Raw genomic sequence first — 63,181 nt, forward strand, 5'->3', positions numbered from 1 at the left:
TTTTACAGAAATGTTTTCCCTTTTGGGATAGATAAAGATAGAGTTGTCAGAAAACATTGATCCTTACCTGCTAACATGGTACTAGAGAACCCTGTTCTGGCAGGTGAAGCAGAGACAAATGTCAAGACATGGGGCATCTTCCCAGGTGGCAAATTTGTTAATGAGCAACAAGTTTCAATCTATTATTTCTTTTATTAAAATGCTAACCCCGATACACTGGATCCATCAGCAAAGACCTCTCAGTCTTGGAACTGAGGCACCTGAGAGGTCCACTATAATATGGTGGAGTGATAGCCGGGCTCTGGGAACCCAGAAAGAAGGGGTGAGCAACTGCAACTTGGATGGAAGCATGGAGCATGGGCCTGGTGGCACTGTGGGCAGGACTCTAGAGGCAGATACTCTTGGCTAGGCGGCAGGCTGACCCTGGGGCCACAGGTTTCCTGAGCACAGAGAGCCTTCATGAGGTCAACATTGGTGTACTGCCCCTGTAGGAAAGAGGAGAGACAGAACAATGAGATAGGAATACAACCAGGCCCTGAAGCTGGTTGCTTGGGTGGCTGGGAGCACCACAGATCCACAGGGTAGGCTGGGGTGACCCCCTCTTCTCTCCTGGGTCCCAGCCTCCCACTTTCACTCTCCTTCCAGATCTAGGGCAGGGAGCAGAGGTCTGAATGGTGTGGAGACCAGGAGAGATCTCAGGTTCAGGCTTTGACAAGCTTGGTTTTAGTGCCCTACCAAGCAAAAGGATTTCTGTGAAAGCCATCAAGGATTTTGGGGTGGGGAGGATTGCTAGAGGTGTAAGAGGAGCAGGAGACATGCCAGGGCTGATATGGGCAGGGAGCTACTGCAAGGCTCTGCCTTGCTGGCATTGGAGGTAGAGAAAGGGTCTGACACCATGGAATATAAAGAATACAAAGGATATAAAGGACAAGGAAATGGATTCTCCCACAACCTCAGCAAGGATGGCTTCCTGAAACAACTTGATTTTAGCTCACTGAAGTCATTCCACACTTTAATGTGCAATGTCTGGGACAAGTACAGGGGGCCACACATGCTCTGGGTCAGGAAATAGGGGTGCATTCGAGACTAAGGGATATTGAACCATCCAAAGGGAAGGACCCTGTTTTCTCACATAGCAGATGCAAGGAAGCCAGATGGAGGATAAACAGGTGGTTCTCAATACACCTGCCTCTCAACACAGAAGTCTCTGTCTCACTCTGTGCTCATCTGCAGTGTGCACAGTCCTAGGATTGACCTCTGCCCTTCTCCACATATCCAACCTGGAAGCCCTGAGCCACACAGAGTTCATTCACACCAAGTTTGCCTATTTGTCCCTCTGCCAGCTCCTTGTGCCCAGATGACCTTCTAAAGAGCCTTTACGGGCCTTTTACAAAAGACTTCCATATCACTCACTCCCAGTCAGGCAGGTGGTCTACTTCTAAATCTATCTATGATCTGCTGACTGTGTAATTCAGCTCTTAAGGGTTTTGGCAAAATCAAATGCTGTTAAGTAACCCAAAATAATTTTCCCTCTTAAAAATAGCAGGTGGATTTTGCTAAGGGATGCAAGGTGCTCGGCTATGAGGGAACGTGTCCCAGTGTGGCCATGGGAGTGATCTCCAGCAAGTGGAATGCACACAGGGATGGTTGGGCTGTGTTTTTCAGAAAGCCCCTTTCCACTCTTTCTCTGTCCTCCCCCGGATGCTGTTGTGTTTACTGCAGGGTGAGCAGACACTTTAAGGGTGAAATAATTCTTGAATCTTATCTACTGAAGAATTGCTTGGCCTGCATGAGGGCTGCCTGGCTAGAGAAGTAACGTGAAGTCACTTAGAGAAAACTTCTTGGTGGCCTAAGCTTCCTCAGGCCAGTATCTTCCAACTCACAAATTCCTTTTTGTTGTAGTTTTTGTTTTGCTTGGGTTGTTTGTTTGTTTGTGAAGACAGGGTACGCTGTGTAGCCCTAGATGTCCTGGAACTTGCTCTGCAGTCCAGGTTGGCCTAGTACTGAGGGAGGGATCCTCCTGCCTCTGCCTCCTGAGTGCTGGGATTAAATGTGTGAGCCACCACCTGGCTCTCTTTGGTACTGTAAACGTACTTTATATCCCATCCTAGAGATCTTACACACACATCCACAGGATCCTCCATTTACCTCCTTGTACTCTAGAGACCTTGTGTACTCTAACACATTCCCAGCTCCAGAGCTGGCATGGATCTTGGACTGAAGAAGGCAAATGTCACTCTTTTTGTCTCAGGACAGGACTCACACCCAACTCAAACATCACTGTCATGCAGATGATAAACTGGAGAGCTCCAGCCCAGGACACAATATTAGGACAAACCAAGACCAGCACCCACCCAACAGCTGGGCATAACTGCATATGTTCTTAGACCAATGCTGAGTAAGGACCAGACAGATTCCATGAGATCACTGACACAACAGTCTAGTAGAAACAGCAAGTTACAGGTTTAATAAGAGACTCTATCTCAAAAATTAACAGGAGAACAATTGAAGAAGACATGCATTATTGACTTCTGGCCTCCATTCACTTATAAACACAGGCAAGAATAGCTACATATACATGTAGATGCACATGGTACACACACACACACACACACACACACACACACACACACACACACACAGAGGAAATACCTTTTCTGCCCAATAAATGTGGCCACCATTTTTTTGACACTACTGTTAACTATTGTCAAAGTGACCAGCCATTGACTTCTTGGCAACTCTAGGACACTCATGAGTACTGTGTCTCATGTCTTGGGAATTCTTCCTCAGCTCCTTCTGGGACATGGTTCTGAGCCACAAAAAGCAAGTATCACAGGAAAAATTATTTGGCACTCTGCTCTTTTGGAATGGTCTTGGGGGCCACTCACCTGGTCAGCAGACTGAGGCCACATCAATGGCAACTGGTGGCAGCTTAGGTGGTTGCAGTTGCAAACAATCACATTGCCCTGAAAAACAGATTCATACAATCATGAGAAAGAAGCAGGGCATGGACAATGCCCCAGAAGGCATAGGCTCCTTGTCCTAGTACTCTGTGCTGAAGGAATTCTGAAGGGACCCACTTGTGCTCCTAGAGAGTGGAATCTACAACCCTGAGTGCCTGGGATTGTCACTGTGAGATGATTTAAGAATCTAGGATGAGACAAAGCAGTGTTTCATGGGGAGGGAAGCCAGCTCCTGACATTGGAGAAGTTTAGTGGCTGAGGGGTATGTGGTAGCAATCAGAGGCCTTTAGGGGAGCCATGATGTGGGCACTGATCTGGAGAGGGGACAACAGGAGAGGCAGGTAAGCAGCATTTGTCTTGCTCAGTGGCCGGTGACATAGATCAAGGCAAAAGCATAGAGAGCAGAAGAGTATTAGCTCTAGGTATTGAGAACCCCAGAGCCTCAGCTCTAAATTTCACACTTAACAGGCCTGGTGTGGGGGAGTGAGGCCAGGCCATGTATGCCAGGCTAGGCCTATTACCAATAGCCCCCTTGTCCTCCACAGGCAGGAGGAAGGCAGGACTGGATCTCTTCTAATCTGGGAGGCTGCAGAGGAAGTACAAGTTTCTAGAAGAAGCAGGGACCATCACAGAGGCAAGACCAAAGGCGAGGAAGACTAATCCGAGAAGGAAACAGGTGAGAGCCCTGGCTACTCCCAGGCCAACTTTCCCCTCCTTCAGACCTGGACTTCCTAGATGAAAGAAGGCTTGGACTGACTGCCCACCAGAGGTCAACTCTATGTTGGTGTTTTGTGACACTCATTATGATCTCCTTGTCAACCTATAACCCTTTGTCCCTCTTGGTCTTAGAACCATGGACTCAACTCTGTTCCACACACCCAAAGAAAATGGAGATAGCCAGTCAGTGTTCATGGTAGGCAAATGTGTTTAGGGACTGCTCTTTCTTTTTATTGTCCCTAAGTTTACACACCCGTCATTCAGATAAGCTTAACTTATCTACCTGTTTCAGAGACAGTCAGAGCTAAGAAAATGACATGAGGACAAGAGACTGGCCAGATAAGGCAGTAGCCACTGTCCTGTTGCTTGAATTTTCTTTGGGTCTCCCACCAGCTCCCAAATAACATAAAACTTCTCATTAACGATGAAGCCTCAGCCTTTAGCTTATGCTTGTCTCACTATCTCTTACAACTTAATTTATCCTGTTTGTTTTCATCTACATTTTACCTTTCTTACATTCTGTACGTCCTGATTTCCTGCTTTCTCTGTGGCTGGCCATCTGGTGGTCTCCTCCTGGCATCTCCCTGGTTTTTCCTTCTCTCACTGCATCGGGCAAACCTAGATTCCTCCTCCTACTGAATCTCTATACCTACTGCCTAGCTATTGGCCGTTTGCCTTCATTAGACCAATCATGTGCCTTCACAAGTAAGGTAAACAAATGCAACTTATTTTTATATAGTTAAACAAACATTCCATAAACAAATGTAACATATCTTTACATAGTTAAATTAATATTCCCCAACACAGTCCCAAAACTGGGATGCTGGCAAAGAGGAGGGCAGGAGCTGGAAGAGGACAAGTGGTCTGGTTCCCCCCTGCATGCTCTTCTCCCTAGGACAAGGGAGGGACTACATGTGGTTGTTCTCAGACACATATCGTTCAGATCCTATTCACTAGAGATGCACCCTCCCACACCCAGGCAGGCTGCAATCACAGCCCCTGTGGGGCCCTCTCACCTCTGTGTCCCTGCTCACACACAGGCCCCCACAGGTGCAGCAGCAGACGATCACAATAGGAGACGGATTTACGGCTGGTGCTGGTGCTGGTGCTGGGGGAGACACTAGAGCAGAGAGCTCTTTCTTCTCTTTGGGCTGATAGGAGAGGAAATACCATCTGGTCCCTGTCTGTGCTTTGCACATCCGCGGGCCCTGTGGGGCCACTCAGTTATTGTTTTGGGGTGGGTGGAAGAATGTATTCCACAACTGAGGGAGGTCTTCCTTGGGAAGTAAAGTAGAGTGCTCCTTCCCCAGTTTTTAGATATGGCCTTTCTGCCTGGCTGGCAGAAGCCTGACCTGTTTGTTCTAAAGAGAGCCAGCAGTAGCAGGTAACTGTTCCTTCCATCTGTGTCTGGCCTTTGCTTAGGCTTTTCCCACCCAGGCCACTCTGCAACCAGGACAGTCCCATCACACAGGGAAGCTCTTACTCTTCCTATCTCAACCCAAACTCAAGCTCCATCTACCCCAGTATCTCACTATCACTTCTCGTCCTCACACAGTGTGAGCCACAGAGGCTCATACACCTGGATCCTGTGCTTCCATGGGGACATCGCTCATAGCTCAGGGCCAGCTGGGACTCTTTTGCCCTCCTTATTCCTCAGGCCCCTATGCTGTTCCCAGCCAACCCCTCTCTGTCCTGCCAGGAGATGGGGATGAAGACAGATCTAAAGAGCCAGAAAACACCCAGCTTCCAGATGGGAATCAGGGCATGGTGCTGAAGGCTCAGCTCTCAGAATTCCAGCTGCAACCTCCACATCAAGCATTGGGGTCTCCTGAAATCTACCAAGGCAGTAGGAACATCTGTTCACACTTATTGTTTGAGCAACGTCTAGACCAGAAGTTTCTGGGTCTGTTCAGTCCATAGCCTTTGCAGACCCTTCACCTCTTGTCTTTGCTGAGGTAATGGGAGGCCCTGGGTACAGGCTGCACAATGCCCCATTTGCTGCTCACTCACGTCTCAGCAAGTGACTACACCAAGACGTAAAGAATGACTCACCTTTGGCTGAGGTGCAGGAGCCTTCAGTGCCTTGGGAGGCTGGAGGGGAAAGCAGACAGGAATGTGACAGAGGCTTGGTGGTGCTATTGTTGGATCTCTGTTCCCCAGATGCCCCATGTGCTAAACCTTGGTCCCAGACTATGATGATGTGTGGAGGTTTCGAAGCCTAGGGTGGTTGGTCATCAGGGGATACTGATGGTAGTGTGTCCTAGAATAGTTCTGTCTCCTTCAGAACTGGAGATGAGGTTTTGACTTCCTCACCCCATGATCTCATCACAATGTGTCAATTTGCCCCAGGCTCAAATGAATGGGACACAATGAATTAAAACCTCCAAATCTGTGAGCCAATATAAACTTTCCTCTTCTAAACTCTATGATATTATGCATTTTGTTGCAGTACGGGAGGCCGAATAACAGTCTTGCTATAATCCTCCCTGCTATAATCCTTACCTCATCTGGGGTAAAGGATAGAGAAGGGTCCCATGGGTGCCTGTGTAAGCACGGCACACTGGCACTGTGTTGGAGTGCTCCACCTGACCCGTGGGTGTTCCTGGAGAAAGCTCATCACCTGCCTCAGCAGGCTCTAAGTGTCCTGGTGTTGTCCCATATGCACATTCCTGGGTGTGCGTGCAGAGGGTACTCACCTCTCTGCGGCACAGCCACCAGACCCACCACAGCAGTACAGGAATCATCAACAGCAACAGCACCAATATGTTCAGCAAAACTTGCATGATTGGCTCAGCCGGTGGCAGGACAGGACCCAGTGGTGGAGGCACAGGAGTAGTCGGAAAGGAAGGCAGAGATGGAGCTGGGAGAGGAGAGGGAAGAGGCAGAAAATGTGGTTGAGGAGGAGGAGGAGCTGGGGTATCAAGGACAGCTGTCTTTGAACCCTTTCTCCACCACCTCCATATGGACCCAGGAATTGAGAACAATCACTTGTACCCCACCACTAATGGGAGCACTCCATCTGTATCACTCAGAGCCTAGGGACTCAGAGACAGCTTCCCTGGGGAAAGAATTTTCCCCAAATACCTACACAGCCCACCCTCTACCTTGGGAAAAACACCCTGGAGTTGTGATGGTCAGGGAGGTTGACATGGTGACTTTGTGACCTGCCCCACTGCTCATGTCTTTATGCTGACAATGCCCAGGGGCTGTCATAGGCCCTGTGCAAGAATCTCAGATGAGGCCTCCATGTCTCTAATCCCAAACCCTATCAGGACCTCCTTAGAAGATACCTCTAGGAACAAAAGTGTTTTGATAGAGGAAAAGGTGGTTGAGCTCACCAGTTACTGTGGGTCAAGAGATCAAGATAGCAAGGGACAAGTGTGTGGAAAGTGGGAGGCCACTTGTGGGTCCTGAAGTCAGCATACAATGTCTGGATACAAAAAGAGATGGAGCTTGTGTGCTGCCGTCAGGGTCCCCTGAGAGTGAGGAGAGGTCACCCATCCAATTGCCTGACTGATGACTTAAAAGAACCCGTTTAATGTGATCACAGGTTAAGTGGGTCAGACCCTCAGGAAAGGTGGAGAGGGAAGCCCCAAGGAAAAGGAACATGGGAAGTCCCACACACTAGGAGAGACTGGAATTGTCTGGAAGCTTCCTCATTGTCCCCTGAGACAATAGGGCTGAGGAACTCCAGAGTGGGACTCAATTGGGGTTGTCATGAAAACCTAGTCTGTTGTCTGTCCCTGTGACTTGGACCTCTTCACAGCATCAATGGGCATGAATGTGCCACATGAAGGCTCAGAACTTGGGACAGCATCTGCAGGGAGGTCTGAGGCCTTTATGACATCACCAGGCATGGCCTCAGAGCCTGTCAAGATTCAGAGAGGAGAGTGGGTGAGCTGCTCTAGGTATATCCCCTTCTTCATAAAAGTACCTGGAATGGCAGAGTGGGCATGGTGTGGAGAGATGGTTTCAGTGCCAGACAACTGAATTCAAAAGGAATGCAGAACCATCCAGAGTATGAGGGAAATCATGTTTTGAAATTTTCCTTTCATAACTCGATGCTCAGAAAAGGAATCAATAGCTGAAACCTTCCCTCCAATTCATTCTAAAATAGATCTCAGCACATACAGCATAAAGTTTACAAGGCATAGCACAGGGCTGTGGGACTCTTATGTTTTCTTTTGCTACTGTCTTTAAACATGATCCCATAAGTAACATGTTGGACTTGATCAAGCAGGATAATTTATCACATTAGAGTTCTCGTCACATCTTCCATGACTGTTCTTATGTTATAGTTTGATAGTTTTTTCCACTGAGTAGATATCTCTTAGACCTCAATCGCTTATTCATTCCTGAGTGTCCAGGCCATCTGTTCACATGACCTGGGCTTTGTTCCTCTGAAGAGGATTAGTGTATGTGTTCTTTCTCCATCTAGGGTATTTATCGTCTATATTGGCTCATTTACATTCTGTACTGAACATCAGGCCTTTATGAGGTGTGGCAACATCTTCTTCCAGTGCTTGTTTTCAGTCAAACTTTCACTTTTGAACAAAAACAATGCCCGGGTTCTTAGTTTTGATCCAGCTTGTTGTGGGTTAGATGAAAAGCCCTGGTCTCCAAGGTAACAACACTATATCCTAGTGGAAATCTTTAATCATTGGGGACAATCCTTCAAGGGATGGTGAGCCCTCCATCTCTTCCATTTCTTTCCTGGCTCATGAGATATACCACCCCTACCAGATGTTGACTGTCGACTGGAGGTATTGCCTTCCTAAAGCCCCAAACACAAGACCTCCTGATCCCTGAGCTCTCAGAGCTGTGAGCCAAAGATCAACAAGGGAGATGCTGATGAAGCCCTTTCCTAGCTGAGAGCTATTGGTACCTGTGGTTGCTGGTGGAAATGATGCTCTCCTGACCTGTGCTGCCTACATTGGAGTGCTGGCCCTATGTCCACACACAGCTGTGGTCTAATTACACTCTGATTTATAGAGAAAAAAATCTTAGTTTGAAACATTTATAATTAGTCTTTGAAATCGAATATTTTAAAATGTGATTCAAATGGCTACTATTATGTACATATGTAATATTGTTATATTATTTTTATAGCAGAACAAATAGTTCTAAAAAATAAGTCCATTTTTTTTAAAAACAGTTAATTGCTTCAGGAGTTTTCTTATGGCACCTCAAAGCTAACACTCAGATTAACTGTCATTTTAATGTTTTCAAGGCACCTTCAGATTCTTCACAAAATTTGTCCAAACCTGGAACAGGGCTGTCATTCTACAAGTGTGGAGTGAGGGCTCTCAGAAAGGCAAAGAAGCAGTGGGGCCATTCAGCAAACACCCAGGAGAGTTTCTAGGCTCTGAGTATACACAGCTCTGCTAGACCAACTCCATAGGGGAGGATGTCAAGTTGTCAGGCTGGAGGGATTTTGGGGAGGTTTGCATGGAAAAGTCAGGAACCAGGAAAGCAAAGGTCAGAGTGTCACTAGGGGAGGGAGATGGTATGAGTGGGCTAGGGCTGGGATGTTGGGAGGGAGTTGGGGTGGTGAGGTGTGGGGTGGGGTGGGGTGGAGTGGAAGGGTGGAGACAGGGTGGTGAATAGCTGGGGTGGGAAGTAACATCCAGCAGCATTGACTGAACAAGACAAGTACCCTACCCTACAAGAGCACCTGAGCCTGGCTTCAGTTAGAGGCAGCTGGCCCAGGTCCCAGGAGGCGAGTCCTCAGGAATTGCAAACTGCAGACCACAACCCTGGGATCTGGATTGACTCTATTTTGGTGGTCTCTCCTGTGTGGCTAGCATTCTGGCTCCATTTATGGGATAGTTGGTGTGCAGGGCTACAGAATCTAGACTCTTGAACTGTGAGTTGCAGAGTCTCCAGTCCAAGTGCCTAATCAGCCCTCCTTGTAAGTGGGAAATGGCTGCTGAGTTGGGCTAAGTTCACAGGTTTGTCTATTGTGATGTGCGCTGATACCAATATATGCCCTGTGCAGAAACCAGAAGTCATGCGGAAGAAGATCCATCTTAATTCTTTCTTCTCAGTTGTCTGCTTCTCTGTTCTTCCATCTTCTTTCACTTTCCGTACATGTGAATTCTGATATTACTTTCTTATTCTAAGTTGACTTTCTGAGTCTTGTTTTCATCCATAAATGACATCATGTCTGTTGAGTGCTCTGTAGTCAGCCAGGGTGTGGGCTGGGCACTAAATTAAGAATCATACACCAGCCACAGATCTTTCTCTAACAGGTATTTCCAAACATCTGGAAATGTAACATGTTCAGTGCCCATCATGGGATAAAGGAATAGTCAAATCATGAATCTCAGAGTTTCCAGGATGAGCAGAAAGAAAATGCATGGTTTCAGAGAGATGTTTCTGATTGGGTGTGAGTGGGAGTAAAGATGACAGAAAACTAAATGCTTGCGAATGTCTCTGACAGTTCACACAATAAATGACACACGTTTCCTACTTAAGTGAGACACAGAATGTTTCAAATATTTAACTGTGGTAGTTGAGATTAATGTTCATGTGTTTGTTAGGTAGGGGGGCCAATGTGAAAGTATGGGTGTTAATATCAGATTTTCCCAGCCACATTTCCAGTGAAGATGTCTAGAAAAGCAAGTCTGGTTAATTTGGGGGAAAAAGCTGAAAGAAGATATTGAGATTTTCCATTTCTTATAGAATTCAGTCTTGTTAGAGAGACTTGGCTTCATTTTTTTAATGTTTCGGGTATGTATTTTATTACTTATGCACTTAGACTAAAATACAAGATAACCGAGTTGTTAATCACCACTTAAATCCTGTTTGATAGTCTATTGTGTTCTTTAGTGCACACTGGTTGGTTGAGGAAACTCGGCATTAGGTTACACAGATACAAGGAGACACTAAGTGTTATGGAGGGAGTTACATTGCATTTAGTGAAGCAATTTGCACATTGTAACAAAGAACACCGGGCAGTTCCCATGTGTGCATGGGCTTCAGTTTGAGAGGCAGTTCCCATGTGTGCATGGGCTTCAGTTTGAGAGGCTGTAGCAAGTATTTCCTAAGCTGTAAAGATGGTTTATAAATGGTTTTTATGTATAAAATAAACATTTAATAGATGAATTATAACTTCATAATATATTCCTTTAATCCTAACACTATGTATGAGAAAGGGAAATATGTATCTCAAAGCAAAAAATAAGCCACCTAAAGTTAATGTTACCAGTTTTCACAATAATTTAAAATTTTAAGCAAGATGTTTTATTTAAAATGTCAAACGGTAAAAAGGTAGGAAATGAAGGAGTAAAATAAAAAAATTACCTTTAATAGTAGACCAAGGCAAGTACTTTAGCACTCCCAAATAAGCCGGGACACATTCAGATTAACTTGAACAGGATGGAGAGAGATGCTCAAGAGGGAGGAAGACATTGTCACTATCACACAAATGCTCTTTCATTAGGACACATTCATTCCCTCCGGTGCCAAGGCATGGATAGGAGTCTATAGTCATTGATCGAGTAGGATGTGACTGATGATTTTTCTAATTATTGATTTGTGGGTTCAATTCAAGTGTCCAGTTAGCTATACTTATGATGCTTGCCTTGTGATAGTTACAGAATGCCTCAAACAAGTGGTGAAACTGCTTTCCTAAACATTAAAGAGCAACCTGGTACCCAGGTCTGCCATCAGGGAGCTGTCTCCCAGAGTCTGCTACAGCAGGCATGCTCTCTGCTGGAGAGAGCAGAACATCTTCCTTGTCTTCTGACTCTGCTGGGGTGAGTGTGAGTCCCCTGTATCTCATCAGTGCCCAGAGTCGCCCTTGATCAAGGGCAGAGTTGCACTATTGGCCTCTGGGAAAAGGAAACTAGAAATGGAAGTCAGACAGGGAGGGAATTTTCTTCCCTACAGCACAGATGGCAAGTCCTCTGTGATCCTCTGAGGCCACACATTCCATCCCACAGAGAGGCAGTCAGAGACCAGGGGAGCTGGGGTCACACAGACAGAAAGCTGGGATCTGGTTGCTGAGGAAATAGCTCTGCTCTTGTCTCTAGATCACAGTAAAGACCAGAACCTCTCGGTCATCTACAGGGGTCAGGTTGCTCTCAGTAGGTGTCAATGAAACCCTCCCATTCCCCCTGAATCCCCGAGGCCCATCACACACTGAGAGGAGCCCTGGAAGGCTCAGGCCACCAGATATTTTTGATCCTGCTTTGCATGGAGGCTGCCCCCAGAGAGGTCTGTGTAGAAGGCAGCAGAATCTACTCTCCATGTGGTCATGTGCAGTCCATGTGTTGGGATCACACATTTCCTTGCCCATCATGCCTCATTTTGACTCTTCTACGGCTGCATCATGTGACTCAGGTGATGTTTAGTCATGGGATCTCTACCTCCTGACCTGGGATAAGAATTGCTTTTGTCCTCTTTGGTTTGGTGATGCTCCAAAGTGAGATTTGCCTGAAAATACCCTCCTTATCCCAAAGACATTGGGGTTGAGATGGGATGGATAGTGTAACAAAGTGCTGTGCCCTATCTTTCTTTTTTCTGGGATAGGAGCTTCCTTTTCACTTGGGTAGGGTAGACTGGACTAGAAAAGATCCAGCGTGACAAGGGACACTTGATGATATGGTCCCTTTCCCCTTCTCTCTGACATTGAACACCATATACAGCCTGCTAAGGGTCACCGCGGATGGCCAGGGTGGAGAGAACTTTCTATTCAAAGTCCTATGGCTCCTGAGCAATGTTCTTCTCCTCCAGTCAGGGCTGCATCTCTAGTTCACGGTGGCTAGAGCACACAGGCTCACACTGCATTCATAAACTGGCCTTTCCCTTTCAGTGAACTAGCAAGCTGGACCACAGCACATAGTAGGTGGAGTTCCAGATTCTCAAAGGGTGGGCTACATATGATAGTCACACAGAGAGCCCAGGGCTGACTTCAGAGAAGTGTAGAATGAGACTTAATTAGACAGCCACAGAGAAGTTACCTGGTAGAGACAGCCACAAACATGCTGCTTCCAGGGAATAGACTCTCTCCTGTACATCTACACTTCTCCTTGGCATCCTAAGTACCATAAATATTTATTCTCTCTGTTTACGGAGATCCATTGTCCCAATACCTTTTGTAAGTTTGCAGGTGACTACTCCAGACATATCTACATGTCATCTTAGGTAACATGCTCAGGGTAAATATAGACTTTAGGGATATCTGTGTCTCTTCTCTCTGGACCCAGCCCCATGGGACTGCACATGGGGCCCTGCCACCTGCCATTCAGGCTCCATATACCATTATCCTATACACCTCTTCCTGTGCAACAGTGTGATATGAACACTCTGCCCTTTGTTAAAATCTGTATGTAATGACTCGAAACTTCTTTGCAAAAACAACCTATATAAAGAACAGAATGAAAGGCTAACCAAGGGGCTAGAAAGTGGTTCAGTTAAGTACGCGACATGCAAGCATGAAGACCTCGGTTTGGGGTCCCCAGCATCTCCCTAAACAGATGGGTACAGTGGTACACGCCTATAGCCCCAGATGTGCCTCGGCAGCTGTTAAACTTAGGAAGAATCAGGATGAATTTGGGATTGCACTTCATAGAGCTCTTGACATAAGAACCTATGTGTCACAGATCTAGTCACGAAGTGGTGGGACTCATACATACCTAGACACATGACACCAGGAAGTGTTGTCCTTCTGGGTGCAACAGAAACACATCTGAGGTTTATCTCTGGATGAGAAACTCCCTAATAAGCAACACATTTCATTTTTTTTTTAATTGAAATTCAGGAACAAATGCATGGCTCCAGTTTAGTAGCAAAGACCTCTCTGTCTTGACTCTTGGTTGTCCGAGAGGTCTGCTACATGGGAGGGAGTGACACTGAGGTTCTGGGAGTCACCTGGGCAGGGGCGAGGAACAAAGGAAATGGATGGGAACAACTGTCCAGGAGCTGATGGCACTGAGAACAGGTCAGGGGCAGACACTCCTGACATGGGGGCAAGCTGGCCTTAGAGGTGCCCAGAACATGAAGGGCCTTCATGGGGTCAAGGCTGATGCTCTGCCCCTGCAGGAAGAGAAGAAAGATGAGGGTACAAAAGTGTCATTGAAACTAGCCCAGAAGGCTGCAGTGCCAGCTCAGGGGTGGGTGTGGGGTAGGGTCAGCACCAGTGTCACCACAGAGTGAGCCTGAAGGAAACTTCCCTCTCCCCCGGGAACCATCCTCCAGGGGACATTCTCCCCCTAGACTGGATGCTAGAGGCAGAAGTTGGCCTGGTTGGGAGTCTCAATGATTTGTCTCCCCAGTTCTTGGAACCAGTGGCTCTTGCTCCTTACCTGGCAGAAGGGACTCTGTGGCTCAGCTAGGAATTTGGGGGTGGGAAGACATGCTGGGGACATGGTGTGGGGGACCCTATGCAGCCCAAGACTCTCCATGAGAGGAGCCCTAGGAAATGAATGCACAGGCAGTGGGGCCCTGGAAGGCTCTGCCCTGCCTACTGTCCAGGGAGACAAGGGGTTACATGCCAAAGAAAGCTGAGTCTTCAGTTCTAGAAAGACTACTCCAGACTCCCAAGTGCAGACTCTCGGGACTGGCAAACAGGTTGAGGACTGCATGCATGCTGGGAAGGAACTGTGGCTTTCAGTATCTGGCAAATGGGTCATCAATGGCAACCCAGCACCGTCAATCATGCCTGCGGGCAGTCCTCCTTTCCAAGCAAAGTGCCTAAGTACCATGTCCAGAAGCCACCTGGGAGGCTCATGAGCATCAGGCCCCATGCACTGGGCTTTTCTCAGCTCATGATAAGAACACGGCTCTGCTTGCCCATGTTCTCAGCCACAAATCGAACCAGAGCACAACCAGCACAGGCAAAACAAGCAAGCAAACAACTCCCCGCCAAGCCAAAATGTTCCAAACCCCCAAACCCAAAGACCATTCTGCACTTTAGGAGTGGCTTTGGGTCCCACTCACCCGGTCAATAGACTGAGACCACGTCAGTGGCAATTGGTGGTAGTTTAGGGGATTCAAGTTGCACAAGGTCACATTGCCCTGAAAAGCAGATGCAATCATGAGAAAGAAGGTGTTCTTGAACTCTGCCCCACAAGGCACAGGATTGATGTCACATATGACTGTCCCCAGGGAACCATGAAGACATCCCCACCATGCTCCTTGAGGAGTCTATAGCCTTGAATGTGTGGGATGATCACTGTGGGACACAGTTTCAGAATCGGGACAAAGCAGTTGTTCACGTGGGAAGAGAAGCCAGTAGCTGGGTTTGGAGATGTTTAGAAGCTTGAGGAGCGTGTGCATGCAAGCTCAGGCCTTTAGGGGAGCCATGATGTGGGCCCAGACCTGAAGAGGGTCACTGGGAATGGGAGGGCCTGCACCTGGGCCCACACATGAAAGGCAAGTTGAAGGCCTGTATCCTGTTCAGAAGCAGGTGCCCTGGGCCGGAGCAGAGAAAAGAGGAAGGTAGAGAGTCCAGAAGATCCCTGGCCCTAATGGTGGAGGACCCTGTGGCCTAGGTTCTATAACTCAGGTGCTGAAGGCCCTGAGTGGGTGGGGCCAGGCCCTTCGGGCCAGGCAATGTCACTGTCAGAGATGTCCTCCCTCTCTGGAAGGTGTGTACCGACCCACAGGCATAGGAGGGACAGGGTTGGCTCTTGGCTCACCTAGGTGACCACAGAGAACCAAAGGTTCTCAAAATGAAGCGCTACACCGAGAAACAACAGTGGGGAAGAGAACAAAGAAGGACGGGAACTGGGCTCTTCCTTCTTGAATGCCAACCTCATGGGTCCTCTGTGTCCAGGGCCCAGGGCTTCGTCTCTGCTGGTTTCTCCCTCCCCATGATGGACCTAGGCCTTCTGGGAAAGGAAGGGGACCTCAGGTTGAGTGGCTACTACCTAGGGCTTGACTCCATCCCAGGAGTTCGCAATGACTTTGTGGGGTCTCTGTCCTGACTCGCCCACATTCCTAAGGGTAACATCAGAGATATTGTTGGGTTGGAACAATGACTCCGAGAACCGGATTAGCCAGTTAGTTCAAGCACTCAGTGGCTACTGTCCTAACACCTAGATACTGCCAAAGGGAGACTCAGGTAGTTAGAGTTCCCTTGAGGTGGCAGAGAACTGTGTGCTGCTTTCCAGCTGTGGAGGACAGGCATTGGATATGACCTCAAATCAATCCAGGCCTGTCTCACTGAGCCGTGTTCTCTCCCACACCCAGGCCTCTGCTGCCAGACCTAGGTGTTCCTGTGCCCCTGAACCCAGCCTGGAGTCACAGCCCCCGAGCGGCCCTCTCACCTCTGTACCTCTGCTCACACACACATTGCAGCAGGTGCAGCAGCAGACGATCACGATGGGGGGCAGGCTCACAGGTGGTGGTGGTGGTGGCTGCGGCGGCCGCGCAGGTGCAGGGGGAGACACTGGAGGAGAGCGCCCTTTCTTCTCCCTGGGCTGCTCAAAGGGTGGGAAACCTGTCTGAGCTTTGTCTGCAGCTTCCGGACAGGGGTACTGTGTGCCCTGTGCAGCACCTGGCACTGTGAGGCCTCTCAGCTATTGTTTTGGGGTGAATAGGAGGATGCACCCTATATCTTGGGGAAGTCCTCCAAAGTAATTGAAGGTGAATCCATGCTCCACGAAGTTTTCACATAAGGGTGTTCACAAAATGCCAACAGCCCACTTCTCCGCCCTTGCTAGGAGAAGCCTGGCCTAGACGCTGCACTGGGCCAGCAGTAGTAGGCAACTGTCCCTGCTTCTCTACTTCGGCCTTTGTATAGGCATACCCACCCATGCCACTCTGCAGCCAGGACAGTCCCACCAAGACAGGGAGGCTGTTCCTATCTCAGCCCAACCCCAGGTTCCACTTACCCAGCCTCCTCCCTATTACTTTTGGTCCTCACCCTACTTGAGCCACAGATGCTCATCCACCTTGTCCTGTGCTTCCCTGGGGACATTTCTCACAGCTCAGGGCCAGCTGGGACTCTTTGGCCTTCCTTATCCCTCAGATCCCTAGGTTGATCCCAGTCAACTCCTCTACTCTGCCAGGAAATGGGGATGAAGACAGATCCAAGGTAGCCAGAAGACCCCCAGCTTGGATATGTGATTCAGGGCCTGATGCTGAAGGCTCAGCTCTCAGAATCCCAGCTACAGCCTCAGCACTAACGAGGGTTCCATTGGGGTCTCCTGAAATCTACCAAGGCAGTAGGAACATCTGTTCACACTTATTGTTTGAGCAACGTCTAGACCAGAAGTTTCTGGGTCTGTTCAGTCCATAGCCTTTGCAGACCCTTCACCTCTTGTCTTTGCTGAGGTAATGGGAGGTCCTGGGTACAGGCTGCACAATGCCCCATTTGCTGCTCACTCATGTCTCAGCAAGTGACTACACCAAGACATAAAGAATGACTCACCTTTGGCTGAGGTGCAGGAGCCTTCAGTGCCTTGGGAGGCTGGAGGGGAAAGCAGACAGGAATGTGACAGAGGCTTGGTGGTGCTATTGTTGGATCTCTGTTCCCCAGATGCCCCATGTGCTAAACCTTGGTCCCAGACTAGGGTGCTATCTGGAGGTTTCACAGCCTAGGATGGACATCAGGGGACCCATGGGAAGAAGTCAGTCATTGGCAGTGTGTCCTAGAATAGTCCTTTCTCTTTCAGAACTGGAGATGAGGTTTTGACTTTCTCACCCCAGGATCTTATCATGATGTGATGAGATCAGCAGGCTGTACGTGTCCTGGTGTTGTCCCATATGCACGTTCCTGGGTGTGCAGAGGGTACTCACCTGTCTGCAGCACAGCCACCAGACCCACCACAGCAGGACAGGAATCAGCAACAGCACCAGCACCAATGTGCTCAGCAAAACTTGCGTGCTTGGCTCAGCCGGTGGCGGGACAGGGGCCAGCGGTGGAGGCACAGAGGAAGTTGGAGGAAGAGTTGTAGGGGAAGGCAGAGATAGAGGTGGTGGTGGAGGAGGGGGAGGAGGCAGAGGAGGAGGTGCTGGTAGAGTGGGAGGAGAAGGGGGAGGAGGTAGGATAGTGGGGACAGGTGTTGCCGGGATAGTTTCTGGGATAGAGGTCAGTGAAGTTTTTGAAGTTGTCGTTGGCGGTAGGGTGGAAGTCTCAGGGATACCAGTAGTGGTCGCTGGTGGGGGTCTCTATGGGAAAGAAAGATCTCCATCCTTAGCAGACAGCCTAGCTTTACAGTGGAACACCCTTCCTGGATGCCCAGTGCTTGCCATCCCTCTGCCTCCCCTCCATCCTCCTGGGTTACCTGACCTCAAGCTACCACAGTAGGGCTAGGTCTCTTGCCTGGCTCTGGCCTTGCTCCTAGGCTCTGCTCTGACCCCAGGTGAGGACAGCCCCAGCTCCTCTGCACTCTTTGGATCTCAGCTCTCACTGTGGTCTCAGGTGACAATAATGTGGACTAAAGGAACTTGCCCCCCCCCCCTCCTTCTGGGCCCTAGCTTGATACCTGTACAGGGAAAGGGACACTTTCCCTTACAGTAATATGCAAGCTTAGAGAGCTCAGTTACCATCCTGGCTGCTCTCTGGGTTGTCACTCACAATGAGTTCAGCCTATCTGACCCTTTCCCAAGGGGTCACAGTCTTGCCTAGAGTAAGGAATGTGGATAACATGGATGTAAGGTCCCTGGGATTAGAAACAGCTTGGCTAAAGCACAGGCCACATGAGCAGTGGCAGTGATGGTGATGGCTGCTCCTAGGTCGGTCACCTGTCAGCTTCCTTATCCCTGTCTTTATAGAAACCAGGTTGGGCCACCCAAAGTGCTTGTGTACCATAAGCTGCCACTAGGTCTCACTTAGTACCCTTCCCATCTTTACCATCCCAGAAGTGTGTTTTCTCACAGGGCCTCTGCATAGCCAGGGCCATTGAACCCACTTGGGATACTCACACAGTCAGAAGTATTCACAGGGATGGTGTGGGCAAGGAAGTCTCTCCCATTGTTCAGGCTAACGTCAACTAAGATGGTTCTAAAGCACAGAAAGACAGACCTCAAGAAGCAGCCTAGAGGCCAGTGGCTTTCTTCATGGCAACAACTCTGAACTTCTAGCACTTGGGACTCTCGGAGTGAACAGGTAAGCCCTGAGACAATATTGCCCCAAACACAAAGAATCAACCTGTGCAATAATGACCACATGTATGGCCCAGGACATGAGGGGCCCTCATGGCATTTGCTGTCATCAGCAGTGGGCCATGAACGAGGGAGTGTTGCTTCGTGCCCTGTACAATTCTCTTTGTTTACAATGTTCATTGTCGTAGCTTTGGAAGGTTGCCTGGAACTCCAGATATTGAGCTTATCATCCCTTGTTCCCAGCTCTGAGCAGAGCCTGGGCACTAGGCAATTCCTGCCTGTCATGGGGATCACCAACAACGTCAGGTGGCAGTGTCCAGAGCCCACCTGCAGATAAACAGATGTTCTACAGCAGAGGGGAAACCAAATTCTGTACACTATGACGGTGACATCGTCTCCGGATTTATAGGGCCAAGAATTATGAACACTTACTGTCCAGGTTCCTCTACCTCTGGTCTAGGACAAATAATGACAGTGAAGTTCATATCAGTTGGATTTTTATCTAAAGAAAGAGATATGAGAGGAATGTCAATAGTCATGCTCGTCTACCTATCATGTCACCCCAAGCTATGCATGGCAAGCAGAGCTTGCATCTTAACACTTCAGTAATGACCGAAAGCATATGGTTGGTGCTTCAAATCCACACATAGTTCTTGGGACATTGTGTGCTTTGGACCTTGACTACACTCTCTGATGTCTAAAGCTAAGACCGACCAATGAGGAGCAAGGGAAGGAACTGAAGAGCTCTAGCATGCCTGCTGAGTTGTGGAGATGACTAAGGAGCATTAAGGGTGGCAGGCCGAGCTGTGGGGGAGGGCTGGGTTTCCTTTCAAGGTTGGGATTCTACTGGGGCTGCACAGATACTGGATGTAGAAGAAACAGAACTTGCTGGTGGGGATGGGAATTGGATTAAGAAGAATCAAGGATGGCATTTCAGCCACCGAGATTGCATAGATGCCCTTTACCAAGCTTGGGAAGCCAGTAGAGAGGTTCTGGATGATTATTTCTGTGGGAACCTGAAAAGGGCACCATAATTGTGACATTGTAGTCTCACCCTCTAAGCTTGATCCAGAGGATAGAGCTGAGCCTCCGCCAGCCGGCAAGGATTCCACTTTTCCTGCCTGCCCATCCCCACCTTCCTAGTCCCTGTTTTCTCCTATGTGGATGGGCCTGCCTGGCCTCGGGAAGGCCTAATACTCTTGCCATCTGTGCTTGATGGAGGACAATCACTTCCCTGTCATGACCTCCATTACCCGAAACCCTTTGAGTTTCTCCTTCCCAAAAATCTGAGGCACAGCCCTGTACCTGCTGACTTCTGGCTACCAGTGTGAGGGACAGGAAGGTTCTTTGCTGCTCTCAGCCCTGGGACTAGGTCAGAGGGTAGGGGGACTGCTCTGCCATCTCTAGTAATGGCCATGCCCATCCCCCAGGGGCATTCAGGAGACATGTCCTGTTGTCAGAACTAAGGTTCTCAGTCGCTCTGAAATGTTTGCACAGACTCCTTACCTATTAGAATGTTCTATGACAGAGTTATAGTTGTGGCCACCTGTACACTTCATACATGAAGCCTACATATAGATTAGTAATCTAACAGAAAGATCATTAGTCACGTCTCTGACTTCTCAGGGTCTCAATGGTATCCTTTACAACTTTTAACCACATTTCAGTAGAATTGAACATCTTAGTGCATATTTGAGAGTGTGAACACTCACTATTGATGAGTTCTAATGTTCTAATGCCATCCAGGTCCATTTTGCTATTTTACAGTGTTACATTTTTATTAGCAAAATCACAATGAACAACGTTAAAAGACTCATAAGCCCTTGTAACATAAAATACAAAATTAAAATTCTATCCTATACATATAGTACTGTTCCTTTATTTTCTATCTTGGATAAGGGAAGCTATGCATGAAATGGTTTGTTGTTACCAGGACCAGTTTTCTGGTTCTAAGTCCAGGTAAGTAACCTGTGGATTCCTGAACCATTTCTGCCTTAACTGGGTTCGGTCATGCACATTATAATGGAAATCTGGTCATTAGAAAGGGTTTGCTCCCATAGATGGAATGGCTAAGATTTGAGGTGGGAAAGAAGTTCCCACAAAAGGGGCACTGATAGTGGCCAGCATTCCACCTGGTGCAAAGAGTTGGAGGGAAGCAGGTACACCTGGCCAACTGGGGCAGCCTCTCTGGGTCAGAATGGGCAGAGGTCCAGCACAGTTCTGCTGAGGGAAGGGACACTGTAAGGTACAGACTGATAAAACCCAAGACTCTGATTGTCATAGAAACTTTCATCTTATATTGCAAAATCATGGCTATGTAGAGGTACTTTTATGGGGGACCTCCATGTATATCTGCTAGGCTCTGAGTCTAGTAGTTATTGTCTTCTCCCATTCACAGACTCAAGGGATGAGGTAAACAGTGAAAATTCTGGGCAGATCCAGAACATGAGGACACATCAGTATTAGCCCAGCCTCACTGATGCTGTTCCAGATGCCCACAGAGGCAGATACTTATTATTTTCCTAAGTTCATAAAAAGAAGGGCAGATGCCTATGCCACATGGATGCTCTTTATGCTGCCTCACAGTATCCATGGGGAATGGAACAGCAAGGGTAGGATGTATGCCTGGTTGAGAGGAAGGATTTGTGTGGAAGATAACGAGTCTGAGGCAAGGAAGAGGTTTACTTACTGATGACCTTGGAGTCACTGAACTTGAATCTGCAAATAACTTGGTTGAGACTCTGTGCATTATGAAAGCCATATCCTTTTAAGATGACTGGGCTATTTTCTGCAAGGACAAGAGGAAGAGGCAGTATGGCCCTGGTTGCCTTGTTTATGGCGGCCCCCAGACAGGATTTCCAGGGCCCCAATGAGGGGCAGCAGCTATGTCTATACCAACATCTGTAGTCTCTGCAGGTCAAATCTTCTATGTCACCAAGGGCTGTGCCAATGTAGGTTAGAGGAGCCTCCCACATGCTGGTTAATCCCCTCCACCACTCCCTATTTAGTAGCCTGCAAAACCTACCAAGTGCATGGGGGCAATCCAAATTTCCAATGGCTCCAGGTTGGAGACCCTAGAAATAAGGCTGAACATGGGGGACATGGGAGGCCCCTGACCCATTCAAGAGTGTCTCTCACAGGAGACATTCTTTTCAGTTGCAAAGCCAAAGGCCAACATACTCCTTCCTCACCCTCTCCTTCTGCCTTACAAACTGAAGACCACAGCTCATGAACAAATTCTTTCTAACAGCAGTGGGGTTCTCTCTGTCTGTGAGTCTAACATAGAGGGGGCACAAAGCGGGAATGTTGGTAGCCATTCCCATAGGGGGAAGACAGGATTCTCTCAATATCATTTATCTGGACAGATACAGTGGGGATGATCCTGGCTTGTTTCTGGCCCTGTGTGCTTCAGACAACCCATGTAGTGGACCCTCCTTCAATCTCTATGGCACACAGGCTGACTCAGAAACAGCTCCAGGAAACGACCCATTCTGCTTCATGTGGGGTTCTGGCCTTGGGAATTCCCCCAAAGTGACAAGTAGCCTGTACATACCAGCTTTGCACAAGATCAACAATAGTTTAACAGGTCAGTGGCTAAGCTGATGTCTGGAGGCACTTGTCACTATGATGCAGCTGCAGTGAGAATGACAACTTGTATTTTCACCTGGCGTTTGTCACAGCTACCCAGACACCAAGGCCTAGGTAAGGACAGTTCTTGTGTCCCTGTGTCTAGGGACAGTCACAGAGACATGCAGTACTCAGGCAGACTGCAAGGCTAGGCTCCTTTACCCAGAAGCAGGGGAGAAGCTGCAGAAGGGTCCTCTACCTCCTCATTCTCAGTCACCAAACTCCCTATGCTTGCACAGTATGGGGAAGATTAGTGGCAGCCAGAGGCATGGCCTAAAATGTCTTTGGCACTTATCAGCCTCGAGATGCTCCGTCTGCCACCACCCTATCTGCTGTTTGTATCTCCCAGCAGTCCTGACTCAATGTTCCTATCCAATGGAGGAAACACTGCAGCCTTCCCCACATGGGCCACTTCACCCCAGGCTGGGTACCATCGGCAACAGAGCTTAAACGAAAGTATAGTCCTGTCTTCTCAATCCTGGAACCAGGGCTCCTGCAAACAATGCGAAAGCCAGGGCCCAGCTGCCTGGGCAGAAAGCAGGTGAACAGCTGACAGTCTCCACAGGAGACTTGGGGTTTTCTCTCTTCCTTTTTATCTGGGTACAAATGCCATCCAAGTGAAGATCAAGCCTGCTGGTCACAACACTCCTGAACAAAGAAAGCAGCCTTCCCCTAAGACCACACAAGCACTGTCTTTGCTCACTGATGGGAATCCTAGGCTGTAGAAAGGGTGCCCTTGTCAGGTTGAGTATGGCTGCCTCTGTGGCTATTTCTGTCAAGTACGTAGGTTTCCCCATATTCTCTGTAGGACAGTGGATGCTCACTGGCTGTCGTTCTTCATTTTCATCCACTGACATGATCGTGTTGCTGCTCTGCCTGTTTTACAGATGTGGAAACCCTACAATGTCCAATCCTAGCTTCACCTGAACTTTCTTGGAAGAGCTGGATTGCTCTTGGCACACAGCTTGAACATCCTTCATCCTAACAGATGAGTCTGAAACACTCCCACAAAAGTGGGAACATTCTTGAAATTCACACTGAACCTCATGGTGAGTCATAGTTGAAATGAAGTTGCACCAGAAATAATGTCTGATATCACCTTCAGTATGGATGGAACTTAAGTCCCACCCCGAGCTATCTTATATCTTTGTAAATAATATAAAACTGCAAACAGTACACTATCCAAAGCCATTGCTAACAGCAACGCTGTGACTGAAGTTGTTTAGCATGTGGTGTCTGTGTGTTTTTCCTGCTATACAACTAAAATTTTTGTTTTGAGACAAAAAGATGACAATTAGGTACACACCCACATTACCACCACTATCATATGTCCCTTGAAAAATGTACATTGTGTTATTATTAGTCATGGAGATAACACATCTACTTAACCACCCCCAAACCACAAAATTCAGCACATACTCCAGCTCATGTAAGTACATAAGACACACACACTGAATGTCCCCCATATAGTTGCTTCAACACTATACAGAAACACATCACATATAACATTTCTTAAAGATACACATCAAGCATACAACAAACTCACATATAACACACACATACACTTACCATATACATCCTACACTGATAGCATGCAAAAAAACTCACAAAACCCACACAAGCCACATGTGACATCTAGGTGCCACCTAGATCTTATAAATCTAGAATAACACATCTCCCATCTTCCAAACACAGCACATACACAATTTACATGTACACATGCATATAACTTAAACACCAAATGAATACCACAATGTGCTATATAGACACACAGGTCATATAGACAAGTTGCACAGAAATACACATCACATGTACAATATACACATATACTATATACACAATACAAACACTCTACCATCCACACTATATGTCATGTAGACCTCTACACCACATCCACCCACACCCTCACTATCATATAGATCACATAGCACATATGCAAATGTGCCACACTCATACCATGCATCCTAGGCACACATATACATACATACAAGCAGCCTGTACCCAAGCAGCTGCTCCCCAAATCTCACCTTCTATGCACAGATGGGAAGGCTCAACATATCTGAGTTCGAGGCAAGTTAGTGTTCCAATCTGATGGAGAAAGGGAAGAATGGTTGGGTAATGAGAATCCTGGGGGCCCAGTGAGATGCTGTTACCCACACACTTATATCTACTCTACTTACAGAGTCTACCAACCTATGAAACATCTTAGATGGACCGTCTACAGTGAACACCTTTTCTGCATTGTCTGCAATTTTCTCCAACTATAAAAGAGAGGAGGTATCATGAGCCCCAAGCCAGGAGACAGAGAACAAAAGGGTCTCTAAGTGTGAGATACAACCACTCGCCCTCAGGAGATGGTGACTACAAGGTGTCAAGGTCTGAGGGCAACTTATTCGACCATTGGATATGTTTCTACAGTGGAACCTGCTGTCTGTGTCTCTTGGGACAGGTACAGACCACCCTCTGGGAGATCTGGGTAGCTGCCTTTGAGAACTTTCTCCAGTAATCTTCAGTGTACACCTGCTTACCTGGGCCAAGTTACCTTTTTTCTGTCATAGAAGCTCATGCCAACACAGTAAACATATGCCCCCATGCTCCGGGCTTTATCAGCCTAAGAGAAAGGTGATCCTGATTAAACAGTCAAATTGCACAAAATGCTTGGGAGGATGGGTGAGACTCACTTCCATCTTGGACGTTGTCCATACTCCTTGGGACGGTTTCCCCCAAATCACAGCAATGATCAGACTTGCTCTCTTAGTGGCTGACAAAGAAGTGGAAAACAGCATGCTGGATGAGTCTGCAGGCCCAGTACTGTCCACACTGGTGGTCCCCACTCCTCAGCCTCCTGAGCCAGGAGTCCAGACACAGTGCATCACCCACTAAGTAAAACCCTGCTTATCAGGTGACCGGGACTCTCAATGTTCTTGAACTATAGAATCTGTGCCCTGAGGATAGCCCAATCACACACTGTAAGTCCAGCCTATCTCTGGATACCAGGAGGAAAGGGTAACCCTATGCCAGTGAGGTTTGTGACAACTCTAGGCACATTGCCAGAGTTGCCCATCTGGTAATGGTGGGCACATTGAGTCAGAATCTCAGATCTGAGTGTCTTGGACAAAAGAATCCCAATTCCCTTAACCGTTTTTGTTTTTTTTTTCCCCTGCATGGTCCAATCTGTTCCAGACAAATGCCATAGACCTCCACTCTGGAGGGACATGGGTCCTCCCTTTGCATGGAAGTTGTGCTGTCTGATACTGTGCCTCCAGGAGGCAGGACAAACAAAGGACAAGGTGGAAGTAGCCTAATAGCTAAAGTGGTAATTAAGTCCTGGCTTCCATGCATGGGGTCCTCAGTCTGCTCAGGACCTGTGCTTTCTTTATATTTTCCAGGACATCTGTAGGCTGAGGACCCTAGTGAGAACAAACCCAACACATGACCACATGGTCCTCTCAGAGCATCCTGGGTGGGGTACTGTGCTCAGAAGGGCCAGCTGCATGGACAGGGGACTAGTGGCTCCAAGAGTCAGACTTGAAGAGGTCAGGATCAGCACACAGTTTCTGTGGGGAGCTCAGAGGGTCCTGTCCCACTGAAGGTGCAGGCAGCTCACCTCCCGAGTTGGCCTTTTGGATCTGTTCATTTGCCTGCCAGAAAATGAAGAAAGATTGGTAGCAATGGGGTGAGATAACCCCCTTGGTAGTTGGCACTGTGCCAGCGCCCATACGTGGTTCTAGCCTCCGAACCTTTTCCAGTCCTCTGTACAGTATTGTTGGTCCATGGATCTGAATTATCTCCAATTTGGAGAGCTCTTGGCGGATTTCCATTCTGCAGTTGAACAAGGGTGAGGTGAGGGATGCCGACAGTGCTGAGCTAGCTCCAAGCTCTTCCGCAGATTTGTTCATTGTGCACACTGCCAGTGTGGGCAGGAGCCAGGTCCTGCTTCCCCCATTCTGTCCTGAGTCTTTCTCTGGCCCATTACCACCAAGGAAGTTCAGAAGGTGACAGTGTAGCTCAGTGTGTCCCACAGGACAGTCTGGCTTTCTCTGAGGTCATTATTGCCCCTGAGCATTCAGACTTTGGGTATCTTGATAGAGGCCCTGCTTGTACCACCCTTGAGGCTTAGGGTGGCACCCTGGGGATGTATGCCTGGGCTACAGAGGTACGACATTCCTAATGAAACCTAATGCCACAGTCACTCTCCTTTTCTCAGTGGATCGGGCTGAGGAAGACCATGCCACTGTCATGGGGTTGAGGTTGAACCTCTGGTCGGCTCCCATCCCACTGCTGCAGAGCCCTGGCCTGCCTTTCTTCCTTCTGCTCTACTAAAGACAGAAGTCAGTCTGCTTAGACCTGAGCCCTGCTGCAGACTCCACGGCCAGAATACTTGAAGTTGGGAGTCAGCCCTAAGGGCAGTCTGTGGGGTTTATGCAACCCAAGGCTGGATAGGAGCATGGCCTGTCAGGTGCTATTAAAGCAGACAGGATACACTGGAGTAGGCAGGGCTAGCTCTTTGTGACTGTTCTAGGGCAGGAAGGATGTGTGTGGGACTTAGGATAATCCGATAAGACAAGGCTGATCAGACCGAGCAAGTGACCTAGAATGAACCCTGAGTCGCTTTCTGTTGGGACAAGTGAGACCCTGCTATGGACTAAGCATCAAGGGTCCCGTGCCTGGCCCAGCTAAGCCCAGCCTGGAAGCTGAGGAAAACATTCCCACGATCCTCAGTGAGGGCCTAACCAGGGCTTGTCCACCCCACTTCAGCCCTTCCTCTCTGTGCAGTCCAGCCCCTTCTCTCAAGTCCAGCCTAGCTCCATTCCCACAGTCCAGCCAGCCCTCTACCCCCTGCCTAGGCCAACCGCCCCTTTCTGCTCAGGTTAGTCTTTTACTCTGTCCAACCCATTCCCTGCTGCCTCTCTGGGTTCCCCACGTGTCTCCTTCCTGTGGAAGTCCTCTCTGCTACCTCGAACTCAGTCAGGTCTCTCCAAACCCAAGTCACAGGTCTTCCTCGGACCCTGAAGACATCCCCCACCTCCTTCTAGAGCACCATCTCTATAAGCCTGGGGCTAACCCCACTTCCCTCTTAAGACTTTCCTCCAGGGCCTGGGCAGAGGGTCCCCACAACTCCATACACTTCCAGTCCTAGATAATCCCTGCCTCCTTCTCTGTCCCACCTGCCCTGTTCTGTAGGAATCCCAGACAGGGCATCTAAAATTCTGTTTCAGACAGACAGGGGTTCCAATTTTCAGCCTCTGGGGCTATGGGAACAGAAGGGCCACCCTCCTCCAGGGGCTGACAACCCTCATACCTCTCCATGGCACCCAGCTCTGGGAATCACAGTCCCATGCTGAGGTTTCTCTTCCTATAGTCAAGGGGGTACTACATGCCCTCCTCATGTCTCAGCACTACCCTTTGCTTCTTATGTATCTCTCTGCTCACCCTACTGGTCCAGGCAGACAGTGAGCACCTCAGAATGGGACACACATATCTGCCCTGCCAGTTCCCTAGATTCTATGTGTTTTCTCAGCCAGGGTCAAGGGAAGATGCTGGAGTGATGGAGGAAACAGAGAGTGGAAAATTTCTGGAATAGCAAGGTCTGTGAGTTCTGGTAAGCAGGGACTTTAGGGGACTGGTGACAGGGGGTAAGTCAGTGTGGGTACTTGCCAGCCACCATGGGCACAGTGAAAGCCACCTGACTGTTCCAGAAGCTGGAAACTACTTTTTGTCCAGCCCACCAGGCCAGCCTTGGAATTCAGACAGTACCTACCTGTTTGCAGTGAGTGGCATTTTGACTGTGGCTTTGCTATCATAGAGAATGAAGGACATCCGCAGATTGGGGCTGAGGACAAAACACAACCCATGAGAAGCTGACGTGACATGTCAGTAGTCTGATAGGAAGCAACCAGGGAGAGGGCATATGCCAAATCTTTGCTCCCACCTACGTCTTCTACACTGTGGACATCCCTAGATGGGGGGTCCAGACAAATTTGGTGAAGGGTTGTGAAGCCTATGGAGATGTAGGTCTCCAGGGAAGAAAGATTGCTAAGATGACCTTGTGCTCCCTTCCTATGCTCCAAAGCCAACACACACACACACATACACACACACACACACACACACACACACAATTCTAGTTTCTGTTCTATGGCCATGACAGAAAACATGGACCAAAGGCAGTTCAATGAAGGAAAGGATGCCTTTGGCTTACACTTCCAGGTTATAGAGAGCAGAGGGAAAGGAATACATCTATGCTTGATCTGCTTTGCTTCACAGGTCCTATATGCCCAGGACACAGTGATCTGCGTCTTCCTACACCTTCAATTAGCGATGGAGGAAGCCCGCAAAGACCTCCTGCCCACAGCCCAGTCTGCTAATTCCTCAATGAGATTCTTTTCTCAGGCAATTCTAGGTGGGGGGGGGGGGAGCTAACATCTAAAACTACCCAGCATGCGTGCTGCCCAGGTCCAGGTCGTCAACAGCAGCGTCCCCCCATGGCCCTCCTTCCCACCTGGTACTTCTACTGTTGCATCCTTCCCTTGTGTAATCGCCCCCTTCTCACCCTTGTTCCCCACTTCTGAGGCAGGGTCAGCCAACTCTGAAGAGACGCATGGGACCAGGCTGCCCCGTCCGCTGGCTGCCTAGCATGTTAGCTTTAATTGGTGCTCCCTCTACAAGGGATTCCCGTGCCCCCCAAACCTAATCTGCCTGCCAGTGGACCCCTCCTAATAGGAGCGTGCAGCGTGCCCTCCTACTTCACGTATTTCTCCACCATGTCTTCCCAGGCTGTGTACAAGTTAGCCCACTCTCTCACGGCACTGGACCTGCAAGGAGACGAAACTTGAGTCATCAGAGCAAAGTGGATCATGGGAGAAGCAATGTTTTCTGCCCTCCCCTTTTCCAACAGACTTCTAAAAGGGCTGCTCCCTCCACCCACCTGCTGACCATAGCTATCGTCCTGGAAGGCTTCGACCTGGCCCCAGGGACAGATCCTTCTGAAGGCCCACAGCACCCCTTTCTTATAACACCTCAAATTCCCAGTACTCAAAGGGCAGGTGAAGACAGTTTCTCCAGAAGGCTAGGCCTCAGCCACAGAGTGTGTGTGTTTGAGACTAATTTTTAAAAATTTGTAAGTTTTTTAAAGCAAATGTGCAAAATCATGAGTTTCTTTATGACATTTTCATATGCATACGCCATTCTACTTTTCTTATATTGCCCTCCCTTCTCCCATTAGTCTTCATTTTCTTCTTCCTTCTCGTCTTTAGAAGCCCCCCCTTTGATATCGTCAACACATACATACTTTTTCTCCCTCTCTCCCTCTTCCTCTCCCTCTGTCTCCCCCCCACCCCCATACTTTCTCTCCCTCTCCCTCTTCCTTTCCCTACCTCTCCCTCTCCCTCTCTCCCTCCCTCCCTAACCCCCCTCTCTCTCACACATACACACACTTTCTCTCCCCCTCCCTCTGCCCCCCCACAGGGTCCCCACATGTTGAAGTTACTCAGTATTCGAGTTTCCTTAGCAGCCTGTCAACCTAGCCATCTGTCTGGGAAGGCTACTTCATTCAGGAACCTCCAAGAGACAGTGGGTACAGGTACTGCCCTGGTATCACAATTCCCAACAGGTAACACGGACACAAGTCCTTCCAGTCCTGCCTGCTAGACCTCTTCATAGTCTTCTGTTTAGTGGGAACCTCAGGGCTAAAACTCTGGAGAGTCAAGGTAAACAATTCCAATTATGGGAGAGTAATATGAAGGGATAGGGTTGATGTACATATATATGGTATGTATGTATGTATGTATGTATGTATGTATGTATGTATGTATGTATGTATGAATGTCCTGGAGACTGTATGAAGTGAACTGACACTGGGGCTGACCTAGGCTCTTTTCTGGTATTGTATTAGATTGGACCTGTAATGTAATGTTAATCAGAAGTGTTTAGCATCATGCTCGACATCTCCTGGTGATCACAACCCTGACCTTCCAGAAGGTGATGCTCAAATGTGTGATTGACACACTCCATAAGCAGCCTCATCCTCTCCATTGTCTCTGCCAGGTTGTGTCTCAAGCTTGGTGCTAGATGATCTTATACGCACAGCACCAATACTTGTGCTAGACAAATGTACTGTCACACATGCGTCACCCTTTCCATCCAGGTCAGTCTCATGATATTGACTAATTCTTCTTCAATAGTAGAAAAAAAATGAAGCTGACAAGGAAGCTTTTTTTCTTATTTTTTGAGACCATCCATACCCACCATGGATCTGAATTCATATTTCTCCAAACCATACATACTGATCTTGTGCTAGACTGACAACTGCTAGGTAGCTAAGCCCGAGACTAGGCACTCATCCACAATGCCCACACCCAGCTCTCATGCTGATTGTAAGACAACTCTTTTATCAATCAATGATGACTTTTGTCATCTCCCCACTCCCACCAAATGAAGAATGTTTTCCCACAAAGGCTCATGGGTAGCCAGTGTTCACCCCATTCATATATGCCGGTGGAGTTTTCAGCTCGATAGGCTATAGAAGGAGGATCTAGATTCTAGAAAACAAGAAAAAAAGAAATTTCAAAGTGAATGGAAGGGGCCACAGGGGTGGACAGGTGTCTAGGAAGCAGGCAGTATGGAGCAGAAGGTGACCGTCCAGCATATACCACCATATTCGTGTGTGAAGAGTGATCAGTAGACACTTGAGTGCATGTCCAGTGTCAGCACCGTGAGACCAAAACATCAGAATGACGTTGCCATGTTGGAATGGTGGTAGGAAGTAGGACAGAATATTGCAGATGTGTTATGAACACTTTCCTGGCAGCCTGGTCCCATAGCCGCATCAGCCCCAAATAACACACAGAGACACTGTATTAATTAGGAAACTGTTGGCCTATTACTAGTGTTTTTTATTGGCTAGCTCTGTATAAATTATTAACCCACAATTACTAATATATGTGTTTTTACATGGTCTTATCATACTGAGAACGCCAGACTCAAGTGTCTTCTCTTCCCGAAATCACATGGCAACTCTCTCCTACGTTTCCCAGAATCCTCCATCTTTCCTAGTCCCACCTATCTTGCTTCCCCATTGGCTTTATTAACCAATAAGAGAAATATATTTATAGAATGACATCTCCCATCATCTCTTCTTTTCCATCTAAATAAAAAGAAGGTTTTTTAACTTTAACAAAGTAAAATATATAACAAAACAGTTATTAAGCAAGAACTATAATTACAATATTTAGTCAAATAACATCAAGATTTAAAGAAAATATTTTATCTACCTTATATTTGTGAGTCTAAAGTATTATATGTAACTTATCTTTTATCATAACTAAGGAAAACTATAACCATGACTATCTGTCTGTAATTCCATCAAAGACCACAGAAGGAAAATATATAAACTCTAGAATTGACAGAGGCAAGTCGCTTCCTGGTCAGTCACACAAAATTCTTTTGTAATGTTGGAGCATCTGTTTTCAGCCAATAGGACACAGTGTGTCTGGCAGACTTCTCTGTAAAGCAGGAAACTTTAAACTGTCCACCGTATTGGGAGTTTGTCAGTCAATTTTCTCTTATGTCCTGCTCAATGTCTGGCAGACTCTTCCATGAAGCAAAAACCCTGTAGCACTGTCCATCTTGTTTCAGCAGTCACTTTCCTGTGAGTACTGCATGTCTACTTTATAAAGCATATAAACAGTCCAGACAAGAACAGTTTCTTGCCCAAATGGCTAGTCTTCCATATTGGAAACAAACTCCATAATTAGTTTCTGAGATGTCCATCTTCCTTTCCAATGCAGGTGGTGTTGTTAGGAGCAGTTATGTCTCGCTGTCAAGAAAAACCCTAAACCATTTTAAATGCCATATTCTCTAGGTCTTTGAAAGGTTTAAAGAATGCTTATCTAGAAAACCTAACTAATCTAACTATAAGTTTTGACTATTGTAGGTAACTATCCATAATTTGTATTTAACCATCTGTTACATTTTTAAATGAGATATACAAATACAATACTTACACAAAAGGAGACATTATTGTATCAATAAATGAAAATCCACTCCAAAAATAAGTATCATTTCTATATCATAATCTGCCTTTACCTTTAAAAAGAGACTGGTTGTGACCATTTATAACCAACCCCATTTAAAAGAAAGAAAACATTTATAGAAAATATTTGGGAATGTGGGTATCGATTAGCAACAATTATCCCAAAAGTGAGAGAATCAAATTCACAAAGAAAACTATTTGGATCCTTCCACACATTTTAAGAAAAACACCACTCTCTGGAGTCCCTACATTCTACACTGATGCAAACAAATCAGGTAAGGCAGAATATAAATCAGGAAATATTATAAGTAAAGTAGTTCAAAGCCCTTATAACTCTTCACAAAAGGCAGAATTGTACATCATTCTCATGGTACTTATGGATATTACAGAACCCCTCAATATAGTTACTCTCAATAAGCAGAGTCATCTTACACATTTAGACTGCTGAATTTATACCTGATGTTACAAGATTAACTTCATTGTTTATATAATTACAAAAAATAATGAGGAACAGGACTCATTCTATATATATAACACACATCAGATCCCATACGGGTCTGCCAATTCCTTTAGCACAAGACAATGGTGAAACCAATCAGTTATTAATAGAAAATGTGCTGGAGGTCTAGGAATTTCATAAAAAAAAAAACCACCATGTAAATAGCAAAGTTTTAAAAAGGGATTTTCCATCACTTGGCAACAAGCTAATGAAACAGTGGGGAAAAATGTCCTACTTGTCCTGTTCTAATTGTTTAAGGTATGGTTGGGAAGGGTATGGTTAGGATGGGGTATAAGTAGATGTACATAATTTCTAGTGCACTACCTTTAGCAACTGTTAGCTATAGATAGCTTAAATTGCCTGATCCTTTATAACTTATATTGTTAGATTCCTGTATATTGACTATTTAGGGTCTTCTTTCTGCTTGCAATGTTTTACACACAGATATAAAACTATCTAGATGTATATGCATTTTGTATATTGATACGATTTAGAATGTTTTTATCATTTTATACTTTATAGTTCTACCTCTAGTCCAGACATTTCATCTCTATATCTGTCAGTGAGAAAGATATATATGTATATAGTTACATTTTTTGAAGTCTCTGTCCTTGCTAAATTAGTTTTGGAAACTTCAGTGGTTGTACAACTAGGTGTCTGAGAATTAGAGATGTTTTCATCCATATTTCTTATACCTATGAGATTAACATAGATTCTGATCTTCAAACACTTCATAGACCTACAGAATATGGCATTTACATATTTCAATACTAATACCCAGTTGACATGAAACACATTTGCTACTGACAGCTCTAAGCTATTCCCTAGAAAATATTGGGCACTGATGTCACTCCTTCTAGACTCCATTCCCTCCTTGACTATGGCCTCTTAGGCAAGGAACTGTCCCATCTGGACTGCTGACTTTGGACATGCTCTCCTACTGTGCGTACAGGAGACAAACATAAAAGGCTGCTGAACCTTGCCAAGTCAGGATAAGACAGCCTTTCAACCTCCCTGCTTCTATGTTGGTCAGTCAGTTACTCTAGTCCTTAGCCAAATATGGCTGCCCCTATGCTGCTGTGAGACTTTGGGTGACTGTCCAGGTAGCCTTCTGTTTCTGTCTTCACTGCACCTTTTGGAAGTTAGTCAACTGTACTTCCTGCCTATCCTAGTATTGTTATCTTCATTCTTAGGTCTTTGATGAGATTGAAGATTAGACTGTCATAATATTTTACTCTCTCCCCCTAAATAAAAATATTAGGTACAAAACTTAAACTTCCCAGAATAGGACAACTCTAGAGTGATCTCTGTTATGCCTTCATGCTAGGACTGTATATATAGTTCTTTCCATTTGATCTTGTTGTCTCTCTGGCAATAGGTCTTAAGTGTGTATGGTCTTGCTTTTCCTTCTCCTAGGACATACTTGATATTTACTTGATATTTACTGTCATTGTATATAGTTTTGAATCAAGTCTAAATCTTTTCTTTAGACTAAAAGGGGAATTGTAGTGAAATATCCAACCCCCCCCCACATACCTATTGCACTGACTATGCCCATTTGTGTGTGGTCACAGGTGCGAACATGACAGGGTAGGCTAGTGATCCTGGCCCCCAGCTCAATCTCTTGGTTCTGGTCGGGTCAAGGAGAGCAGCCTGGGTGTGGAACCTTGGAGTGGGAACTTGTGGGTCATTTTTTCTTGTGTAAGTGACTTCTCCCAGAATAAAATGTGTAACCCATATTTTATCCTTGTCCCATGTAGCTTAATCTGTGCATTATTACAGTGTAGAAGTTAAGGAAATGAAAGTTTTGTTTGCCTTCAATAGAATTTGACAGGGTGTATATAAAGCAGGCATCAGGAGTTGGCAAGCAGGACATGCCTGGTACCAGAAATTAGTACTTACTAAGTGAAGAGAAATCCAGGTTGCAATGGTGTCTGGAGAGGAAGCAGGGTGTGTGTGCTGTATTTGGGGAGGAAGTAGGAAGGGGCCTGAGTGGTTTCCAAGGCTCTTGATATTGTTTAATATGTAAACCTTACATTACTATCAAGCAAAATGGAATTTAAATAAAAATCTGACAGATGAGTCAAAGGAGGACAGCACAGATCTATAAAAGCAATAATTTATCAAGCAGATAAAACAATTAGAAATAAATATGCACCAACAATCAAACAAACCACCAAAAGGATGTTTCAAAACAACTGACAGAGTTGCATAGCAGCTCAATCTTCAGTGTGATACTTGGAATCCAAGTACAGAGGCTCAGAGCAAAGTTAGTTCCTCCATGGATGGGTCACATTAGATACATAAAAAGTTGCCAAGTTTTCAATCAATTAAAATATCCTTTTTAACTATAAGCATATCTTGTCTGGCAGGTCAGTATTATAACTCGATTTAGTGAGCTATCACAACTGAAAGACATGAAGTTGGGAGGGAGGAAGTGTTTGTGGGGACATGGGAGTAGTCAGAGGAGAGAAATGTAGGTAGACAGGATCATATTTCTTGTATCCATGTGTCGCAGGTTTTCAATTGCTGTGAAGAGACACATGAGCCCAGCAACTTTTATAAAGGAAAACATTTAATTGGGGCTATGTTATGAGCAGTTAATTTTGTTAAGTATTAAGTGGAAGTTCTTAGGACCCTTGTTGTATGCGCCATTTTGTAATGAGTAGTTTTCCTACCAACCTGGTTCCACAGCCCCAAATAACACACAGAGATGCTATATTAGATATAAAGCTGTTGGCCCATCCCTAGCATTTCTTATTGGCTAGATCTGTCTTAAATAACCCATTTTCTATTGATCTAAGTATTTCTATATGGTTTCATCTTACCAGCGAGAGGGTCCAGACTCCTTCTCTCAAGTCCCTACATCTTGACTCTTCTCTACATCTCCCAGAATCCTCCTTGTCTCCTAGTCCCACCTGTCTTGCTTTCCTATAGGTCAACAGTGCTTTATTCACTAACCGCTAAGAGAAACATATTTACAGAATGACATCTCCCATCAGGGCTAGCCTATAGTTTCAGTAGTTTAGTCCATTATCATCATGGTGGAAAACATGGTGGTTTATAGGCAGGCATGGTGCTGGAGAAGGAGCTGAGAGTTCTACATCTTGATCCTCGGTTATCAGGAAGTGGACTACGACACTGGGCATAGTGTGAGCATTGGAGAACACAAAACCCACTCCCACAGTGACATACTTCCTCCAACAAGGCCACACTTCCCAATAGTGCCCCTCCCTTTAGTAACCATTTTCTTTTAAAGCACCACAGTCTACTCCCTGTCCCCCAAAGGCTTGTAGCCATATCATAATGCAAAAATGCATTCAGTCCAACTTCAAAAGTCCCCACAGTCTATAATAGTCTAAAACTTATTTAAAATTCAAAGTCTCTTCTGAGATTCATGCCACCTCTTAACCATAATTCCTCATAAAATCAAAATAATCAGACCACATATTTACAATATATAATTGCACAGGATATTCATTACCATTCTAAAATATAGGGAAGGGAGCATAATATGGAAATACTGGACCAATGCAAGACTGAAAACCAGCTGGGAAAATTCAAAATTCTGCATCTCCTTGTTTGATATCAAAATGCTCTTCAGATCTCAGATCCTTTCAGATTTGTTGACTGCAACACACTTCTCTCTCTCTCTCAGGCTGGTTCCACTCCCTGTTAGCTGCTCTCCTTGGCAGGTATCCCACAATTCTGGCATCTCCAACATCTTGGGATCTCTAAGGCATTCCAGGGTTCATGAAACGGCCTCTCTAGTTCTCCATTCAGGGACATCCCTGACACATGCCTGTCCTCAGCAACTTTCCTTAGTCATAGAGGAAGATCCTGTTACCTTTTTTTCCTATCCTTGACTATAATCCAGAACCATATGAAGCTGCCAAGTTCTGCTGCTTGCTGGGGCTGGAACATGGCCTCCTTGTTCAATTATATCTACACCAGCTTTCTGTTTTTGATGGTTTCTTCCATGTCCAAATCTTGGCTATCCTGAATCTGGATCTCTAGATCAGACTGGCCCTAAACTCAGAGATCTGCCTGTCTCTTCCTCTGAGGTGCTGGGATTAATGGAGCACATCACCACATCCCACTCTAAGCTTTTCTTTAGCTGGATGGGATGTTGCCCTGAGGTCACCACCACTCTCTTAATTACATTATTTCTTCTTCTCCTCCTCCTCCACCTTCTCCTCCTTCTTCTTGGCTGTTACAATTTTTAGTCTAGTTACTCCGTGAACACAGGACTCAGCTCTGTTTCACTTGCTGGTACTCCTTTTGTCCTCAAACTGTACATTCTGTGTTTTTCCTTTCTCAACGTACTCCTTTTTCATTATAAATCTTCATTAGAGTTAACACTAGTAACCACATAACAGAGTGTATACTGGGCTGTTTTGAGATTTCCTCTGTCAACAGAATTAATCCAAAACTCTTTACTTTAGTCTCAGGCAGACTTCTCAGACAAGACCAAAAAGCAGTCACATTCTTCACCAAAATATCACAAGAACGATCTCTAGGCAACATACTAAAATTCTTTTCTAAAACCTCTTGAGCAAGGTCCCCACAGTCCATTAAATCACACTCAACACCACTGTCTTCTATGCTTCTACAAGGAAATCCCATTAAGCAGCACTTAAAGTATTCAATAGCTTTTCTAATCCACAGGCCCATAGTCTATATTTCTTCAAGCAAAATCATGGTCAGGACTATCACAGCAATACCCCAATCTCCGGTATCTACTTCTGTCTTAGACCTTCTGTTGCTGTGAAAATACACCATGACCACAACAACTCTTACAAAGGAAAGCATTTAATTTGGTGGTTTATAGTTTCAGGCGTCTTAATCCATCATTATCATGGTGGGACATTGTGGCATGCAGGCTGAAGAAAGAGTTGAGAGTGAAGAAGGAGTTACATCTTGATCAGCAAGCAACAGGAAGTGATCTGATACACTGGGTGTTGCTTGGGCATATATGAGACCTCAAAGCCTGCCTCCACAGAGAAATACTTTCTCCAACAAGGCCACACCTACTCCACCAAAACCATAATTTCTAATAGTGCCACTCCTTTTTCTCCAGTGTACCAGGCCTGAACTGCTCTGAGCCTGGTTCTCACAGCGGGCAGCCATCAGCTAGACCTCACTCCTGTCCACCTGCTTTGCTCCTCTGTTCACTTCTAGCCCCTGCTCCTTTTGTCATGCACAGCCATGCAGGCCCTGTGTGGGATTCTGAAGACTACTCTTCTATAGACCCAGATCCACCCTTCATCCTTCCTGGCAGACAAAGTGCTCCTTTGGAAACACATATTGGAGCCCCCTCCTTTGATAAAATGCTTTTGTTTTTTTCTAGTAACACCTAGTTAGATCTGCCCACCCTCTCGTCCTTCTCTCTCAAATGGTCTTCTTATACTGTGATTCTACAGCAATCATTAGAAGTTTGAATCTCAGTGTCTTTATTCAGATGGCTCCCTCCCCTGCTCCTCAAAGGCAACTTGAAATAGAAAGCAGGTATATACTCATTTTCTTCCAATTCAATGAAGAAACCAATGAAAGATGCCTAATGAAAAACCCAGACAAAATTTCCCAAAGGATCTTCTGATGTTTTCCCTCTCTAGGCATGAAGGAAATCAGAGAGATCCAATTCCCTGGTCCTTTTGTTTGTTTGTTTGTTTGTTTGTTTGTTTGTTTGAGACAGGGTTTCTCTGTGCAATAGCCTTGGCTGTCCTGGAACTCACTCTGTAGACCAGGATGGCCTAGAGCTAACAGAGATCTGCCTGCCTCTGCCCTCTCAAGTGCTGGGATTAAAGGCGTGCACCACCATCTATCACCTGGCTAATTTTCTAGTCTCAGTCACAGAGTTTTTCTGCTTTTCTCCTGGCAGAAGCTATCATGCTACAGGTCTTATTCTGGCAGGGGGCAAAAGCACATGGAGATTAGCTAGGGCCAGGGCAGTAAGGGCTACTCACTTGTCAAAGATGAAGTAAATATCAAAGTCACCATCACAATACTGCAAAACCTCATCCTCATCTTCCTCGTTAGTCTGCCTCGACTTCCAGTCTTCATAACCATAGAAGATATCAGAGTCCTCCTGATAGGCGTGGCCAGATTGAGGGTACAGAAAGGTGTGAACTGCAACAACTGGCGGCAGCAGCAGGAGCACCAAATGAGACACCTGGTGACTAGGGTCTTGCATTTTTTTTTTTTTTTTTTTTTTTTTTTTTTTTGGCTGATCCTGTAAGTCTACTACAAAGGGGGACTTCCGGTCAGAGTCTATGGGGGCTGAGTTCTAGCCACCCAACTGCCTTCTGTGCTGCCTCTGCCTGCACTTAGGGACAAAAGCACTGTGCCCTCTCTCCTCACCAATGCTCACTGCTGCTCTCTACTTGGTGGCCTCAGAACACAGACTGGGGATGTAGCTGCCCTAGGGCACCCTGCCTCTCATTGCCTGTGTAACCCTTCCCCCAGGACCCTGGCTGGGGTTATGATGGACAGGGAGGTTGACATGGTGACTTTGTGACCTGCCCCTTTGCCCAATGCCTTCATGTTGACAGTGCCAAGTGGCAGTCATAGGACTGAAACCTTAGTAGGGGTTTCTGATAAGGCCTCCTTATCCCATATCACAGCTCCTCACTGAGGTCCTTAGGGGCCACCTCCAGGAACCCAGACATTTGTCACTAAGAATGTAGCAGAGGTTGTGAGATTACCAGGTCACCAGGGGTAAGGGGGGCAAAGGACCACCAGGAGGGCAAGTGTGTGCCATCAAGTAAGCCAGGCAGTACCAAGGTCTAAAAAGGGATGGAGATTGTGTGCTGCTGTCAGCATCCTCTGTATATGGGAATAGTCCAGTCATCTACTGTCGTGTGACAAGTTGTCTCATCTGGTGGCTTAACACAGAACTATTTTATTGTGCTCACAAATTCCATGGGGAATGTGTTGTGAGACCCCTTGGGAGTGTGGAGTAAGAGGGTGCTTGTGACAGGGCTCCTGGGAAGACTTCAGCTCTGAGGTAGGACTTGTGTGGTGGAGGCTGAAATTATCTGGAAGCTTCTTCACTGGAGGATCCAAAGGCTTATCTGCCCTTTTATCCGTGGCTATCTATGACTTGGACATCTTCACAGTGTAGCATCAAGAGGAGAGGACATTCCTGCTGGAGGCTCAGAGCTTCATGAGTATCTGCAGTGAGCAAGGTCAAAATGTGGGACCCTTTATGACATCACTCATATCTGTAGGCCAGAGCTCCTGCAGCAGAGGAGGTTCAGAAACAAGGGCACAGCCCTCAGCTCTCAAAGGATTGTGGGTAGGCTTGGCCTACCATGACCCCGCTGCTTCACAGCACTTGCAGCAGAAGAGGGGATAGGTTACAGGGAGACAGTTGCATCTGAAAATGTTTCAGAGTCTTCCAGCTGAGGGCAAACATGCTTTGTTTCCATCGTTTTATATTCAGGAAGGCAAATCTGATAAAGTTGTTCTTATAATATATACAATGTGCAAATGCCTTACAGCACACCACATTGTGTTTCAGGAATTATTTGGAATAACAGAATAGCTTGAGTGTTTAGTGATATACAATTCATGAAACTACATCAGCTCAGCTCATCATGGTTCTCCTGACTCACATCTAAGAAACACATCAGGGTCCAAGTAGGAGAGAAACTTTAGCCCAGGTGCCACTAAGGAAGCTTCCAGACAATCCTGAGTTCTGCCTCTAAAACCCTTCCCAAGGAGCCTCATCCTGAAATATACTCTATCCTTTCTGAGGGCCCCACCCTGCAAATTCAGTAAAATGGTTGTTAAGACGCCAAGGTTGTGTGGCTTGTCACATGGCAGTAGATAACTGGACTTTCCCTGGTCACAGGAGATTGTGACAGGAGGATGTCATCTCCAACCCCTTGTAGATTTTGCCAGCACCTGGCTGACCTAGGGACCCACAAACAGCTTCCCAATGCCCACTTCCCCACTAGTGATGACCCATGATCTTGGACACTTTGAAACGCCATCTCAGCTAACAAAATGTCTGGATTCCTTGGCTATGTGAGGGACAAGGTTTTATCTGACAACAAAGGTTCTGTGACAGCTACTTGGCACTGCCAGCATGCAGGACATTGAGCAGAAGGGAAGGTCACAAAGTCACCATGTCAACCTCCCTGCCCATCATAACTTTAGAATGTTGGGGAAAGAACTATGCAGGCAGTGAGAGGCAGGGTACCCCCAGAGCAGTTATGTCCCCGGCCCCTATACTCTGAGGCCACCAAGTGGACAGCAGCAGTGAGCATTGGTGAGAAGGCACAAGGGCTATCGTCCCTAAGTCCAGGCAGTGGCAGCAGCAACAGAGAAGGAAGTCAGAGGTGGCCTGTGGTCCACCTCTCTGGGACCTTACAAAGACCACCAAGAAAATGCTGGGCTGCTGCCCCCAGATACCTCAATCTGTGTCCCTCCTGTTTGCGTTACTTCCATCACTGCTCAGCACGGGGAACTCCCTGTACCAGTACCCTGACTGGGAATACTACCCTGGGCTGGGCTTAGGCTCCAGAAATTTCCACCACCATGAAGACCAGAACCTAAGACATAGGTGGCATCGAAGGAATTCGAAGGAGGAACCATGCCAGGCCACCCCTGACATCTACTTTGTCCTGGATAAGTGAGTGGCTTTTCCTTACAAGGAACACTGAAGGCACCACCATCTCCAGGGGCCGTGGTGGTCAGATCCTACCTTCTGTGACTGACTTGTTTCCTAAACCAGGGAGGTCATCACAGTGCTTCACAGTGGCTCTATCCATAGCGTCTTCCCCCAATATGGATTTTCATTATCCTCCAGCCCACTAGCTATTGGGAGCTGACTTCTCAGCCCTGTGAACAACCCACTCAGGGGCTCTGTAGGGATCATTGCTGACACCAAATGGCCTTTTCTTAGCTATCCTAAGCAGTCAACTACTTTCTCCTACTTGAAGAGCCAGAGACAGCCCCTGAACTGTTTGCCTCAGTGTGGCTTTGGGTAGGCTGGCCTAGTCCTTCAGGCCCTCTTGGCTGTCAAGGGAAAGAAGAGGTGGTGGGCCTAGGTTGAGATAGCTAGCCTGGACTCCTTTCTCTGAACTTCCTGGCAGGCTAGGGCTGTATTTTCTGCCAATTCAACCAGAGCCAGATTGGGGAAGCCATGTCTGGGCTCCCTTGAATGTCTGTGTCTTCAAACATCCTGGGCTACAGAGGAGCTTAGTTAGAGCTTCTATTTTGGAGTGTACTCTTGAGTTAGCAAGGTGGAAAACACACTTGGTGGTAACAATATCAGGCTTCCTGGGCTCTGGTGACAAGACTGGGCTCTGCTCATCATTTTGGGCTTGGATCATCTCATTTCTCTCATTCTCCTTGAACACTGGTGGGCGAGTACACATGGATCTAGCCCCTTGTTTCTAAGCTGGGCCAGCAACTTACGGAGCCTTCCTAGTCAAACACAGGCCTCCTCTCTGTCCAGACCAGGAACAACAAAATCAGTGGGGACATCCAGTCCCTTTGATAGTTAGCACTACTAGGGAGGGCATTTTCCCTTCAGTTTTAGGGCTAGCTGATAATGGACCCCATGGAGCTTTGGGGCTGACAGCCTGGTTGAGCCAGTCCTTCTACAGAGTGGTCCTTCTAGCTGCCAACCTGCTGTATTTGTCCCATCTAATTTTCTAGGTCCCCACTGTGGGGTGTAAAACGGAATGAACTCTTTGCTATGATGGATAGAAAGGCCTATGGACACAGATGGGGATGTGAAACATCTAGTTATGCAGCCTGTTAATGTGCCATGTTCACTTGCACAGCCTGCTGTTTTACAAGTGAATGAAGGTAAATTTAATGTTCAGCACTATATTGAGTATCACACCTCAAGGCACCTATCCAACTCTTCACTTCTGATCCCAATCCCTCAAGGCCATAACACACAAGTGTAAATCTTTCGTACTCATGTTCTGGCCTTGTTTGTGCTCACATGATTATAACTAGTACCTTCTGTTAGGTTTGAGGTTTATAGTTCCTCTAACTAATGGGAAAGAGCATTTAGCTTTTCCACAGCTTGGTTTTCCTGAATGACACTGTCACACCCCTTTGTCCCCATCATGCTTAAATGACTGTGACTAGGTCTCAGATGTTAGCAAGAAAGGTCTCCCTCAGATGCCAGGGGATCACTGTTTCATTTAAGGATGAGTGTTGGCACACAATTAGCAATGTTCTGGAAGTTCTAGGCCCCTGAGTGTCATAAGGTCTTTGTAGCCATTGTTTTTGAACCCTCAATTTGTCTTGAGTTCTGGAATCTAGACCCTCCTTCTATAATCTCAGATTGAAAACTTTTAGAGTCCATGAGCAGGATAGATATGCTGGGTCCTCATGAGCCTTTGTGGGAAGGCACTCTTCACAGAGGGACAAAAACAGAAAGCCACGTCACCTCCTGTTAGGGAAAATGACCCATCTGGCACATTAGTCTCGGAGCTTCCCAGAATGAAGTCTGTTTGGAGTTCAGTTTTCAGAGTCAAAGCCTAGTTATTCACAATGGAGATGAGGTGTACCAGAAGCAATAGCAGTACATGGGATTCGGAGAAAGTTCTAGATTCACCCATTGTTGCTGAGAATACTGAAAAAAAAAAAAAAGCAGCTCTACATTTCAGTGCTTTGTTTTTTGTTTTTGTTTTGTTTTTTTTGGTGTTGTTGTTGTTTTGTTTTGTTTTTTGTTTTGTTTTTTGTTTTTTCTCTGTTGTAGAGATTAGCTAATATGGGGTTAATCTGTAGGTTTGTGAGTACCCCGAGGGTGATAGTCTTGCTAGTGTTAGGATCATCTAGTAGTGAGTTTGCCCATCATCTCTACACAGATTTCAGCAGGACAGAGGCTGTAGGACACCATTCTTTGGCGTGAACTATGCTTGACAGGATTGAGAATCACCCAGGAGACATCCCTCAGGGCTATGCCAGCCTCAGATACACTGCATAGCACTGTTCAGACTTCAGAAGGAATAGATGACCATTGAGCTCTCCCCACGCATCCCCAGACCTGAAGCACGTTTTGTCTCTTCCTTGACCAGACCAGTAAAGCTGTGGATTACAGCTAACGTTGTTTCTGGAATGTGGGTCAGAGGTCAAAAGCCCTTTTCTTTCACCTGCTTGCTTTCCATCCAGGGACTGATGAGGGAAAACTGGAGGCAGGGATTTGAGAGTCAGAACTGGAAGACCACAGCTATCATGAGGACTGGGGACTATGATGTCATGACAGCCATGACTGGACCTCCACCTGCACTTTCCTAACCCTGTCTGCTGGAGGAGCCCTTCCTAGCCCAGGGTGGCTGGGTTGTAGAGGCTGGTTGAAGGCTAGGCTCTAAAACAGACTTGCGCACCCAGCAGCCATAGCTAAGGCCCATCTCCCAGAGAAATCCTCTTTTTGGATGCTGGGAAATGTGGGGGAATGTGGCAACAGGAATGCCATGAGAAAGTGTGCAGGTGGCACACAGGTTTGAAAAAGGATCTGCATATGCTGGGGCAGATCTGATGTTTAAGAACTCCAAGTATAACAAAGACAATACAGCCCAGGCCTGAGCCATCCTGTGGGCCTGGATTATGGCATTCAAGGACTTCTAACAACAGTGGTGCTAAGTGATAAAAGAGGGCTGGAAACAGAAAACCAAAGGCAAGTGGGGAGCCCAGACAGACTACTTACAAGCACTCAGGGCCTTTTCCAAACTAGAGACCCTTTCCTATTTGAAGACGACACAGTCCTTACTTTGGTGTGCTCAGCCAGCCACACCAATGAGCCTCTAATATGGAGTCTTCCAGTCCCACCAGATGGGACTCTTTAGCCACCCTCTGCCCATTGCCTGCCCTGGAGAGATCTACCTCTCAGGCTGCTCTAGTGTGGTAGGCACCATTGGTGTAGAGGTGCTAGTTAAGAAAGCCCATGAAAGGCTGGGAAGGGAGGAGGGGAGCAAGTCTACTGGCATCCTGTATCCACTGAGGGATCTCTCTTTTATCTGTCTTCAGGTCTGACAGCATGTTACATGCCTGGGTGCACTTTAACAAGTTCGTGGTGGATATGGTGCAGAGGCTGTCAAAGTAAGACTTGAAACTGCAGGCTCCTTCGTGATGCACAGGGTGTGTCCTGCCATGCAGAGGACACATTTCTTGGACTTGGGAGGTGCAACAATTCCTCATAGAGGGAGCACAGCCCCCCATTGGTGTGCTGAGCAGGGCAAAGGACACAGTACACTGGTCCCATGGGGTGTCTTCAGGATTGACTGATCCTGCCTAAAAGTGAAGTGTAGCATAGGGACAGAGTCCACCCTCTAGGACCCTTCAGGCTTCAAGGCCCAGGAAGACAGGGATACCAGTGACTCAGTAACTAGCACTTTGTGACAGAGTGCTTCAGGCAACAAGCCATGAAAGCATAGGAAAAGGCAAGGATTCCTAGAGGAAGGTTATGGTGGTTTCCAAAAGGATGTGGAAATGTGATAATGTCAGTGACAGAGAAGATAAGGACAGAGCAACCATTAAGGTGATCACAAGAAAGTCGATGGTCTCTGAGGCTGATAAGTGATGGTAAACAGGGAGGGCTGGTCAGCCTGGAAACAAGAGCATAGGGACTTGCTAAGCCAGGCCAAGGGTTTTATATTATCCAATGTGAGCTACTGGGATGGGGGCCATACAAGTTTTATGGAGATTGGAGGAACAAGATCAAGACTGAGATTCAACTGAGTCAACTGAACTCCAGGTGGGTCTCTGGGGATACTTGATAGATGGTTTTCTGAGGGTCAGAGATACTTGATGGATGGTTTTGTGAGAGTCACTAGACATACTTGATGGATGGCAGAGAGCAGTGGGCAGGGAGAAAGGGAAGCCAGAGGAAGAGCAATTCCTTGGAGCCTGGCTGAGAAAGTTACAGTAGACAAGAGTTGAGGAGGAGGGGGGATCCTATGTAGGATCTTGCTTATCCAGCATGGGTGGGTGTGTATATGAGTCTGTGTGTATGAGTGTGAGCACATATAAGTGTGCATGCGATTGAGCACAGGAATGGAGGGGGGGTTGATTTGGTTGCCTTTCTTTCTCAGGGGTCACATTTATGTAGAGTTCAGAATCTGTCATGAAATTTACCCAACATCCCTATGCCTACTCGATAAGACCTCAAAGGTGAAGGGATGAGAATAGGGAGAGGAGAATTTTGTTTGAGTACCTTCCTCGACATCCTGATGATATCATGTTGAGGTGGTAGCTTCTCATAAGCACCTGCTTCCTCCCAGCCAGGATCTGCGAGTGTCCCTCATCACCTTCTCCTGTAAGGGCACCACCATCCTGCCCATCACTGGAGACAGGTAAGTGTTTATATGAAGGCTGACTGAGGCTTTGTGTTTCAGGCCTCCATGAAACTGAGGGCTTGCAGAGACCTCCGTGAGGTCTCCTACAGGTGTCCACAGTATCTGTCGCTGCATGCCTATGTATTGATACTCCCTGCTAACTCTATCCTGCCAACCCCTCACATTCACTGGAACCTATAATGTGCTTCCAGAAGTTCTCTACTTTCTTGCTTGTCTGCCTTCCACCGGTCATGATTCTTTCCTGGGACTGGCTATGACAACACATGGGGTTGAGGAGCAGGGAGCAGATATGTGGATTAGGGCTGTGCAGAAGTCTAGGAAACCCTAGCTTTTCTGCCAGGCCCACTGAGTGAAAGAGGGAATGTCCCACACCTATGGAGATGACAGCTCCAGTTCATCTGGAAAAAGAAACAGGGTTGCTGGCTACAAGAGTCCAGGAAAGATCTGATGCACCATGTGGCTTGGGCTTGGAGAGACCCAATTGAGTTTGAGGTAGCAGAGAGAACATCTATGGGAAGGATTCCTGGAGGAAGCCTAGAGAGGCAGTAGGAGCTGGGCAGAAGGGCGGGGGGTTCAGTTGGGGTTGCAGGTTGTGATTTGACCCCACTAGGCCTAATGGGTGTTACCCTCATATGTCCTAGTCTGGGCTGGGTTAGGAAGTCTTCAGAGCTCAGATTAAGAAAAGATCTCTTTATCCCCAACTGTAAGTTCCCTTGCTGTGTCTATGCAGCCTTGTCACATCAGATTATCCTCATACCCCACTTCCTGTTAAAGAACAGCTTTCAGACCCAGGCCTGCCTGCCTCAGTGTGTTTTATGTGTTTTAACAGCACCTGATAGACCATGTTGCTCTAGCCCAGGGACCAACACAGATACCTCACGGACAGCCCTCAGGGCCCGACTCCCAGGTTCAGGTTTCTCTGTGGGTACCTTGAGCAGTCCACAGTTGGGCTTGGATCTAAGTAGACCAGCTGCTGCCTTCAGCAGCCTGGAAGAGTGACAGTGGACATGGGAGTTGGGCAGTTGTTCAGCTGGTGATATGGGCCCCTTCAGCCCTACCCACTGACTAACAGACTGCTCAGGATGGTGACCTTGGCATCAGGGTTCCAATTAGAAATGTGGGTCCTCATGAGAGTCCTTGGCTCTGACACTGACTGAGAATGTCTCCTGGCCTAAGCTGCATTTGTGCTCATGGGACCAAAGGCAGAGAAAGTCCTAGGGAAAGCTTGGAGACAATTTGTCGTTGTCCATAGTCTTCATGCCACCTTTATTTTTTATTGTTTTCAGGGAAGAAATCCATAAGGGTCTTAAAAGACTGAAGTATAGCATTCCTGCAGGACGTGAACATGTTTACAGAGGACTGTGGAACGTATGGAGGCTAGAACCACATATTCATCGAGTACCATGGGGTCATCTCAGAATGTCTCCCATTTTTCTTTGATTTCCTTGCAGGCAAATAAGCAGATAATAAAGGTCAACTCGGGAGGTGAGCTGCCTGCACTCTAGTTGTGTGGGTAGAGGTGCAGTTCTCTGGAAAGTCTGTGTGCAGATCCCTGGCTGCTTCTAGTGCTTATCTAATGTTAGAAAAGACCTGATGGTCCCTTCTCTGAACTCCATTGTTTGTGATGCTTCTGAGAAGGGTAGGAGGCCTCATATAGCTATGTGTGGTTCTCGATCATGCTGACATCTTTGGCCTACAGATGGCCCTGTGAATAGAAAGGAGAAAAGCACAGTGCCCTATGCATGGAGCCAGGGTTTGGTGTCCCCTTGGCTGCCAGATTTTCCTTTTTCAATTCTTTTTTCTCTTGACCTGTCTGTTACACCCATGTGTCAGGCCTGGAGTGTAGACCCATAGCACTTGTTTGAATAGGGAAGGACAGGTGGGGAAAGATTCTGTAAGGATGTGGAGTCCCTTTCCTAACACCTGACATGTAGTCTTGATACTGGGCCCAGCGTTACTACCAGGACACCTCTAGGGCTGTGCTCAGAGTTAGCACCAGCTTCCCCGACCCATCTTCAAGGATAAACTGAGTAGTGATGGGACTTTCCTGAGGGTGCAGCCAAATCCACCTCTATAGACTACTCCTGACCTCTGTGCCTCCTAATCTGTAGAGTAAGTGATGGACAAAGTTCCTTTTCCCTCTGGGAGTCACTGAATGGTTCTGTATCTGGGCTCCTGTTCCAAATGGCTAAGGGGTACTGCTGGACTTGACAGCCTATGGGGGTCCCAGAGGTTCTGCAGGCTACTCCTGGAACCTGAGGCACCAAGTCACTCTTGCTTTCCCTCAGGTGTCCAGCGTCCCAGCATGATTATCTCCTTGCTCAACAGCCCTCTGGATGATGATACCTATAAGTACTCGATGGGGGAGGTGAGCCCAGCCATCTTCAGCTGCATCTCCTCCATGTTGTATACGAGGGTGGTCTATATGTAACTCTTATATTTCTCTTAGGCTGATGATGCTAGGAAAATGGGAGCATCTGTATACACTGTGGGTGTGGGCCACTCAAAGAAAGCGCAGGTAACAGTCCAGGTGACCAGATGCCCCTCTGAGCCCCAGTTAAAGCAAGTCCTCCCAGAGGTAGTCATCTCATCTACCCTGGTGGTATGGGCAGCAGACAGCCACTGCCACAGGATGGTAAACATGATTGAGATGTTTCCCCAAGGTAGGGTGACCAGAAAGCTCACTGTTTCCAGCGCCTCGGCTGTGGGCAGAACCAGGGTCTGAGCCATGATTGAACCAGGTGGCTCCTGGCTGGGTGCTCAAATCACTTCTCTCTTTTAGGTAGTAGGACTTGCAGACAAACCAGAAAATGCATTTGCAAATAAGAAAGCTGAACACCTGAAGGACCTCATTTTCCCAGTGAGTGTACTGGTATAGGCAGTGGTGTGCCACTTGTATTACAGGGTTCCTGAAGCTTATTTTTCTGACCTTGTTTACTGCTCTCTATGTCCCAGCTAGCTTCCAAGGCCTGTCCGTCCCTTAAATCTTCAGATACAAGTATTATATGCATCAGAGGTAAGAGCTGAGGGCACCATTATAGGCAGAAAATACGTTGCATGCATGTGTTTGTGGTGTGTGGGTGATACACATACAAGGAGTATGAGTGCATATCAATTTCTGGATGGTGTATAAAGTTCTGCCTGTGTGTGGTTTATATGAGTGTATATTCTGTGTTTATGTGTTTTTGTGTTATTATATAATGCATTTTATGTATAGATTTCTTGTTCTGCATATGGTACATGGAATGTATATTTGAATGTATTGTGTGTACAAGGACCATACGAATGTTACAATATGGATAAGTGTGGTTATGTATATATGTGGTAATGAGCATGCATGGAGTAATCATGATTTAGATATAGTGTACTGTACATTTTGAAGGTACATGCTGTGATGACATAGCAACATGTGTACAATTACTGCTTATTTATCTCCTAACAAAAGTGTAATTGTTAAGCTAGAAAAATGGTACAAAACTCTTAATGAAACCTGGACGGAGCCACCAGTCCATCCAGAGAAGCTTGGTTCCTTCCAGAGGAGCCAAGTGTTCAACACTCACAAAATGAGGACAGTAGTGTGGCAACCACATTGAGAGACGACAAGAAAGAACTGGGAACAGAAGACAGCCACTATGTTACTAGAAGCATAGGGGACTCTCTGTGTCTACAGAAATGTCTACAAAGACAGCCATGTTCACTTCACCTCAGCACTGAAGTGGTAGATTTTTGGCCCCAAGGATTGAGACTAACAAGAGGGACACCTGTCCCTTCCAGCCTCTCCAGGTCAGCTTAGAGAGGTCACATATTTGTAAGTTCTTGGGAGAGCTGCCTCTCTTGCTCAGGATCACGGTATATTCAGGCTTGGTCTCCACATGGCTGGCATTTGTATCCCGAAAAAGAAGGCAGGACAGGGAGGTCTGAGTTGCTCTGCTTCCCTTAGTCTAGACAGCTGGATTCTGACATCTGTGTCCTCCTCCCATGGAAGCCCATGGCTCTTGGCTTGGGCAGACAGGATAATGATCACATCTGAGCTCTGCTACCCAGGACACTCAACTGAGGACAAAGTGCTGCTCGTCAGAGGGGCTACAGTGTGTCCTGTGGCGGGAAGAAAGAAATGACATGCACAGGCTGTCAATGATGTTAGGGACAATGGATAGAGAGGTGACAGGTGCAGCGTCTAGAAGATGGCAGGTGCTAAAGACAGAATCTGAGCCTGATATTTCTATGTTGGTACCTTGTCCTTCCCCTGTTGTGTAAGAGAGAGGAGACTGCTGTGTGGAGAACTGAAAGGGATGCCCCCCACTTCCTTACAGGCTCTCTTCTGTTTCTGGGTAGAGGAGCCCAGCCCTGCAGCCTTCCTGTGTGTTTCTAATTGTCCTGTGGACAAAAAGGCCTTGGTGTCTGGACATCTGTGACAAACCCCAGATGAAAACATAAGTTGTCTCCAATGAGATAGGTGCCTCCAGACATCAGTTCCACCACAGACCTGTTAAACCGTTGGCCTGCCACATACAGAGTGCCGGTTGTTTGGAGGGAAGTCCGAGACAGAATGCTATACCCCAAAGGAAGCAGAATGGGCTGTTTCCCCGGATAGCACTGAGTCAGCCTGTGTTCCAGGGAATCTGAAGAGGCAGGAGAGTCCTTGGTTAGCTACCCTTGGGTATCTGAAGTGCACAGGACACAGGGATGAGCTAGATCTGGGCCCTTAGGCAGCTGGACAAGGTCACAAGCTAGGGAAATCCTACCTGGCTCCTTTGGGAACAGCCAGCCTGCCACCTACTCTGTGTCTCTTGTACACTGGTATCAGTGCCAGTGTTCATCTTCACTGCTGTGAGGAAGGGCTTGTCAGCAAGCTGGAAACAATACGGATGCTGGTTCACACACAGACTCTCCCTTGTTGGAGGCCAGTAGGAAATTCCATTTCAGGGAGTGGAGAGCCCTGAAAAAGCAGATCAGAAAGAAGGAAGCACCAGCTCTAACTGTTCAAATGCTGTCCTTACAGAATCAAACCCTGTGGTACTTCGTGGATATGGCTTTGACTTTGTCATGCATAAAGAGGAGGTTATTTGCAGGTTCTATTTAAGTGACATAGATGGGAGTTTCAGAGGTAAGTGGGGTCTACTTCTCTCAGTCAAGTCTCCCCAACCTCATTGCTGGACACAGGAGTAAGTTTATAAGTGACAAGTACCCTGGATGGGATGCCTGAGATGCCACCTCCTTCGCTGGCACTTTACCAGCACTCCTTTAAACTTACCACATACAAAAGAAACCTCATGTTCTTATTCTTTAGTCTCTGCCCTACATTTATCTAATTCTTATACATTTTTGTTACTTGACAACCTTTTACTATATTCCTCATTTTAAATCATTTCCTTTCCTTCTTCAAACTTCTCCTATCTCCCTAGGCCCTGTTCCTCTCAAATTCCAGGCCTTCTCCTCTTTGCTATTGTTACACACTCATAGATACAGCCTGTGCATGTGCACAGTTCCAGGGCTGAGCCCTTGGCATTGGATAATCACATAGGTGCTCCCGAGTGGGAGACTCTCCACCCTCCTACTCAGAATCCCTTAGGTGCCTATAGCTTTTTGTCTTGGCTGGTGTATAGTAATTTTTTCCCTTCTGTTTTTCCTTTCTACTGTAGTTTTAGCAATATTTTGACTTCATTTTTTAAACTTCAGAATTTATATTTTCATGATTTAATTTTTTTTCTTACGTTTAATTGTAATATTATTTCTAGTTTTCTCATTTTGGGGAAGTTTGCTTGTTTTTTTTTTTTGTTGTTGTTTTGTTTTGTTTTGTTTTTTTTTTACTAATTTCATGCTATTTTCTTCTTCCTTGCCCATACTTTTCTTCTCCTCTCTCTACTTATTTATCTTTTCACTTTTATAAAAATCTCCCTTTTTCCCATTTCCCTGTCTGAGTCCCTTATCTTGTTTACTGTATCCACACTTATCCAAAACAGTGAATTTTTTTTCAGCTATGACTAAAAATGAAATCATGCCATTCTTCAGGAGATCATCATGCTAGGCAAAATAATCAAGATCCAGAAAGACAAATACCACATGTTTTCTCTCACAGATGTGTGTGTGTGTGTGTGTGTGTGTGTGTGTGTGTGTGTGTGTGTGTGCGCGCTCATCTGCACACTTAGCTTATGTTGGCCTGCTTCTACTGATGTTGAGGTGCTGGGCAGTGTTGGGGCCTACCAGCAGTCTTTGGATTGGAGAAAGTAAAGAGAAGATTGCTGCTTATTGGTCAGCTCTGCCGAAAGAGTGTGACAATGGTGGAAAGGACACATCCTTGGCAATTTTTGTCATTTTCTTTTAGATGTAAAAGCCATCAATTTAACCAAGACTACCGTTACTTGCCCTGGACCAATCGTGGAGTTACCAGGAAAGTAAGTGCCCCTTGTTGGAGGGAAGAGGTCAGTGGTCAGTGTTTGCCAGTATAGTGTGAGACATAGGATGTCTCCTCTGCTGTAGAGCACCTATCTGCCTGCAGGTGGGCTCCAGTACCCTCCCTCCTGTCCCTCACTGGTGCTGAGTGGCAGGCTCTACTGAGGGCAGGATGTAGGAGATGATGAGCCTGATGGCCAGAACATGTCTCTGACCATCTCTCTGGTACAAGCCAGTATGGTGATATCAGGCACATCCCCCTAATGCCTTAGCTTGATGCCTTAGTTCAAAGGCCATGTGATTTGGTGCCTCTCACAGTCTAATCTGCAGTCCTTCACTGTCATTGCAGAGGGTCACTCCTAGTTCCTCTGGAAATGAGCTCTCTTTGCCCACAAGTCCACTCTCCAGCACTTGGGAGTGCCTGAGATTTAGTATAACCACAAGAAGAACTGTGGGGTTATTTCTTAAGCCAAGCCCAAGATCCTTGTCACCAGTGTCTGTCTCTGTGTTAGAGTGATCTATGTTCTACTCAGCCTGGACAATGGAAGAAACTTCATGAATAACAATGTATTCGTTGCCAGCAAGCCATGTGTGAGTACCAGGGTGGGGTTGCAACCCCAACTGTGCAGACCCTCTGGTTGGTGCAGAGCTACCTGGTAGGTACAGAGGGCAGCCTGTACACACAAGCAACTTAGGTGACCCAGTCCAGTATCCAGAAGGGCCAATGAGGCATGTCCCTGGCTGTCTGCCAGGGTCTGCTCATGATGTCTAGGGCATGTGGCCCTTCCACATGAGGGTTTTAGGTCCAGGAATACACGAGTCCACTCTTGCAGTTAAGGTGTATGCGACAAAGAATTGGAGCCCTGGCCACTAGTGTGGCTCCACGCATACTCTCTACTCCCTACCTTCAATCATGTTTGGTGACACCAGAGACAAGTGCAGTGTGACTGAAGGGTGTGTCCTGGAAAAGGGTTCTCTTGGCTTATAAGAAGCCCATGGAATTGAGTGGCATATTTGGGGTTTGCCTGGCTCATCCCTGATGTCCACACAGTCTCAGATTTCTGCTCCTTCAGCCCTCGCCCACTAACATTGTCAGACAAATGCAGTGAGGCAGAGAAGCCCCATGTCTTCAGCAGCCAGCAGCAGCTATCATTACATCTCCCCACTGGTCTCTGCTTTCAGTCAGGTGATCACAGGGTCTACGCACCTCCTCCCAGTGATTTCCACAGCCTCTGACTCAGTAGGGTTGGGCAGGCTGCTGCCCATGCTCAGAGGCAACTGGGAGAGCAATCCTGATCCTGAGATTCTGTGGCCTGAGCCTGAGCCAGAGACAGGACTGTGAACTCTTACCTTGTCAAGTGCCCATGAAGGTGGGCACTGTTTTGGTTGCAAAATGTGGAGTTGGGAGGTGGGCCCTGCAGTCTCAGGGTTGCAGCCTCTCCCAGAGATTTGGTCACCCATAGTGCATTTTCCACTGAAGCCATTGTGAAGGCCATAATCCTTAGATCACAGAGGATCCTGGGCCATCCTTACCTTGGCAAAAGCCATGGAGCAGGGCCAGAGGTAGGATAGCCTTGTGAGAAGCCCAACAATTAGAGAGAGAATGAGAAGCCAAGCTGCAGATACCAAGGAGGGCCTTGCGCAGTTGCCCTGGGTCTCTGCAGGATGTGCAGGTGGCAGCACAAACCCTTTGCCTACCACAGGGTGCAGTCCTCTACACAGTGCAAACCACCACCACTACAACCACTAGGAGGCCCACAACTAAAACAACACGTACGACAACTACAACGACCACCACAACCCCTTCTACCACAACAACTACAACTACCACGACAACGCTACCAATGGCCACTGAAAGCCCCGCCACCATCCCATTGGTCACAGAGGAACTGAAGCCAAGCAGTGATAAATTCATTTTCGCCCCTATTCTCCTGGCCCTGCTGCTGACTCTGTTGCTGATTGGTTGTTTCTGGCAGCTGTGCTGCCTTCCCGTGAGTGCCCCTACCTGCTCAGTCTGGAGACCAGGAACATATCCTTCATCCAGGAGGTATAGATACAAGGTAGCACCATGATACTAGGGATGACAGAGCACAGAGACAGAGATGACAGGTCCCATCTCTATCCAGGTGAGCAGACAGTAGAGGAAGCCAAGACCAGCATGGAGGTCAGGGGAGACTGCAAGACACTGGGCTTCAGTCAGAGGAGGGGAGGGGTGTGGGCTCTACTGCAGGCGGGGCTACAGCAGATATGCAGTAATTCGGCTGTTGGGGTCCTCCAGAATCAGCACCGTGACCCAGCTTATCACTTGGCACCTGCAGAGAAGGGTGGGTGCTTAGTAGATCAGGTGTGGCCTGCTGAACACAGCAGCCCAGGCATGGGCACCTGAACCGGATTACAGAATCTGTGCGTCCCTGCTCCAGATCAGGTGTCCCTGACAGCAGAGCTGATGCAGAGGCCATTCTACACACACCAGCTTCTTTTGTCTGTTTTACCCTCCAGCCTGTCGAGGAGCTGCCCCCACCTAAGCCCCAACCACAGGTAAGTCATGCTTTGGATGCCGACACTGTCACATGCCTAAACGCAATGACCTTCCAAAGAGGGATCAAGGACCTGTCTATTCAGGAAGGAAGAGGGCAGAGGATTTCAGAGGGTCTAGGAAGGGGCTCACAGTGACATCACTCAGACTTTTAGGGCTTCCTGACTTTGGCCACACAAACAGCACCATGGAGACCTGTTTCATGTGAGCTGTTTGTCCTGATTCAGTGGTTTCCGGGGACCTCAAAAAACTCTGTTTGATGTTGAGGTTGCAACTAGGCTCCTGAGAACAGGCTTCTCTGTCAAGCCCTGGGCCACATCCCCATGTTGGAGGTCTGCTTACTCATTAGCTCTGTCTTCATCCCCATCACCTGGCAGGATAGAGGGGTTGGCTGGGATCAGCCTAGGAAACTGAGGAATAAGGAGGTTGAGAGTCCGAGCTGGCCCTGAGCTGTGAGAGATATCTCCAGGGAAGCACAGGAACAAGGTGTATGAGCATCTATGGCTCACACTGGGTAAGGGTCAGAAGTCATAGTGAGATACTGAGGTAGGTGGAGCCTGGGTTTGGGTTTCCTTACATGATGGGACTGTCCTGGCTGCAGAGTGACCTGGGTGAGAATGCCTAAGCAAAGGCCAGAGACAGATGGAAGGGATGGCTACCTGCTCACTGTAGAGCAACCAGGTCAGGCTTCTGCCAGCCAGACTGGCCTCGGAAGTGGGGTGTTATTACTTCATTCTGCTCCATATCTTTTCTTCCCATGGAAGACCTCCCTCAGTTGTGGAATACATTCTTCCACCCACCCCAAAACAATAACTGAGTGGCCCCACAGGGCCAGCAGATGTGCAAAGCACAGACAGGGACCAGATGGTATTTCCTCTCCTATCAGCCCAAAGAGAAGAAAGAGCTCTCTGCTCTAGTGTCTCCCCCAGCACCAGCACCAGCCGTAAATCCGTCTCCTATTGTGATCGTCTGCTGCTGCACCTGTGGGGGCCTGTGTGTGAGCAGGGACACAGAGGTGAGAGGGCCCCACAGGGGCTGTGATTGCAGCCTGCCTGGGTGTGGGAGGCTGCATCTCTAGTGAATAGGATCTGAACGATATGTGTCTGAGAACAACCACATGTAGTCCCTCCCTTGTCCTAGGGAGAAGAGCATGCAGGGGGGAACCAGACCACTTGTCCTCTTCCAGCTCCTGCCCTCCTCTTTGCCAGCATCCCAGTTTTGGGACTGTGTTGGGGAATATTAATTTAACTATGTAAAGATATGTTACATTTGTTTATGGAATGTTTGTTTAACTATATAAAAATAAGTTGCATTTGTTTACCTTACTTGTGAAGGCACATGATTGGTCTCATAAAGGCAAACGGCCAATAGCTAGGCAGTAGGTATAGAGATTCAGTAGGAGGAGGAATCTAGGTTTGCCCGATGCAGTGAGAGAAGGAAAAACCAGGGAGATGCCAGGAGGAGACCACCAGATGGCCAGCCACAGAGAAAGCAGGAAATCAGGATATACAGAATGTAAGAAAGGTAAAATGTAGATGAAAACAAACAGAATAAATTAAGTTGTAAGAGCTAGTGAGACAAGCATAAGCTAAAGGCTGAGGGTTCATCGTTAATGAGAAGTTTTATGTTATTTGGGAGCTGGTGGAAGACCCAAAGAAAATTCAAGCAACAGGACAGTGGCTACTGCCTTATCTGGCCAGTCTCCTGTCCTCATGTCATTTTCTTAGCTCTGACTGTCTCTGAAACAGGTAGATAAGTTAAGCTTATCTGAATGACGGGTGTGTAAACTTAGGGACAATAAAAAGAAAGAGCAGTCCCTAAACACACTTGCCTACCATGAACACTGACTGGCTATCTCCATTTTCTTTGGGTGTGTGGAACAGAGTTGAGTCAATGGTTCTAATACCAAGAGGGGACAAAGGGTTATAGGTTGACAAGGAGATCATAATGAGTGTCACAAAACACCAACATAGAGTTGATCTCTGGTGGGCAGTCAGTCCAAGCCTTCTTTCATCTAGGAAGTCCAGGTCTGAAGGAGGGGAAAGTTGGCCTGGGAGTAGCCTGGGCTCTCACCTGTTTCCTTCTCGGATTAGTCTTCCTCGCCTTTGGTCTTGCCTCAGTGATGGTCCCTGCTTCTTCTAGAAACTTGTACTTCCTCTGCAGCCTCCCAGATTAGAAGAGATCCAGTCCTGCCTTCCTCCTGCCTGTGGAGGACAAGGGGGCTATTGGTAATAGGCCTAGCCTGGCATACATGGCCTGGCCTCACTCCCCACACCAGGCCTGTTAAGTGTGAAATTTAGAGCTGAGGCTCTGGGGTTCTCAATACCTAGAGCTAATACTCTTCTGCTCTCTATGCTTTTGCCTTGATCTATGTCACCGGCCACTGAGCAAGACAAATGCTGCTTACCTGCCTCTCCTGTTGTCCCCTCTCCAGATCAGTGCCCACATCATGGCTCCCCTAAAGGCCTCTGATTGCTACCACATACCCCTCAGCCACTAAACTTCTCCAATGTCAGGAGCTGGCTTCCCTCCCCATGAAACACTGCTTTGTCTCATCCTGGATTCTTAAATTATCTCACAGTGACAATCCCAGGCACTCAGGGTTGTAGGTTCCACTCTCCAGGAGCACAAGTGGGTCCCCTCAGAATTCCTTCAGCACAGAGTACTAGGACAAGGATCCTATGCCTTCTGGGGCATTGTCCATGCCCTGCTTCTTTCTCATGATTGTATGAATCTGTTTTTCAGGGCAATGTGATTGTTTGCAACTGCAACCACCTAAGCTGCCACCAGTTGCCATTGATGTGGCCTCAGTCTGCTGACCAGGTGAGAGGCCCCCAAGACCATCCCAAAAGAAAAGAGTGTCAAATAATTTTTCCTGTGATACTTGCTTTTTGTGGCTCAGAACCATGTCCCAGAAGGAGCTGAGGAAGAATTCCCAAGACATGAGACACAGTACTCATGAGTGTCCTAGAGTTGCCAAGAAGTCAATGGCTGGTCACTTTGACAATAGTTAACAGTAGTGTCAGAACAATGGTGGCCACATTTATTGGGCAGAAAAGGTATTTCCTCTGTGTGTGTGTGTGTGTGTGTGTGTGTGTGTGTGTGTGTTGTACCATGTGCATCTCCATGTATATGTAGCTATTCTTGCCTGTGTTTATGAATGAATGGAGGCCAGAAGTCAATAATGCATGTCTTCCTCAATTGTTCTGTTAATTTTTGAGATAGAGTCTCTTATTAAACCTGTAACTTGCTGTTTCTACTAGACTGCTGTGTCAGTGATCTCATGGAATGTGTCTGGTCCTTACTCAGCATTGGTCTAAGAACATATGCAGTTATGCCCAGCTGTTGGGTGGGTGCTGGTCTTGGTTTGTCCTAATATTGTGTCCTGGGCTGGAGCTCTCCAGTTTATCATCTGCATGACAGTGATGTTTGAGTTGGGTGTGAGTCCTGTCCTGAGACAAAAAGAGTGACATTTGCCTTCTTCAGTCCAAGATCCATGCCAGCTCTGGAGCTGGGAATGTGTTAGAGTACAAGGTCTCTAGAGTACAAGGAGGTAAATGGAGGATCCTGTGGATGTGTGTGTAAGATCTCTAGGATGGGATATAAAGTACGTTTACAGTACCAAAGAGAGCCAGGTGGTGGCTCACACATTTAATCCCAGCACTCAGGAGGCAGAGGCAGGAGGATCCCTCAGTACTAGGCCAACCTGGACTGCAGAGCAAGTTCCAGGACATCTAGGGCTACACAGCGTACCCTGTCTTCACAAACAAACAAACAACCCAAGCAAAACAAAAACTACAACAAAAAGGAATTTGTGAGTTGGAAGATACTGGCCTGAGGAAGCTTAGGCCACCAAGAAGTTTTCTCTAAGTAACTTCACATTACTTCTCCAGCCAGCCAGCCCTCATGCAGGCCAAACAATTCTTCAGTAGATAAGATTCAAGAATTATTTCACCCTTAAAGTGTCTGCTCATCCTGCAGTAAACACAACAGCATCCGGGGGAGGACAGAGAAAGAGTGGAAAGGGGCTTTCTGAAAAACACAGCCCAACCATCCCTGTGTGCATTCCATTGCTGGAGATCACTCCCATGGCCACACTGGGACACATTCCCTCATAGCCGAGCACCTTGCATCCCTTAGCAAAATCCACCTGCTGTTTTTAAGAGGGAAAATTATTTTGGGTTACTTAACAGCATTTGATTTTGCCAAAACCCTTAAGAGCTGAATTACACAGTCAGCAGATCATAGATAGATTTAGAAGTAGACCACCTGCCTGACTGGGAGTGAGTGATATGGAAGTCTTTTGTAAAAGGCCCGTAAAGGCTCTTTAGAAGGTCATCTGGGCACAAGGAGCTGGCAGAGGGACAAATAGGCAAACTTGGTGTGAATGAACTCTGTGTGGCTCAGGGCTTCCAGGTTGGATATGTGGAGAAGGGCAGGGGTCAATCCTAGGACTGTGCACACTGCAGATGAGCACAGAGTGAGACAGAGACTTCTGTGTTGAGAGGCAGGTGTATTGAGAACCACCTGTTTATCCTCCATCTGGCTTCCTTGCATCTGCTATGTGAGAAAACAGGGTCCTTCCCTTTGGATGGTTCAATATCCCTTAGTCTCGAATGCACCCCTATTTCCTGACCCAGAGCATGTGTGGCCCCCTGTACTTGTCCCAGACATTGCACATTAAAGTGTGGAATGACTTCAGTGAGCTAAAATCAAGTTGTTTCAGGAAGCCATCCTTGCTGAGGTTGTGGGAGAATCCATTTCCTTGTCCTTTATATCCTTTGTATTCTTTATATTCCATGGTGTCAGACCCTTTCTCTACCTCCAATGCCAGCAAGGCAGAGCCTTGCAGTAGCTCCCTGCCCATATCAGCCCTGGCATGTCTCCTGCTCCTCTTACACCTCTAGCAATCCTCCCCACCCCAAAATCCTTGATGGCTTTCACAGAAATCCTTTTGCTTGGTAGGGCACAAAAACAAAGCTTGTCAAAGCCTGAACCTGAGATCTCTCCTGGTCGCCACACCATTCAGACCTCTGCTCCCTGCCCCAGATCTGGAAGGAGAGTGAAAGTGGGAGGCTGGGACCCAGGAGAGAAGAGGGGGTCACCATAGCCTACCCTGTGGATCTGTGGTGCTTCCAGCCACCCAACCAACCAGCTTCAGGGCCTGGTTGTATTCCTATCTCATTGTTCTGTCTCTCCTCTTTCCTACAGGGGCAGTACACCAATGTTGACCTCATGAAGGCTCTCTGTGCTCAGGAAACCTGTGGCCCCAGGGTCAGCCTGCCGCCTAGCCAAGAGTATCTGCCTCTAGAGTCCTGCCCACAGGGCCACCACTTTCCAGGCATCTGCTCCAGGCTTCCATCGAGGTCACAGCTGCTCATCAGTCCTTCCTGGGTCCCCAGAGCCCGGCTGTCACTCCCACCTATGAAGTGAACCTCTCAGGTGCCACAGATCCAAGACTGAGAGGTCTTTGCTGATGTATCCAGTTGTATCAGGGTTAGCATTTTAATAAAAGAAACAATAGATTGGAATTATTGCTAATTAACAAATCTTTCCTCTGGGGAGATGCCCTACATCTTGATGTGTTCTTCTGCTACACCTGTCAGAACAGGGCTTGCTAATATCTTGTGACTAGACAAGGGTCACTTTGATTGCTGACAACTCTGTCTTTATCTGTCCCAAAAGGAAAAACATTTCTGTAAAACCCTCTTCCTCCCACTTTTTGAGTTACAAAGACTAGCTAATTCCTGTTCCTTCAATTTTTATACAGGAAAACTTTTGAATTTCTCATCTATTGAATCCTGTGACTATGGTCACTAGTTTTAGGCACTACTGTCTTAGATGAATACCAGACAGAGGTCAAACCACTTCAGAACCATGACGAATCTTTCCAGACCCTCCATGCCACCCCTAAGTCGAGCAGAGTTTAGAGGACTTTCTGGACATCTCTGGAGGAGAAAAATTTCTACTGTGTTCCTTGTCAGTATCATATTATGATCCATGAGATCTCTTCCTATGTGAAGTGCTCAACCAGCCAGCTTGCCTAACAGTGTCCACATTACTACCCAGCTGCTAGACACACGGGAACCCACAGAAATGGCTTGGATCTCAAGCTGGGTCATCATCTTCACTGAGGTTACCAGCCCTTCTGTCCACCCCAAGGTGTGGCTTGTTCTCACTGGACATCACAGCAGGCTTCCCAAAGAGCCACCTGTGCTTGCTTAGCCATCAGTGAGTCGCAGTCTGCCAGACCTCTCAGATGTTTGTCCCTGGGCTAAGCAGATGATGGCATTCTCTTTTGGAGGGAAGATTGTTGGCGTAGCTTGGGAGCTGAAGTCTAGGACCATAATTCTCTAGAAGAAGAAAGGCGAGAGACGTACACCAGGTATATAAGAAGGAGCCCAGACCAGAAATCCTCTATCCTGTTACCAACAGATGCCTTGGGCATGCTAGTGTACTCTGCCTGGGACACCAAGTGCCTGGGATGTTGGGAGGATGCTGACACAGGTTAGCACTCAGAGGCCAGCCAGGACTTCCTTAAGCCTCTATTGGCTGCACTACTTCTGTGGTTCAGCTTGCACAGGAATGAAGGAATCCAGGATACTCTTTCAAATAGAGCCCCCATTCCTTCCCTTGGGAGCCTGGAAGGACCTGAGGGTCCGTTCAACCTACTCAGCTCTACACCTAGACAGATTAGGCTCCTCTTAGGACAAGAAGCAACCAAATGTTCAGGGAAGCAAAGGCAAGAGTCTCTGAACAGCAGGGAGAAGCCATTACAGCACTTTCAATCTCTGCACAGGCCCTGCTGGGCTGCCCACATGGCTGAGAAGGCAGACTCTGGTAGCCAGTGGCCTGAGCAGTGTCAAGGGCTCAGATGGGCCCAAGATACTGGTACAGCACCCAGAAGCCATACAGTGGCCTCCTTCCCTTCAGGAAGTAAGTCAGCCACAGAGGGCTGTGTTCTGGGTTCTGATCACAATGGCCTGGTCTGTTGTTCTGCACAAACAGGTGGTCGCTGAGCTTTTGTGATAGTACAGCGACTTAGGAGAGAACTCTTGCTTCATGAGTTCCTTAAGGCTGGACAGGGCAGGCATTTGCTTGTCTAGGACAAAAAGGAGGTCTTGGTGATCTGACATGGCTTCTGCTCTGTGTATATTGGCATCATTTCTGCTTGAGACCTTTGAAATGATGGAAACTTCTGGAGTGGGCTATAAACACCCACTGCTTTTGTTCTTATGTAACATATATGTTTCCTATAAAATCACTTCTTTCCTGTTTCTTGAGATTTATTTTTCTATCTTTTCTAATATAGCTACAATTCAGAAAAGACTGGAGGCAGTGGGTTGTCCAGTGAAGGCTACGAGGGCTCTGTGAAACTGCACCTCAGGAGGCTTTTCTGGGGGTTAAGGGAAACTGATTTGAGAGCAGACAGGGGTCCTTGAGCATCCCAGGCAGGATGTACATCCCCTAGCTTTTACCACAGCCAGGGCCAGGAAGTTCAAGAACCTAGATGCTGGAGTGCTCTGTGCAACAGCTTGGAGGTGACAGAAGACATCCATACACAGCAGGACTGAGCCTGGAGCTTCTGGTTGTCTGTCAGTCTCTGGAGCCAGAGGGCAATGAGCAAGAGGCCAGTAGAGTGGAGTTCTGGGACCTAGTTCCCTGGTGCCTCCTCAGTGTAGAGAGGCCAGGGGGTGGGGACCCTGTGGGCTAGAGACCTGAAGGCCCCGCCCCCTGAGGCGGAGCCTGGACTCCATGGGGCTCTGAAGCTAAGTTCAGCAGTGTAGACAGGCTAGCCAGCAGCTGGCACATGCTTTCCTGGCTGATGCTGATGCTGATGCTGATGCTGATGCTGATGCTGCAGAGATCCCAGGTGAGATGTCCCTGAGGTTCTACTGGACAGGCTCAAGAGCAAGAGAAGGAGGAATGCTTCTCCTTCCCTTGGTCATTTCCCAGGCAGAATTCTAAAGTCCTCCTGAGCTCTGAGGGCAGGATTTCCCTCCCTTCTGTGGATACTTCCTATATTTTTCT

At 47.2% G+C, this 63,181-nt stretch overlaps 1 protein-coding gene across 1 annotated transcript; it reads left to right on the forward strand.

Annotated features, from left to right (window-relative positions):
- Positions 1–41,067: 41,067 nt before the first annotated feature.
- Positions 41,068–60,583, forward strand: LOC127235351 (anthrax toxin receptor-like). The gene is made up of 17 exons (XM_051202599.1): positions 41,068–41,534; positions 44,894–44,965; positions 46,147–46,218; positions 47,508–47,589; positions 47,673–47,706; positions 48,510–48,589; positions 48,671–48,739; positions 49,004–49,081; positions 49,177–49,237; positions 51,224–51,328; positions 52,547–52,616; positions 53,127–53,205; positions 54,318–54,605; positions 55,114–55,152; positions 56,037–56,165; positions 57,896–57,973; positions 60,362–60,583. The coding sequence occupies exons 1-17, from the start codon at positions 41,290–41,292 to the stop codon at positions 60,581–60,583; spliced, it is 1,803 nt and encodes a 600-aa protein (XP_051058556.1). The 5' UTR covers positions 41,068–41,289.
- The last annotated feature ends 2,598 nt before the right edge of the window (positions 60,584–63,181 follow it).

The sequence above is a fragment of the Phodopus roborovskii genome, unplaced genomic scaffold (assembly GCF_943737965.1).
Source record: "Phodopus roborovskii unplaced genomic scaffold, PHOROB, whole genome shotgun sequence".
NCBI classification, from domain to species: Eukaryota; Metazoa; Chordata; class Mammalia; order Rodentia; family Cricetidae; genus Phodopus; species Phodopus roborovskii.

What these genes read in the sequence shown, in the direction of transcription:
- LOC127235351 (XM_051202599.1), top strand. Translation starts at nt 41,290, where the DNA reads ATGCTGGGCTGCTGCCCCCAGATACCTCAATCTGTGTCCCTCCTGTTT. An exon ending in CATAGATGGGAGTTTCAGAG is followed by an intron (nt 51,329 to 52,546) that starts GTAAGTGGGGTC and finishes ATTTTCTTTTAG; the next exon opens with ATGTAAAAGCCATCAATTTA. An exon ending in ATCGTGGAGTTACCAGGAAA is followed by an intron (nt 52,617 to 53,126) that starts GTAAGTGCCCCT and finishes TCTCTGTGTTAG; the next exon opens with AGTGATCTATGTTCTACTCA.